General features: G+C 33.0%; 1 non-coding gene across 1 annotated transcript; it reads left to right on the forward strand.

The window, feature by feature from the left end:
- The first annotated feature begins 31,494 nt into the window (after positions 1-31,494).
- On the forward strand, positions 31,495-31,567 carry Trnaa-agc (transfer RNA alanine (anticodon AGC)). Its single transcript has one exon. It is a non-coding gene; the product is annotated as a tRNA-Ala (tRNA).
- The last annotated feature ends 40,522 nt before the right edge of the window (positions 31,568-72,089 follow it).

Raw genomic sequence — 72,089 nt, forward strand, 5'->3', positions numbered from 1 at the left:
ACAGATCAAAAATATTTTAAAAATTTCATCCGTACTGAATATATACAGACATTTTGTCATGTCATCATTCACTAAACTATACAGTACAACAATTTACATAGTATTTGCATTGTATTAAGTATTATAATTAATCTGGGGTGATTTAATAAAAACAGTATATGCAGGAGGTTAGATGCAAATATTATTACATTTATTTTTATAACAGACTTCAGCATCCACAGATTTTATTTATTTATTTATTTATTTTAAGAGACGGGGGGGGGGAGAGAGAGAGAGAATTTTAATATTTATTTTTTAGTATTTGGTGGACATAACATCTTTGTTTGTATGTGGTGCTGAGGATTGAACCCTGGCTGCACGCATGCCAGGTGAGTGCGCTACCGCTTGAGCCACATCCCCAGCCTCCACAGATTTTAGTATGCATAGGGAGGCCAAAAACCAATTCCCTATAGATATTGAGAGATTAATGTGCATGTGTGTGTTTGTATACAATGCTGTTTCTTACTTTTCTGTATAAGCACTAGCTTAAAAGATCATCATGGTGTTATGTGTTATCTTGTGTATATATGTATATAATTTTTGCTTCTGCATTATATTTCAGTATATATATGCAATGAATTTTGTTTACCTTTCCTTCTAGTGATGGACATTCAATTTACCTATAATTTTCTGTCTCTATAAATACCACAGTAAGGAACATCTTCACATATGTCATATCTTCACATATGAAACTTCTGTGATAATTTCTTTGGGCTATGTACACCTTGGAGCAGAATTTATGGTACAAAAACACACATATAATGAATTTGTATGTAAGACTTAGCCAGTACACACTTCCAACACAATGAAGTTGGTTCCTATATACAGTAACATCTGGAATTATATACTTTTCTTTTTTTTCCTGGACAAATGGGAACAAATTAGTAACTTAATTTTCAGTTTGAACATTTACTAATAACATTTTGAAAATAACTTTATGTGATCTTCAGTTTTTAGAGTTTCCTGTTTTGGAAATGAATTGTTCCAAAAGTTGAAAATGTACTTTCTTATTCAGACATATATCTTTCTTTATTTATTTTTTATTCTAATTTGTTATATGACATCAGAATGCATTACAATTCATATTACACATATAGAGCACAAATTTTCATATCTCTGGTTGTATACAAATATATTCACACCATTTGTATCTTGATATATATACTTAGTATACTGACATCCATCTCATTCCACCATCTTTACTTCCCCCATGCCTTTTCCTTCCCCTCTCACCCCTTTGCCCTATCTAGAATTCATCTAATCCTCCCATGATCCCCCTCACAACCCCACTGTGAATCAGACTTCTTACATCAGAGAAAACATTCATCATTTGGTTTTTTAGGATTGGCTAACTTCACTTAGTATTATCTTCTCCAATGTCATCCATTTACCTGAAAATGCCATGATTTTATTCTCTTTTATTGCTGAGTAGTATTTCATTGTGTATATATGACTCATTTTTTAATCCATTCATCTACTGAAGGGCATCTAGGTTGCTTCTACAGTTTAGCTATTGTGAATTGTACTGCTATCAACATTGATGTGGCTGTGTCCCTGTAGTATACTGTTTTTAAGTACTTTGTGTATAGACCAAGGAGAGGAATAGCTGGGTAAAATGATGATTCCATTCCCAGTTTTCCAAGAAATCTCCATACTGCTTTCCATATTGGCTGCACCCAATTTGCAGTCCCACCAACTTTGTGTGAATGTGCCTTTTCCCCCACATCCTTGCCAACATTTATTGTTGTTTGTATGCATAATAGCTGCCCTTCTGACTGCAGTGGGATGAAATCTTAGAGTGGTTTTGATTTGCATTTATACAATTGCCAGTGATGATGAACATTTTTTCATATATTTATTGATTGATTGTACATCATCTTTTGAGAAGTGTCTCTTCAGGTCCTTGGCCCATTTATTGATTGGTTTATTGGTTTTTTTTGTATGTTTAGCTTCTTTAGTTCTTTATATACCCTAGAGATTAGTGCTCTATCTGATGTGTGTGTGGTAAAAATTTGCTCCCAAGATGTAGCCTCTCTATTCACCTCATAGATTTTTTTTTCTGAGAAGAAACTTTTTAGTTTGATTCCATTCCATTTGTTGATTCTTGATTTTAATTCTTGTGCTACAGGAGTCTTATTAAGGAAGTTGTGATCTAATCTCACATGATGGAGATTAGGGTCTACTTTTTCTTCTATTAGATGCAGGGTCTCTGGTTATATTCCTAAGTCCTTGATCCATTTTGAGTTGAGTTTTGTGCACGGTGAGAAGTAGGGGTTTAATTTCCTTTTGTTCCATACGGATTTTCAGTTTTCCCAGCATCATTTGTTGAAGAGGCTATCTTTTCTTCAATGCATGTTTTTGGTGCCTTTGTCTAATATGAGATAATTGTAATTTTGTGTGCTAGTTTCTGTGTCCTTTATTCTATACCATTGGTCTACCAGTTTGTTGCCAATACCATGCTGGTTTTGTTACTATTGCTCTGCAGTGTAGTTTAAAGTCTGGTATAGTGATGCTACCTGCTTCACTCTTTCTGCTAGGGATTGCTTTAACTATTCTGGGTGTCTTATTTTTCCAGATGAATTTCATGACTGATTTTTATAATTCTATGAGGAATGCTATTGGGATTTTGATTGGAATTGCATTAAATCTGTATAGTGCTTTTGTTAGTATGGTCATTTTGATAATATTAATTCTGGCTATCCAAGAGCAAGATAGATCTTTCCATCTTCTAAGGTCTTCTTTGATTTCTTTCTTTAGGGTTCTGTAGTTTTCATTGTAAAGCTCCTTTACCTCTTTTATTATGTGGAATCCCAAATATTTTATTTTATTTTTTTTTTTTGAGGCTGTTATAAATGGAGAGTTTTTCTCATTTCCCTTTCAAAGGACATGTCACTCAAATCCTCTGTGGTTGATTTTATATTCTGCTACTTTGCTGAATACATTTACTATTTCTAGAAGTTTTCTGGTGGAGCTTTTGGGGTCTTTTAGGTATAGAATCATATCATCAATAATAGTGCCAATTTAAGTTCTTCTTTTCTTATCTGTATCCCTTTTATTTCTTTCATCTGTCTAATTGCTCTGGCCAGTGTTTCAAGAACTATATGGAATAAAAGTGAGAGAGGACATTCCTGTCTTGTTCCAGCTTTTAGAGGGAATGCCTTCAATTTTTCTCCATTTAGAATGATGTTTGCCTGAGGCTTAATATAGATAACTTTTATGATGTTGAGATAGGTTCTTGTTATCCCTAGTTTTTCTATTGTTTTGAATATGTAGGGGTGCTGTATTTTGTCAAATGCTTTTTTCTGCATCTATTGAGGTGACCATATAATTCTTATCTTTGAGTCTATTGATGTGATGAATTCCATTTATTGATTTTCATATGTTGAACCATACTTGCATCCTAGCATGAATTCCACTTGATCATGGTGCATGATCTTTTTGATATGTTTTTGTATTCAATTTGCCAGAATTATATTGAGAATTTTTGCATCTATGTTCATTAGACATATTGGTCTGAAGTTTTCTTTCTTTGATGTGTCTTTGCCTTGTTTTGGAATCAGGGTGATATTGGCCTCATAGAATGAGTTTGAAAGTGCTCCCTCTGTTTCTATTTCCTGAAATAAATCAAAGAGTATTGGTATTATCTCTTCTTTAAAGGTCTTGTAGAACTCAGCTGTGTATCCATCTGGTCCTGGGATTTTCTTGGTTGGTAGATTTCTGATAGTGTCTTCTATTTCATCACTTGATATTGGTCTGTTTAAATTGTGTATATCCTCCTGATTCAATCTGGGCAAATCATATGACTTAAGAAATTTGTCGATGCCTTCAATATCTTCTATTTTATTGGAATATAAGCTTTCAAAATAATTTCTAACTATCCTATGCATTTCTGTAGTGTTTGTTGTGATATTACCTTTTTCATTACATATACTGGTAATTTGAGTTTTCTTTCTCCTCTTTGTTAGTGTAGCTAAGGTTCTGTCTTTTATTTATTTTCTCAAAGAACCAACTTTCTGTTTTGTCAATTTTTTCAATTGTTTCTTTTGTTTTTATTTCATTGATTTTGGCTCTAATTTTAATTATTTCCTGCCTTCTACTGCTTTTGGTGTTGATTTGTTCTTCTTTCTCTGGAGCTTTGAGATATAATATTAGGTCATTTATTTGTTGGCTCTTTCTTCTTTTAAGGAATGAACTCCATGCAATGAACTTTCCTCTTAGTACTGCCTTCGTAGTGTCCCAGAGATTTTCTATATGTTACTGAGCTATATCCTTAGCCCATCGCTAGTAGGCTTCTGATGGCATCTTCTATGTCATTGCTTGAAATTGATCTGTTTAAGTTGTGTATATTCATCCTGATTCAATTTGAGCAAATCATATGACTCAAGAAATTTGTTGAGGCCTTTTCTATTTTCTATTTTATTGGAGTGCAAGTTTTCAAAATAATTTTGATTATCTTCTGTATTTCTGTTATGTTTCTTGTGATATTTCCTTTTTCATTATGGACATTTTTCTAGGAATTTGTGATGTAATGTTAAGTCATTTATTTGTTAACTTTTTCTTCTTTTAAGGAATGAACTCCATGCAATGAACTTTCCTCTTAATACTGCCTTAATAATGTCCCTGAGGTTTTTCTATGTTGTATCAGTGTTCTCATTTACCTCTAAGAAGTTTTAATTTTCTCCTTGATGTCTTTTCCAAACTGTTGTTCATTCAGTAACATATTATTTAGTGTCCAGTTGTTGGATAGTTTTTATTTTTTATTGATTTCTAATTTATTTCCATTTTGGTCTGATAGAAGTCAGGGTGGTATGTCTATTTTTTTGAATTTGTTCAGAATTGCTTTGTGGTATAATATATGGTCTGTTTTAGAGAAGGACCCAATTGCTGCTGCGAAGAAAGTGAATTTGCTCATTGAAGCATAAGATATTATATATATATATATATATATATATATATATATATATATATGTCATTTAAGTATAAGTTATTGATTATATTATTGAGTTCTATAGTATCTTTGTTCAGCTTTTGTTTGGAAGACTTATTCAGTGGTGAAAGAAGTTTGTTAAATTCACCCAAAATTATTGTGTTGTGGTCAATTTCACTCTTGAACTTGAGAAGAATTTGTTTGATGAACATAGATGCTCCATTGTTTGGGGATTATATATTTATAATTGTTATGTCTCCTTAGCATATGGTTCCTTTGAGCAGTATGAAATGTCCTTTTTTATCCCTTTTGATTAACTTTAGGTTGAAGTCTACTTTATCTGATATGAGGATGGAAAACCCTGGTTGCTTCTGCAGTCCATGTTAGTGGTATGATTTTTCCCAACATTTCACCTTTAGTCTGTGTATGTCTTTTCCTAGAATGAGTCTTCTGGAGGCAGCATATTGTTGGGTCTTTTTTTTTTTTTTGGATCCAATCTGCTCACATATGTGTTTTGATTGGTGAGATTAGGCCATTAACATTCAGGGTTATTATTGAGACATTATTTGTATTTCTAGCCATTTTTGTTAATTGTTTTTATTTAGGTTGACTTGGTTTTTTTCTTTGATTAGTTTTTCCTTTAGTATAATACCCACCTTTGCTGATTTGCATTGCTGTTTTTCATTTCCTCTTCATAGAATATTTTTCCAAAGATGTTCTGTAGTACAGGTTTTCTAGCTGTAGTTTTTAAAGTTTTGTTTATCATGGAATGTTTTTATTTCATCATTAATTCTAAATCTCAATTTTGCTGGATACAAGATTCTTGGTTGGCATCCATTTTCTTTTAGAGTTTGATATGTATTGTTCCAGGATCTTCTAGCTTTCATGTCTGGTTTGAAAAATGTGCATATAACCTAATTGGTTTCCCCCTATATAATCTGATTCTTTTCTCTTGTGGTTTTTCATATTCTCTGCTTATTCTGAATGTTAGGCATTTTCATTATAATGTGCCTTGGTATGGATTTGTTGTGATTTTATACATTTGGGGTCCTGCAATACTCTTGAATTTGTTTTTCCAATTCATTCTTCATATTTGGAAAATTTTCTGCTATTATTTTATTGAACATATTGTTTATTCCTTTGTTTTGGCACTCTATGACTTCCTTTATCCCAATTAGTGTCAAATTTTGTCTTTTTAAGCTATCCTATATTTCTTGAATGTTCTGCTCATGGTTTCTTACCATCTTCACCATGTGGTCTACATTCTTTTCAAGATTATATATTTTGTCTTCATTGTCTGAGGTCCTGTCTTCCAAGTGGTCTAACCTGTTGGTAATGCTTTCAATTGAACTTTCAATTTGGTTTATTATTTCTTTTATTTTAATGATTTCTTTTTTTTTTCAGAACCTCTATCTCCCTATTGAAGTAATCCTTTGCTTCCTATATTTGTTTATGGAGCTCTTTGCAAATTGATCTTTTGCTGCCTGAATTTGCTCTCTTATATCATTCTTTAATTCACAGAAGATTTTAATTATGTACATCCTGAATTATTTTTGTGTCATTTCTTCTGCTGTGCTGGCCATAGGTTCTAATAATGTTGTATCTTGATTGTGCCCTTTCCTCCCTTGTCTTTTTCTGTTGCTCCTGGTTCTTCCCTTCTATCACTGTGGATCCAGGGCATTATTATTTTGAACTTATAGCTTACAGTGTCCCTGTAGGTTCCACTACTTCTCCTTTGAGGAGAAGGACAATGTTAACAGATCACAATATAAACAATATACAGCCTTAAAACAAATAGTTGCTATTAAGACATTTACAGTTTGGTCACAATGTACAGAAATGATTAATTTAATTTCTATCTACAATGTAATCAGTAGGTTTTTAAAAGGCATTACAGTTTCTGATGGTTGACAACAAATCAGGGGTTAGGGGTAGGATGATATGCTGGGGAGGTAGGAGGTAAGGATATAGAATTATTATAGCTTAGGAATTGTGAAAGAAAAATCTAAAGTAGAAGGCTAGTAACATGAGAATAGAGAGGAGGTAATTTTGAGTAGACAAGTAAGTGGGAACACAGTAGAGTACATAAAACAAGCACACATATGTATTAATAAAAGTAAAAAATGTTAAAATAGTAAAAATTGGGGGAAAAAGAATGTACAACATGACTTTAATATACTATTACTCAAAATCCTAATTCACACAAAATAGTTGGTTTTACATATGTTGGGGATGTGAGGGCAGGAGAATAGGGAAGGAGAAGAAAGTAAAAAAAAAATTTCAAAGGAAGAAACAAGGATTGTTTTGGTTGGAGATCAGTATCTTTCCTGCTTTTTGTTAAACTGGTATCTCTGCTCTCAGGATGGCAAAGGTAACAAGGGTGTCACTATGCTAGGTTAGCGGCTACTGGGGTGAGGGGGGAGTTAGAAACTGGGTACCTGGATAGCTGGAGTTTCAAACTAGGAGTTCTCTCAGTGATAAAGGTGACCCAAGATGGAAGCAAGTACTTTCAGAGATAGAGTGTCAGGACAGGTGAGGGGAGCTGGGTGATGACATTGGATGTGGACATTGTGTTCATAAGCAGCTCTGTGGCATGTAGTGTGTGGTTTTGGCTGTCTTCAGAACCTGTGTGAAGTTCCCAGGCGCAGGCAGGCTACTGCTTATAGGGGATTATCTCTGCTGCTGCAGAGTTCCAAGATGGAGGCAAAGGAGGAGCCCCACTTTGGTAGATGGGGGTGCAAACGGCAGTGGCGGCCAGAGTTTCTGTGTGTGGTAGCTGCCAGGTGTCCTGCGTAGGAGCAGAGTCCAGGATTTCTGCTCTTGTGGGTGGCCGAAAGTTCTGAGTGGGTGTTGATGCCGATGGTCGCACTCAGGTACCCAGTAGTCCTGCATGGGTGAATAGTTGGGAGACCTACTGTGATGCTGAGGCCTGGAGCCTACATTGGCACAGTGGCTGTGATTCCTGCATGGAAGCAGGAATATAGCTTGCAGAGAAGCAGTATTCTCACTACTGAGTCCCAGGTCTCAGAGTGACACAGAATGCATTCTCCCTCTGACCCACCATCTTGGATCCCCTCAGACATTTATCTTTAACTTTGTGAAGAGTGCCTTTCATTGAACATAAAATGTTATTTTATGTCATCAAGTTACATATTTATAATGTTACAGTACGCATATTTTTTTTACCTTGCATTATCATTTAATATTTATTCATAAGAAATAGCCATGTTTCTTTTAAAAAGTCATAATTGAAAATATCTTATACCATTTTATATTAATATAATAGATTTATAATTTCAAATTTTCTTTTATAAATATATAATTATCTGAATGAAGAACAGTTTCATGGACATTTACATAGATACATTTTTTTCTCTACAATATATTGCTAGAAATTGAATTACTTTAAGCATTTTTGAAAGGTCTAATATTTTGACTTTCCTGTATTAGTGCAAGTACAGTATATTTTCAGCATTAAATTGTAACAAAATACTTTCTTAATTTGATTATCATAACAGCTAAATATTTTATTTGAATTTTAATATTCACATTTTTGTATTTCTCTTTGTGATTTCTTCATTCATATATTCTATATTCTAGCAGATTTTAATTTTCTAATTACAGATCTAAGTATAAGGGACTTTATAAGACTGATCTTTAAAAATTTTAGATTTACTAAAAAAAGCACTAGAATATGGTCTTCTTCATGTCTTTTTTTTCACAAACTATTTTTTAATTGAAGTATTCACAGGCAGAAAAATCTGCATGTGCAGATGATCATAAAATATATATTCAAGGGTAATATTTATCCCATCATTTGTGTTATCTCGATTTATTTCTTACTCATCTCTTGTTTTCACTTTCACTTCGTGTTGTATAATTGATATAAATTTTTCAGTCATAAATCAAGTAACACAAATGATGTGGTAAATATTACCCTTGAATATATATTTCATGATCATTTTCAATAGAGGAATGGATAAAAAATGTGGCATATGTAAACAATGGAATATTATTCAGCAATAAAAGAGAATAAAATCATGGCATTTGCAGGTAAATGGATGGAGTTAGAAAAGATAAGCTAAGTGAAGTTATCCAATCCCAAAAAACAAATGCCAAATGTTTTCTTTGATATAAGGAGGCTGATTCATAGTGGGATAGGAAGAGGAGCATGGGAGGAATAGACGAACTCTAGATAGGGCAGAGAGTTTGGAGGGGAAGGGAGGGGGCATGGGAGTTATTAATGATGGTGGAATGTGTTGATCATTATTATCCAAAGTACAGGTATGAAGACCCAAATTGGTGTGAATATACTGTGTATAAAACCAGAGATATAAAAAAGTGTGTTCTATATGTGTAATAAGAATTGTACTGCATTCTGCTTTCATATATAATTAAAAGAAAAAGAAAATAATAAATTTTAAAAAATGATGGCTGTCACTTAATATGTCCATCCAGATGCTAAGCAAGGAAATCATACCATAGTCATCCAAAAGTCTTAAAACACTTTAATCAACCCTAATGTTATCTCCTTACATTTACTGTACAAATCAGGTTTTATTATTGCTCATTCTTTTTTTTAATATTTATTTATTTTTTTTAGTTTTCGGCAGACACAACATCTTTGTTTGTATGTGGTGCTGAGGATCGAACCTGGGCCGCACGCATGCCAGGCAAGCATGCTACCGCATGAGCCACATCCCCAGCCCATATTGCTCATTCTTAAGGTAATTTGCTGATGGAATCTGTAAGGTTGATACTATACACTGCCTGAACACAGGAATTTTATCATAGTTTTAATAAGTTTCCAAGTGTTTATGAAGCATTAAAAAACTAGTTGGCATTGTTAGAAGTTCAAATATTCATAAAAATCAGAAAAATTAGGCAATTTAAATATCATTAGTTTTCAGTCAGCTTTTGATTGGAGGTTTTGGTGCGGTAGCAAAATTCAATCTCATTGAAATAACTAAATAATCTCTGTTCTATGCCTCAAATTTATTCAAGGTTCATATACACAGATATGAGTGAACATTCTATATCTTGTAGTTCTAAAGACTAATGTTTAGATCCTACATCAGTGCTTGTTGTTTATCTCTTTACATTTACATTCTGCAAGCCAATGATTAATTGGAAGATTTTAGCAAGCTGAGCTTAATTTGAAGAATAGTCTTAAATATTATCTCTTAAGTACATCCAGTCTCAAGCTATTTAAATCTGAGTAAGTACTTACTTGATTATTCTTCTGTTCTTTGGGGTATATGTTCACATATTTCATTACTCCCTAGCTTTTCACCCTTCTGAGGCTTCATAGGTAGACAGAATAATAATTTGTGATTTGAAATAAACTATAGCATTCATATCATTAATATCTTTAGCTTTTAAAATATTAATGATAATTCTGAAATAATGAATGGAATTTTAAATTATAGTTTTAAAACATTGTTACACATCTCAATAAATTCTTTCATCATCAATACATATTAAAATGTGAAATAGAATTATTTCAAGTGCAAGTACAAAAGTAAAAGAAGCCCAACTCATATAAGAATAAAGGAGAGGGAGAATTATTAGAATGCTGAATGACTAGCTATTGGAGTGAAGTAAAAGTTTTAGAAATTATAATATTTCTGGGGATCACAAGAGGTAGTTATTTAATCACTGTAAGATTTGTCTATGAACAGCCCAGTCTGCAGTTAATTTACATGTTCCTATGGTTAATATTGCTTAGGTTATGTTATTTTCTACATCCTCCCACTCTTCCCATTGGTTCAAAGAGTCTTGCTGGTCATAGATGGAAAATCCAAAGATTAAAAATCAAGCAGCTATTTTGATGCTTCTTGCTTCACTCTTCTTGCTAAAGATTGCTTTGGCTATTCTGGGCCTCTTATTTTTCCAAATGAGTCCCATGATTGCTTTTTCTATTTCTACAAGGAATGCCATTGTGATTTTAATTGGAATCACTTTGAATTTGTATAGTGCTTTGGGAAGTATGGCCATTTTGACAATATTAATTTTGCCTATCCAAGATCATGGGAGATTTTTCCATCTTCTAAAGTCTTTTCAATTTCTTTCTTTAGTGTTCTGTAGTTTTCATTGTAGAGGTCTTTCACCTATTTTGTTATATTGATTCCCAAGTATTTTTTTTTTTGAGACTATTGTGAATGAGGTAGTTTTCCTAATTTCTCTTTCAGAGGATTCATCACTGATTTATAAAAATGCATTTGATTTATGGGTATTGATTTTATATCTTGTTACTTTGCTGAATTCATTAATTAATTCTAGAAGTTTTCTGATAGAGTGGGAAGTGAACATGGGAGTAGGAAAGATGGTGGAATGAGATGGACATCATTACCCTAGGTACACGTATGACTGCTACATATGGTGCGATGGTATATTGTGTATAACCATAGAAAAGTAAAGTTGTGCTACAATTGTACAATGAATCAAAATGCATTCTGTTGTTATATATACCTAATTAAAATAAATTAATTAATAAAAAACAGTCAAGCTGCAACTGGTGGAAGGTCTTCTACATTACCATTTGTGAAAGCAGGCTGAACAAGGTTGTAAGTCTAAGCATATCTTTCCCTGAATCATCATACCACCCTTTGTACAATCAAAGTATAAAATCTTTCTTTGTTGTCCCGTTATTTCCAAGGAAGGAAATGTCTAATTGAAACTCTGGTTCATAAGGATATTCATTCAGTTCTACTGAATATTGCATCTGCCAAATCAGAATATCTTTTATTTACTTTCAATTTATTATACTTTAATACTGATGAATGAATACTCACCTTATTATATGGTACATATATATGTTGGTGATACAAGGGGGGATGTGTTGGTTTTTATTCAGAACAAATTTCCAGAAAGTAGGTAGATATCATTAGCTCATTTAATATAAATTGGAGAACATACGCATTTTGGGTTTTCATCCCTTTTAGTCTTCCTTTATTTGTGGCAAAATTATGAAATACTGTATCATTATACTAAATGGATAAGAATGAAATAAATTAAGAAATCATCCATAGACTCAAAGGAAAAAAAAAGGAAGGGTAAAGTTTGAGAAGAGTATGTAGAATGTGGTAGTGCCCATGGAGTAACTATGTGAGGAATACAAGTAGAAGGGAGAAACTTCAGGGATTGTAAACTGTGTGTAATATGTAGAGCTGTTTCCTTCTCACCACTCTCTGATCAAAGCATTTGTCTGATTTTGGGTTTTTCATTATTATTTTTTCCTTAGATGATTCGCGTGTGTACATAGGTATATATTAGTGTTCTTATAATACTTAGCCTACTTACAATACTACTACAATATTCAAGTATAATCATTTGCTGTCTTTGATGTATTCACCACTGGTTAGTCATGGGTCCTTCAGATCTCACACGAAGAAGTCCATCCTTTGACTTTTGAAGGCTTCTTCTATTATTTCTTGGGTTATGACGACATTCACCTAGTTGTAGAGTGAGCATTATATTACAGTGCAAGTGGGAGGAGGCTTACAATTTCAAGCACATTGCTATGTATTGGTGCAGTCAACTTCATTATTTATTACTAAATATTCTTTGATTTATTGCATTCTGTTGTTATATATACCTAATTAAAATAAATAAATTAATAAAATTTTATTTTTATGGCATTTGGTCAGACTTTTTTGCCCTAGTTTAAGTTAAGATATAATATGATGCTGATACTCAATAACTTTATACACACACACACACACACACACACACACACACATATATATATATATAATTGGTGTGTGATGAGAGACTGGGCTTCAAATACAAAATATAATACTTGAGGGGAAGTTTAGCAGTATCTAAAGACCAAATTAAAAATGAAGAGTTTGAGGCTTGGTCAGTGTTTTCAATAAAGTAAAAAGGAAGTCAGAATTATCCAAAGATTAGATCAGTAACATTCAGGACTCTTTTCAGAACTCTTTCTCACTTTTATTGGTACAAATAAATTCAGATTTAGGAAGAAGGAATTTTGTTACCAGAGTAGAAGAATCTTGACCAGAGGTCTATAGGAGAGGATCAGAATTCCACAGATTTTCTGGCTGAAGTTACCGGTAACTTATAGGAAATGGATTACTAGAAAGAGTCTTCCTGTAATACATTATTTTTTTTTAAAAAAAGGAGTAGAGCTATTAAAATAACCTCTGTGCATTTAATGATGAAGCAGCCACTTACCCCAAATTTAATCTTGTTTGTCATTGTCAGGTATTTAGAAGTGAGAGAAAAGTATTTGAAGAGCACAGCAATGAAATAAATTGTGTTCATTTTATTATTTTTTTCTGATAATCATCAAATACAGTCCAACCTTGCCAATCCTAGGAGCCTTATTCTGAGGATAGTCCATAACATTTTGTTTGTTCAGGGGGAAAAAACACAAGCAAAAGATGATGCAAAAATCAATGATTCTTTTTCTGTGTCATCTTATTTATGAGTAATTCACACATGAGAGGTCACCAAAACAGAGGTAAAATCAATAGGTTTGCAAATTTTAATTGGGTCTTCTTTGGCTACTGCTGAACAATCCTTTGTATCTAGACCTTTTGAAGTTAAATGAATAAACTGCACAGTTTTAGGAGGTTAGGAACTTGTCCTTCTTTAGACTCGCTTCTACAAGCTTTTTTTTTTCCTCTACTGAGTTGAATAAAGCAACAAGGTAGCTATATTTCTACATAGACCAATGTTTTATGTTTTAATTCTCATTTCTTTTTAGAAAGCAAGGAAGTGAACAAATTCTGTGATTTAAGATGGCTAACAGTAATATTTTGGTGTGTTTTTTTCCTGTATTTTGTGCTATTCTATAAGAATACTACTTTGTGCCTATAAATACTTTTTATTTCATTTCCTAAGACCCAGCCCCTTTGATTGTGAACTAAGCCCAAAGTACCGATTTTGGAAGTGTTTGGAGATGTGTATGTGTATGTGTGTGTGTCTGTGTGTGTATGTGTGTGTGTGTGTGTGTTTGTGCATGTATGTGCACATATATATGTATGTTATTCAGGTGATAAATCAAACACGCCAATTATATAATTTATATATATGTAAGTTATTGAGTATCAGCATCATATTATATCTTAACTTAAACTAGGGCAATAAAGTCTGACCAAATGCCATACACACACACACATACACAAGCGCATGCGCGCGATGTTTGGAAAAATGTGAAGTCAAGTAAGGAACATTTTTAAAGCATTTTCTTCACAAGGATTACCTATATTCTCTCTCTGTAATATCTGAACACATTATAAAGAACTCACTGGGAAGTGCCTATCTTTATTTGTAGAGATTTGACAAATGACAGAACATTGCTAGTAAATGATTATGTTGACCTTTGAATGTACATGTGTGTATGATAACAGCTCTAATTTTTCCATTTTAGAAGAATCATGTATAGTGAGTTATCAAGTTACTAAGTTGATAATTAAAGTTTGTTTCTGTATTCTAATAAGATTGGATTATGATTACCACGGTTATATTATTTTATTTACTATAGGCCTTCTCAGACCATTTACTATATTTATGGTGAAAGCAAATGTATTTTCTAGGTCTAGGTGTGCACTGTTTTCTATATTTGTTTGATTTCCAGAAACCAAGTGGGAAAATTTTTACCAATTGTGTCTCCTAATATCCTTGGGGTAATACACTTGGGAAACCATACCAGGGACTCTGTTGCCTGTATGATAATAGATGATGAAGCAATGAAAGGTTTATGAATGCGGTTTAACATCCCTTGCAAATCTCATGCATTATGCATCTTTGTATGAAATCTTGTCTCATGGAACCCTCCTACTAAGAACTTTCCTAACAAGATATGAGCGAAAGTTGTTCCAAAACTATTTGTTTTCTTTCTAGTTATTTTGGAGCTGTATTTGATGGAATGGGCCAAAGAAGGAAGAAATTATTCCAAATTATTGAGCATAAGCATTGTATTATATTTTAACTTAAACTAGGGCAAGAGAGTCTGAGCAAATGACAGAGAGATTATTAAAAATATGGTCAAAAATTTAAAAACAAATTATAAAGGTGGTGACCCCAGCAAGGGATCAACAAATCTCTATATGCAGTGTTTTCCATGATGTTGTCAGAAATGTGTCTCAAATTTTTCCACTGAAACTGTTTTATGCTGCAGCCACACTAATGCCTCTGTTACTTCCATATACACTAATCTTCACAAGGATGATGCCTTTGAGGAAAGAAGTCCTCTTCTGCTTCATACCTCCTCTGAGATTCTTATCCACCACCTATCTAGATAGCTCCCAGAACTAACTCTGTAGTACAAGACAGCAGAACTCTAAACAACAGGTTGCTAGAATTGTTTCCATATTTAAAACTCAGTACCAATCAATCCTCGGAGAAATGTATGCCCTTTTTTCTGGATTAATATTATACTAATATTTTCATTTTCTGCTGCAGATAGTCTTCTTGCCAGGATGCCAACAGCTCTTCATTTGAGGTATGGGGTGTGGTCAAGGCAATCTAAGTAGATTAGTTTCAAAGTTCTCCAACATGAAGCTCAGTTAGTCTTATATAACATCAGGCATAGGATGTTAAATATGTGATTCAGGTGATAAGTCACGCACAACAAGACAAGTTTATTTTAATGTTTTCTCTTTTGTTATAACCAGAAGTTATCAGGTATACATTTTTTCCCTGAAGTTTTAAGGACATCTGTTTTTAATTTCCTGTGTGCTAATGCTTAAATAAACTGCTTAAAGCATAGCACATGCATGTGTAGCACACCTATAATTCCTCAAGGAGGGCCCATAATATAAAGCATTGGAATGTCTTAAACTATCCATAGAGGAAAGAGAAGAAAAAAATGCTTGGTCAAAACTGTTTCATAACACTATCCTGTGATCAAGAGATGCTTATCTTTTTAACTAAAAACCAAATAAAAAGACAAAAAAGCATGTATTCCTGTGCTGCACTTTCAGGAATTCTGGTTTAATGAGCATGAAGTCAGGTCAAGGAATCATCAGCAGTGATCATCAAGTTTTAGAAAATATAGTCTTAAAAATAAAGTCAATTTCTGGAATGCTGAAATACATACTCAAGTAGCATTAATAAGGAGATTATATAATTTTTGACCTGTAATATCTCCATTCAGATTACTTCCTTTAGATATTTTCCACAAAGAAATGGATTGGCACTTTTTTTTACATTGGCATAAGCTGAAGTACCTCTTCTATTGTTTCTATAGTTCTTTCCATTTTCAAAATTAATTAACTATTATAAAATGCTATTCTCTCAAACAAATAAAAAGAGAGCATCCTTAGAAAAACTAATATGGTATTGTAGTTATATCACTCCAGTAGTGTCTTAGTTGCTATGCCAACCTCTCTTCTCTTTCATACCCCAAAATTGGTGTCATTGGCCCACTTCAGTCTCTTTGTTGACATCTTCTGTCTCAAAAATTCTTCATGAAAGTGTTTCAACATTACAAACTCTCTTCCATGTGGTGTTGAATGATACATGTAGCCTTAGTTCTGAGGCTTCTCATATGAACAATTCAAGCTTAGCCAAACTGTTCTTCTAAACTTTCCTTTAATATATCCTGGATAATTCCTAGGTCCTTGGAATTAAACCAGAGACTCTGTATCTAATAGAAGAAAAAGTAGGCCCTAATCTTCTCAGCAAAAGAAACAATCTGTGAGCCTACATCCTGGGAGCAAATTTTTACCTCTCACACATCAGATAGAGCACTAATCTCTATGATATATAAAGAACTAAAAAAGTTAAGCACCAAAAAAAAAATAACCCAATCAACAATTTGGCCAAGGATCTGAACAGACACTTCTCAGAAGATGATATATAATCAATCAACAAATATATGAAAAAATGTCCATCATCTCTAGCAATTAGAGAAATGCAAATCAAAACTACTCTAAGATATCATCTCACTCCAGTCAGAATGGCAGGTATTATGAAGACAAAAACCAAAAAGCATTGGCAAGGATGTGGGGAAAAAGGCACACTCATACATTGCTGGTGGGACTGCAAATTGGTGCAGCCAATATGGAAAGCAGTATGGAGATTCCTTGGAAAACTGGGAATGGAACCACCATTTGACACAGCTATCTCTCTCCTTGGTCTATACCCAAAAGACTTAAAAACAGCATTCTACAGGGACACAGCCACATCAATGTTTATAGCAGCACAATTTATAATAGCTAAACTGTGGAACCAACCTAGATGCCCTTCAGTGGATGAATGGATAAAAAAAATGTGGCATATATACACAATGGAATTTTACTCAGCAGTAAAATAGAATAAAATCATGGCATTTGCAGGTAAATGGATGGCATTGGAGAAGATAATGCTAAGTGAAGTTAGCCAATCTCCCCCCCAAAAAAATCAAATGCCAAATGTTTTCTCTGATATAAGCAGGCTGACTCATAGTGGGGTAGGGAGGGGGAACATGGGAGGAATAGACGAATTCTAGATAGAGAAGAGGGGTGGGAGAGAAAAGGAGGGCCTAGAGGATTAGCAAGATGGTGGAATATGATAGACATCATTATCCAAAGTACATGTATGAAGACACCAATTGGTGTCAACATAACTTTATATACAACCAAAGATATGAAAATTTGTGCTGTATATGTGTAATAAAAGTTATAATGCATTTCACTGTCATTTATTTTTAAATAAATAAATAAATATGTCTATGTCTATATCTATATCTATATCTATCCTGTGTAGTCTGTGTATTTTCTCTTACAATTCTCTGCCTGGAAGGTAGTTCCTCTTTTTATCTAAATCCAACTATTTTCTTTGAAAGCCAAAGCCTCTAATATTTTTTTTTTCTTCTCCTTTTTTTTTTTTTTAACTTGCAGTGTTAGGGATTGAACTCCAGGCCTTGAGCATAGTAGGCAGTGCTCAACCAATGAGCAACATCCCAGCTACTCTGTACTTCTGTCTAAATATTACTTTTTTGATTGTCAAATCTCTTCCGAATTCTATAGAATTGTTTGTATCAGCCATTTACCATGTAGTTAATGTAAGTTAATGTCAGCATTTTCATACATAAATATAAAAATATATTATATATGCTAAGTGTATATATGTTCGAATTATTTCTATTCAGACTCTTGATTTGAGGTTCATGTGAACTTTTTACCTTCCTTTCTTACTCATTTTCAATCCCTAGTACTTTGTGCAAAGTATACAAAAACTAAGTGTCTAATGAAAAAACAAATGATTTAATAGATGAATAAAATAGTTATATAATGTGATATGCTGTCTCTTAAATTTGATATTTAGATAACATAACTCTGTATGGAAAAATAACATATTTCTACTTGGATGAGACATGAGTGATGATAGTTTCTAAAATGAACAGAATTGTCAGTGTCTTCACAGCCCAGTTGGGGAATTATAAAGGAACTATTTGTTTCAACAGCAAATGTTTTCCACTTGAGAAATGCTAGCAGATCCTGAGGCATAAACATACACATTGGAGCATGAAAGAAGTTTTGTCTGCAGTTTGTGTGTTACAGTTGTGGGAGTTGTTTTGGCAGATGACACTTTTGCTTAACAAAAGCTGTTAAATTTGCTTGGAATCACTGCAAAATTTGTATATATATGCAATTCCCTTTTATTCTTTTCTGTCTGTTAAATGCAGTTGAAGAACGGACTTTGTCTGTGTGAACCACTTTAATCCACATCCAATCATATCCAAGAACTTTGATATCTTTTTCAAAACATGAGACTAAGAAATAAAAATATTGTGTTTGACTGAGACAAAATAATTTGTAATATCAAGAATTAAATAAAGGCAAGTGGTAAGTATATACATATTTGCCTTTGTTATATATAAATTTATTCATGTCCCTAAGTCATTAATATCTTGATATTTAAATTGAAATATAATATAGTATCTTTTTAATAAACTAGGCAAAAAGATCATAAATCTGATTTTTTCCTTTAAAAAGGAGTTACATTAAAGGAACATTGCAAAGAAAGTCACTTGGACCTAAAAGTATATTAGGATTCATTTTACTATGACATTTTGAAACATTTCTTTTTACTACTAAGAAATATCAGAGTATACAGAGCCTAGACATCAAACAAAAATCTTTTGTGTATTTTAACTGATGTAGCTTAAAAAAAGCTCTTAAGTAATATATAACAAATTAGAATAAAAACTTTTTAAAAAGCTCTTAAGTAAAATCAGGCCTACGTATTTTAATATGGTGGTTCATAGCTTGTAAATAAAATTAACACATAAAAATATATATAAATAAGGTGTGTTTGCATTAAAAAGAAACTATAATTCTTAGACCAAACAGAAACTTATTATTTGCTCCAACATGAACTCTAATTTCTCTGTAATATTTTCCATATTTGCTGTAAAACTATATGATTATCATGATAATCATGTTTTCAAATTTTACAACTAAAAATGTAAATGGGTATTTTCTTTCAAATTCATGGAATATGTTTATTCATGTGATGCCATAAATCTCAGATAGTATAAGAGTTCATGTTATAAAAATCTGTTTTTTTTTAAATTTAGTGCTTTGTCTTACCTCAAATGTAAAACTCAAAGCATAATTTTAAACATTTTAAATAATAGGTTTGTCTGTGGTTTAATTTGTATAGAAATTTTAAAATAACCATATATTCCTGACAGTTTCTAAATTGCAGTGTTACTTGGATTTTCATTTGCACATTAACCTGAACAAAGGATACTGTCCTGTCTTAGTTCCTTTGTACTGCAATCACAGAATATCCAAGACTGGATAATTTATGAAGAACAGGAATCTATTACCCATAGGGTTGGGGGCTAGACATAAACAAATAAAGGTACTTCATTTGATGTCCACTAAAGGCTGCATCCCCCAGGAAGAAGGAATGCTGTGCCCTCATATGGCAGAAGGTAGAAAGGCAAAATGAGATGAACTCAGTCCTTCAGGCCCTTTTATCAGGGCACCTAATCCCATTCATGCACACTCCTCACCTCAGATAGACTCCACCTCAACGTGACCATATTGGCAGTACCTGAGTTTTTGAGGGGAACATATTCAAACCATAGTAGATATATACCCAGAATTAATTCATGAAGAATTACACCTACTATCAACATGAGAAAAATGTTGAACTCTGTGGGTCACTAGAAAATCCAAAGAGCTGCCAAAGAGCTATCTAAATTAATTATAGAGGTAGGCCTCTGTGGAATAAGTAGAAGGTATGGTGTGTAATTGGAGTCCCAAATGGGTAGGACATAATTGGTAACCAAAACAAATCTAAAGATTCAAAAATCCCAGTGAACCCCAAGTAGAACAAACTCGAAGAAAACCATACCTATAACATCTTCAGGTATTTTGTTATAAATGGATCAGCTATATGTGTATTATTTGAGCTATTTTTTTCCCATTTTCTTCCCAGTAAACAAAAGGATCAAAGGGAATACCCAAGTGAGCTGTGACAAATTTAGTCTCTTTTCCAGGAATTCAAAATTAGTGCTTAACAAGAAAACTTTGGAACTAGTGGGGAAGAGGGGTCTTTTCAATTGAATTCATCAGAAAGCAAATAAAATGGGCTTGTAATAAAAATGATAAGGCAGATGTGAAAGTGGAATAGAGACTAGGACACTGATAATCAAGGGAGAACAGTGGACTCAACTTGCTTGTAGTCTGTATAGCTATGAAAAGTTCAAGTTAGATCAAGGTAAGTGTGTCCTAGCCAACAATATGGCTAAGAGAGCTTAGGAATAGCCTGAGGCTTAGTGAAGATCCCTGTATACCATGCAGCATTTCCACAGTCTAACAATTCACCTGTACATAGTAATTGGTTCTATAATGAGTCTCACAAAGTCTCCCTAAAGGGGATTTGTTCTAGTATTATATCTATCTCAAATTATCTAGCTCCACTGAATTTGCCATCAGCATTAAAGGAGCCTTTTTATTAAAGGAAGAAATTTGATGGACAGTTTTTGTATTCAAACACTTTTAAAAATATAGACTATAAAACAAGTGCTTTTGTTTAAGCATAATTAGAAAAATAATTAAAGGTATAGTATTTGAGTCATGGTGTCTACAAAGCAAATGATAGGATTTTGGTTAGGAATTATTGGAGACATTTATTTACATCAGGTTTTACTTGAATTATTTGTAATAACCTATAGTGTACATATAAAAGATGGGTTCTTTTACATCACAAAATGATACATGGAACCAAATATACCATTTACATCAAGTTGTGTTTTACCAAAAGTTAATGTTTCTGTAAGTAATATTAAGTACAACTATGTTAATGATAAATGTTAGTAGAATTATGTATAATATGTCAAAATACATTCTACTGTTATGTATTGCTAAAAAGAACCAATTAAAAATGTCTATTAAAAATAACTATTTTTTCCAAGTTTTTTGCCAAAGTACTTTCATTCGAGGAATTTAGAATGGAAATGTATCCTTCTACACTCACATGATATTTTATTTTTCTACATTGGTGTTTAAAAAGAAGATATCAGATATGAAAGTAATGTGAAAGAATACAACAGACAATAGTATGGCAGTATGTAAAAATGTCAAGAGCTATCTAATTTTTTGAACAACTAATAAAAAAAGATCAAAACATTAGTCTTTTCAATTAAAAAGTATGACTTGGATTTGTAGGAAGTAACCATCTTTCTGTACAGTCATATTTGCTAACTTAAGCTTGAGGCTTGGGGCCTGCATGAGCAGGTGTTTACAAAGGTAACAGTTTTTGTAAATTTTCATCTTAGCCAATGGGACATACTGCCTCTCTAACATTGGGGTACATGTAAGGAGACAGAAACAGATGAGCCTATAGATGCAATTCCAAAAGGCAGGTGTTATGGTTTAGACATGAGTTGTCCCCAAAAAAGCCCATGTGTGAGCCAGTACAAGAACATTCAGAGGTAAAATGATCAGATTAAAGTTGTTGTAACTACATGGGTGGACTAATCCACTGTGTGGATTCACTGGGTAATGATTGTAGGCAGGTAGGTTGTGGCTGGAGGAGGTGGGTCACTGGTGGTGTGCCTTTTCTCCCTGGTGAGATCTCTCTGTAGTTTCATGTCATCATATCCAGAACTGCTTCCCTCCTCCGCACCTTCCCATATCATGCTCTTTCTCACCTTAGATCCAGAGTAGTGGAGCTGGCCATCTATGCATTGAGACCTCTGAACCTATGAGCCCCAAATAAACCTCCTCTTTTCTCCTCCAATTGATCTTATCAGATCTTCTGGTGACAGTGATGAAAAAAACTGTCTAAAACAATTGGTCTTTGCTCTGACCTAGAGATTTTTTTTCCTTGAACTTGGGCTTGATCAGTTCAGTTTTCAACTATCCTGAGGGGGGAAAAAGGGGGAGGAAAGAAGGAAAAGTAGTCTAGAGGACAGGACACCTGAGAATAGCAATACTGTAACACCTTAACTGTGTTCTGCAGAGAAGAGTGAATCCATGGATGTAAGATCATTACCACTCCATCGAGGAAGTAATTATCCACAAGGAGAATGTGTAAGACATGAAAAAGATGAGAGATTTTTCTCAGGAAAGAAATGCCATGAAAAAAAGGCAGAGAGTTAAAAGAGGGGATCTTTAAAAAATTTAACTGAGTTATCAAAATTATTTCTTTTTCTTTAATAATAGCTTATTTAAATCAAAGGAAAAAGAATGCCAAACCTTAACTCTCTAGATGGAGCTGTTAAATGAAGTCAAAGCTTAACTATGGTTTTCATAATGGGATTATTATTATCCACAATTGATCTAAGTACTTTTATTATGAGTACCTCTAATATAATGTTACCTTTTAAACAACATGTCTTATTAGATGAGACTAATTACTGGGAAAGAGGTTTTAAAAACAACTGAATCTAAGGCATGAACAAAAGCAAATTATTTTAGCATTTATCTGATTCAAATGTGTGTCTGTGTGTATACTGAGACTCAGAAACTGTATTAGTAAATTAATTCGAGAACCAGACTGGAACCCAGTCCAGGTCTCTGCATTTTATCACCTTCTATTCCCAAGTCAAATGATTGCTTCTTCCGTGTATTCACAGCTTGAATAGTCTGAAAGAATTAATCCCTCCTCTAAACTTGCCTCTTTAAATTGCCTAGAGACTATAAGAAACTAGATCCTCATAAATAAAATATTTTACTTACTTTGGTAGTTTTATAGGGAATTTATTCCTTGTTAGGTATGTGCGGAAATCTTGGGCCTTTTACTCACCAATTGATTTTAAGAAAACATGAGTATTTTTGGAGAAGCCTGAATTAATTAGAAGTTCGATGAAGGTTGACTTGAGTTTGAAATTCTCAGATATTGAAATATGTATTTTTATTCCATGTGCAGAGCTTTGTCACAACATACCACCTCCAAATAACAGAATATGAATGTAGAGTCTGGGTAACAATGTTATAATTTAGAATTATTTCTTTTGCTTTAGCTATACATTAAGGGAAAAGAATAATCTATAATTGCACTAGAGGAAAAAATGAAAATGAATGACATATGTTGTATATCTCATAATGAATATGGGGTGACATCTTCCTTCTGTATTTCCATTTAGATTTGGATTAGGTTCTTGTTTTTGAATTAAAATTTCATTTTAAGGTTTATCATTAAGCTCATACAGAGAATGCTACTAAATGATAAGGGTCCATGTCAATCAAAAATTGCTATTCTCTATGTCACTCATTTAGTTCCCATAATGACTTTCATAAAGTCACTGTTGGTGTGAAAGATGTTACCTTGGGAACCACAATCTCCGGGGAGTTGTTTTAGCCTATAGCAAGAATTGTGAGTGTTTAAAATTATTATATTCCTTGCTTTCTATCATGAAGAACCTAAATATAAAGCTTAAGTTATGACATGGCATTTATTTATCTGATAAATTCCTTCTTCATATTTTATACATTTATTTTTTATTGATCAATTCATTTTATTAATCATTAATCCAGTTAAAAATATTTTAATCTTTTATTATAAACAAACAAAAGAAGAACTGTAATCATAATAAAGACAAAAATAAATTATAAGACATAGAAATAATTTATTGATATTCCTTGAGAAAGTACCCATTATGTTAAACACAATTAAAAGATATAATAATGAAAAATTCAATTCCTCAGTGCCCCCGGAGTAGGGTGAGAGGGAAAATGTAAAAAGTTTACATTTATTATTTACTGAGAAATAAATAGGAAAACAATTTCCAGTTTCAGCTCTAACATGGCAGTAATTTAGAGGTGGCCATGCCTGTCTTGACAGTGTGAAAAATCTAAGGAGACTAACATCAAGGAGTCTTCTTGTACTCTATGGAAAACTGATTTGTAGGTTGGATGCCACTCTTAAATCTGGAACTGAAGCACTGGGGCTGTCAGCTGGTTGAAATAGCTAAAGGGTCATCTTGATAAATTCATAGACTGAATATTCACCTGGCATGAGAGTAAGAAACTGATGTGCCACAGTCTTAGCTGGCAAGACCTCCTGGTGGCCCTGAGGAGGGGACGGGAAAAATCATCATTATGAAGTATGCCCACAGTGTTTTCCACAGAACGTCTTGTCCTCCCAATTTGTTCATTTTTCACCCAAGTTATTTGAGTTTTGATCTTATAGAAGCAGCCTTTAATGTCTGTAGTACTTTGGCAATGTGAATTTACTCTCATGATACTCTCATCTTCTCACAAAGCATTAACTGGCTTTTCAGTGGGTTAATTTGTTATTTTAAATATTACCAGTACTACTAAAGGAAATGATGCATGTTTTTCAAGGAAAAACAAAACTCCATGCAGGATCTAATTTCTGTCTATTTTTTTTTAACTAATACTCTTTCCATTTTCACCACATTCTAGTAGTGTAAAAATCCTTACCTGAAACACTCCAAGGTCATGGTCATTTTTACTTTGATTGTTTTCTTACAGTTTGCATGGCTGACACACTCTCATGAGCCAGCTCTCAGCAAAGGTGCCATATCTTCTGAAAGCCTTTTATTTGACCAACTACTCAAAATAGCAACTTCCATCTAGTTAGTTGATTAATTCTACCACCCTGTTTAAGTTTTTGCTTCTGTTACAATCTGCAATTATTTTATTTGCTCATTGTATAATATTCTGTCTACCACTGAAATTAAAACTCTCCCAATGAAGAGATCATGAGCCAATTTGCTAGTTAAACAATGTGCTCAGTAAATATTTTTCAAATGTATGAAGTAATGTCATTGTCCTATGGGATAAGGACATACCAATAAACTTGAATCCTATCACCTGAGAGCATCACAGTTAAAATATATATGCATATATATGTGTATATATATATATATATATATATATATATATGCACATAGTACACGATAATTGGTTTGCTTCCATTTAGTAATTTTCTAGTCTTCAAAATGACTTTGTGAGATGCTTGATACCTGATATTATCATCATTTGAATAGTTCACATATTTCCATATCAGGATGACATACGACAAATGGAAAGATTATTTTCCTGAGAACAAACAGCAGTGAGTGAAGGAAATAAATGAACAACTTCAAGCCAAATATTTGAATTGTCTCCTCAAGAAAAATAACAAACTCTTGTGAAGGCGATTCCAATGGTTTTGGCGAAAGCTCCTCACATTCCTCAAGCCCAAACTGTCTCAGCATTCTGAAGATTCTGCAGCCCTCTGATACTCTCCTGAAATCCATTCACACACTTTGCCCCTATACACTGTCTAAGAGTGGGATATTTGGAGAGAAGGTCTCCATGCAATCAAGGGGGCAAAGCAGAGGCTAGATTGCAGAAAGAGTTTTGTTGTTGTTGTTGTTTGCTGTTACTCTTTTTGTGTGTAGTACACAGGAAACAGGATTTCTTAGCACTTCTGAGAATCAACATCTGAAATTTCCTCATAAATTGCTGGTCTGCTCAAGAAAAGGTAAACACTGCCATTTTTGTATGCCTTAGCAAATGGGTTTTAAAAAGCAAGATTACCCAAGATTTCTGAGCTTATATTCTGTGCATGCATTTCATACTCGATATATATGTGAAATATAATTTTCTGTTAATTAAGCTTCTTAGTATACTTTGGAGGCAAGAATACTTGATCTAAATTTAAGATATTCCCAGGAGTGATATAAAGAGGGGATTTGCAATAATTTTTTCTTCCCTAGTGGCATTACATTTAACTAAGTGGAAGAAATCAGAAAAGATTACATAGATTATCATGCCACTGGTACAATGCAGTTCTAAGTCTTAGAGATTTTTCCCATTTTCAAGACTCAATTTTAGCTGTTGTAGATCAAAACAATAAGACACTTTTATTTTTCTTGTACCACCTACAGACATATATTTGCTGGATAACCAAAAATACTGTTTAAAGCTAAATTGTGAAATATAGCCCATGATTATGCATTTTTGGAACAGGAAAGAAATCCCATTCATATCATTTGTATACATTCTCTATCCATTTCCCTTCCATTTTATTTTCTTTACTCTAACCAGGGTTTGTTCCAGACACTCCTCTGAGACATCATTGGCAAAAAAAATAAGACTTTAAACTTCCAAATACAATATTGAATTATCCAAATTAATGTGGTATAACAAACAACATCAGAATTTCACTGGGTTTACAAAATAACATTTATTTCCATGTTTTTGTGATGTATGTTGACTACAGTTGGATTAATCTGGGGTGGGTATCGATGAGAGGTTCTGTTGTAGGTTATTTGCCTATTTGTATTGGGCTCAATTGTCCCATTATATTTCTCTCTTGCTACTGACCAGCTGCTAACTATAGCATATTTTTTTCTCATAACAAATGGTAGAATACTTTTGTCAGGATAAGTGGCAGGGGTGAGAGAGATTAAACCAAAATGTGCAAGTCTTTATGATACATTTTATATTGTATTTGCTAATATCCCATTGACTGAAACAAAGAACATCATCAAGCCCAACATTCACGGTAGTAAAAAATAAAATTCACCCACTGAGAGATCATGTTTACATCCCATGTGAGTGGTGGAAATGGGGTTCCCCTTGGTGGAATGGGCTGGCTGAGAAATAAAAGCTAAGAAAATAAAATGGCAAAAAAAAAAAATAACCCAGAGAATGCTGAAAGTAATTTCCAAAGCCTGGGCAGGACGGGAAAGCTGATCAGAGGGTTGAAGCTTCTGGACAAAATGGAGCCCAGACCTGCTTTCTGTATGTTGGGAAACATCAAAGAGATTCTATAGAATGTTTTTCTCACCCCAAAATGGTTAAAGGTGGGCTGTTCAGTTCCTAACAGGTTATGCCTATCTCTGGACCTACTATGAGAAACCTTCCTAGAAGGGTGGAGAGAAAGGTCACATGCACTGGGCAATCTATTGCCATGGGAAAGCCATGGATAGTTGGCAGTGCCAAGCCTAATTCTCCCTGGCTTCATGCCAAGAGAAGATCCTCATGTATTTCACGGATGGCTTCCCGCAGAGAGATAGTACTGTAAAGTTGTTTTTTTTTTTTTTTTTTTTTTTTGTACAAGACATAGGAAGTATAATTCCAATTCAGAGAGAGAGTGAAAAGTTATGTCTGTCACAAATGGTAAAATCTCAGTCCTCATCTTACTGTTCTTCATTTCTATGCTGGGCTTCTGAGATTTTACTCTCTTAATGTTTTCTTTTTAACTCGGTGACTGATTCTTTACAGTCTCCTTAGATGGTTTCTTCATATCTACCTTTCTTCTAAACCCTGGATGACCTTTGTGCTATTTTTAGAACTCTTTTCTAAATCACCTCAATCTTATGTTTCTAAACATGTTAAAACCTTTCCAAATGACATGTGTAACTAACCCTCTTAAACTCTGAACTTGAAGAGACAATTGAAAAATCCATATTTTTCATTATAAACTCTGGAGAGAATCTCAACTTTAGTATGTCTGTCTTAATCCAGTGTTCTATAACAAAACACTATAGACTGGGTGACTTATAAATGAAAATCTTTTTTTCTTTTTTTCCCTCACAGTACTGGAGGATGGGAAGTCCAAGACCAAGGTCCCAGCACATTTGAATTCTTGTGAGGGTCTGCTTCCTGGTACATAGACAGCCTTCTTCTCAAATCACCCATTTGGGGGTGATTTTCCTGGCTTCTGAACCTCCTGGGGAAAATTAGCCCTTATTCTGCCTTTTTGTTCTATTTAGACCCTCAACAGATTGGATGATGCATGCCTGCATTGATGAGAGTGAATCTTCTTTATTCAGTTGAAAGAATCCAATGCAAATATTTTGCAGACATATCCTCCCAGATACATCCAAAAATAAGGCTTTAATGACTGTCTAGGTATCATTTAGTCCAGCCAAGGTGACATAAAATTACCCATCACACTGATCAAATGTTGAACTTGTAGTTTCTGATTACCTACTAATTTTCATCACCTGCACATTTCCCCTCTATGGTGAGTCGAGGAGGATATCAGCTCTCTTCTGATATCCTCTTCTCTTCTCAATAAATATCATTGTTTCTGCCCTTACCAACAGCATTATTACTAATAGCTCAATAATGACTTGTATCTTCTTATCTCCTCATCTGAATGCTCTGTTAGCTTCCCATCTCACTCAATTTGAGTAAAAGCCAAAGCACTGGGAAAATACTAAAAAGTTATTCATGTCCTGCAACTCTCCACCTCACTCTGCTGAAAATCCTTTTCGCTTTCACTACAAAATCTCAGACATGATCCTACCTTAGGACTCTTGTACTTGCTAATCCATTTGGTTTGAGTATTTTTTACCAGATAACTAACTATATAATTTATTCTAATACTCCTTTTAAGTGTCAAATTACCAGTGACACCTTCCCTAATCACCTAAATAAAAAGACTTATATCTGACATTCCCTAATTATTCAAGCTAACTGCTTATTTGAAAAAGAAAAGGAGTATATTTAGAAGTTGTGATAGTTCTCAAATAATTTTTTTGCTGTTAATGGAGAATAGATCAGAAACAGATTGGAAGATAATCGAGACAAAGTGATCAAAACTACAATCACCATCATGCTTTGCACCCATATAATAGATTTCCATACACAGTGACTTTCAGAATCAGAGCTTGTGGAAAAATGTGAAATTTTAACTCTTCAAATTGCTTTTCTTCTTCTTCTGTCTTCTTAATCAATTAGGTGTCCATATTATAAATGTAATTTTAGAGTCACTGTTTATATCAAGCAAGTTTGAATGAGTTGTTATTTAAAATTTCTGTGAATTTCCTCAAGAGTTAGTACAATATAGAAATCTTGATATATTAAAATTGTACAAGCAAATCTAATTTTTTGTGTGTTTGAAAGTATCCCATGGCATATATGAACGATAACAAATCTTCTGAAACTAAAATCATAATTTAGTAACTTTCCTATCCATTTAGCTCAGTTTCAATTTTACTTTTTTTAGAGGTATATATCATACTAAATAAAGATTTAAAGGTTTTAAAATCAAGTAGAAAATTAACATTATATTTTCCTAAATACTCCAGTGGTTTTGTTTTCATCATGGTATATATTGTTCAATACTTCCCTTTAAAAAAACAAAAACAAAAACAAAACACAGTACAAGTCTGATCTGATATATCTGTCTTAAAATTCATAAATGGAGCTGACATTTTGCAGTGAGAGAGAACAGCATTGCATTTCTGGGTCAAAGTTAAATACTACTAACATTTTCTTTATTTATGGCAGAAAGAGAAGACAGCATTGCCAAATGCTTTAATCATTTACGTGAGTTGCTTAACAAAAATTCAAAAGGCCTTCAGGCTCAAGCAGTGTTTGCTGCCGAGTGTTCAATTGCAATTGCATGCTTCCTAACTGTACTGAAAACAGCCTACATCTAAATTTCCATTTCAATTTCCTAAGCTTGATAACTTAGAGTTACATTTTGAATAATTCTATAGCAGAGCAAAGGAGATGGATATTCTAGAAATACTAATAATTTGGTGGGAAAGTCAAGTTAAAAGTTACTTAATGATATTTGAGAAATATATTCCATCTAGAAATAGATGAGACATAAATAGCATGGTGTATGATACAACCAGGTCATGGAGTGTGTTGTCCTCTTAGATATGCATACACAGAAAATTAATGTATTAAATCAATTATCTTGATATGCATGTAATTGAGCATTTCTATTTGATTTGGACTGGGATATTTTTAATTTTAGATATAAATGTAATTCCATCTGTTTCCTACTTTATACTTTTAATAACTTTATACCATGAGAACACATAGACCTTAATATATTAACTTATTCTGCTATGGAACCTACTGGCCAAAGCCAATAACTGAATTTTATATAATTTGCTTTTATTTTAGATTTTTCAAATGACTTCAGAATATCATTATTTCAAGGAGTGTTATTGCATATTAAATATAATATGTAGGTTAAAAGAGATATACTTTAAAATAATTATCTATTAAGTCAATCACTCTAACTCAAAATTTCCTTTACACACCACACCCATTGGTGCACATATAAAACTCATAAGGACAACAATATATACTAACATTTGTATTCTGTGCTATTATATGTTCAATATTTTTCATGTTTGAAAACATTCATAACTATATATTCAATGGCTACCTAATTGTTTTGATTTTAATTATAATTCAAACCATGCTTATAATTGTTTTTATAGCACATAATTTATGATATTTTCATAATTTCTTTGACCATGTGACTTGCATCAGAAGGTAAGTGAGACTAAGAGAGACTTGAAAAGTGCTTGTGTTTTGACAGTTGCCTTGCTTTGTTACTACTATGAAAATTGAGCACCACCAGGTGAATAAGCCCTGGCTGGCCTGCTGGTCATAACTAAGGGTGATAGTGAGTACCAGCTCTCAGCCCTGTGAATTAGTTCATTATAAACAAATCAGTTCCTGGATGACTGATGACGAATTGGAAAACCCAAGCAATATCAGTAGAAAACATTCACCTCTTTCAAACTCACGTAGACAACCCACAGATTATGAGCTATTCTTGTTTTCAGCCATTGATTTTTAGGGTGGTCTGTTACATAGCAAAATCATACAATAACGTACAATTGTAAATCAGTTACCTTGATACTACAGAGTCAGTAGACTGTTAGGATTGCCATTTTTGATACTATATCTCAGTATCCTTATTTTTTCTGTATAAAACTAATTTGAGGAAATCCTGGAAACATTCATAGAATCCTGCCAGCTTTTTTATATGAGAAATGTATTTGCTCTGGTCTCTTGAGTCTTTGTTTTTAGTGAACCAAAATGTTAGCTAAGAAAAAAGAATGAAAGAAGTAGTAAAACAAGTGAACACTGTAAACATTGCATAAAATACCAACAATATGTTATTCCATGCAAGTATTTCTATGATTGTGATGAATTTGGGAAACTTAAAATGTTTAATGAATCTTAAACTTGGATTGAATATTTATGATGATATAGATTGTATATCACAGAATGCAACAGCAACTATTATTTGACCCAAGGTATATCAAATTTGCTCCTATATTTTGCCATTTTATTTTCATTAGGTTAGTCAAAATGTTAGAGGCAGGGCTAGAGTTGTGGCTCAGTGGTAGAGTGCTTGCCTAGCATGCACGAGGCCCTGGGTTCAATCCCCAGCACCACATAAAAAAGAAGTAAAATAAAGGCATTGTATCCAACTACAACTAAAAAATAAATATTTAAAAAAATGTGAAAGGCAATCTTCAAAATTTCTTATGATTATCTTACTGACATTTATAGAAACATCTCACAATTTCTTGTGATTCACTTACTGTCATTTTTGGAAGCATCTTTTAAGCAATGACACAGGATGTAGTTGTCTACAGAACTCACAATCTGTATGTAACTTTCTAACAAAATAAATCAAAATGTCTAGATAACAACTCATTCCTGTGAAGAAGGAATTCCTTAAAGAAATGTTGTGCCTGATATTTCTGATTAGTTGAATAGCATAAAAACTAGAAACAAATGTAGTATTTAGAGACAAATTCTCAATTCAATGCACTAAATGAATTCCAAAGTTTTGAAGTTTGTTTCCAGCCTTTCAACAACCTTTATCAAGTGCTGCTCTACAAGGAACACCACACAGAGCTTGGTCAACAAGAGCATCTGTCATACTATTTCATGGATCAAGGGCGTTAAAGCAACTCTAAATTTTTATGATGATTTTACATTTCTTTCTTTTTTCGTAATCTCTCCATGTACTTCACATTTCATCTTATTCTCCCAGAAATTTATCTTCTGTTTCTCAATACAATAAAGCAAGACTTAACATTTCTTCTTCACGTGAAGGGAAGCTCATTTATAGATATATTCCCGGCCCATTCTTCTGAGACCTCTTTTAGCAACTTGTCAAATAAAATAAAAGGGATAAGATGGATTGGGCTTATCAAGATAAAAGTAATACAGAAGATTCTCACTAGGATGGTTGAAATCTTAAAAAAATCTATTCCATGGATGTAAAATGACACTGATTAGAAAAGCAGCCATGAAAATAATTTCCCCTTCATTCTATGGAAATCATCCATTTATTTTGTGGGCATTTAGCAATTTATTAATTAAAAATTAGAGATGACAAGAAGACTCTTTTCTATCATGTCTTCTACATGCTGGTCCCACCTCTATCACAGAGAACCTCTGAGAGGTTTAAATCTTGATCTAGGGTTTATAATACTACTACTTGTCAGGAGGCATTTCCATGGCATAGTTTAAGAGGAAATGCTTTGTCTTTCTAGAATCCTATTCAGACTTTTTCTTGTTTTGAGGAGGGGGGAAGTAAAAGTGATACTAGTTTAATGTTCCTTCCATAACAACTTGTATGATTTTATAACATGGATATTTATAATTTATAACAAACGATGATTTATTTCAATCTGTTTTGTTTGGTGTAACATAACTTTACTCCTGTTTTGAAATGTTTGTACATCTGGATATTGGAATCTACTTTGAAAAATAAATTTACTCATTCATTCAACAAATATTTGTTTAACATGTACTACAAACTAAATAATATGCTATTTCGTGTGATAAAATGTTCTTGTTTTCTCTTTATCAGTAAAATATATTACTAACTGATAATGAAAGTCACATGAACTGCATTTGTCCGAGTGAATTATTATTATTATTATTATTATTATTATTATTACTCAGTACTCTAGATTTAACCCAGGGCCTTGCACATGCTAGGCAAGAGCTATATCATTGTGCCATCCCTGTACCCAAGTGAAATTATTTGTAGCACAAAAAATCCCAAGAAATTTTTGTTGAAATGAATTATCTTAAACTGCTATAAAAGGGTACTGGCAAGATATACGCATTTTTAAAAGCAGAAATAATTACTTTCATCTTTCTTCAGCTAAATGCATTGAAGTGAGGGCAAACAGATGTGGTCTTGAGTTGTATTTGGCTTGTCTGTGGATACTATTTATGTTGCCATAGAAGTGTAAATGTTGCTATTGGGTTTCAACTTTAGAACCTATTGAAAAATCAATATTTGATTCACTTGGTTATGTTTTCAGGAAAGATAGTAAATGTGAACTACCTTAGCAGTTTACAATGCAGATAATAGAAATTAAAGTGGAAGGAAGGTATGGAGAACAGAAAGAATTAGTAAAAGTACTAAAAACACTTATTGCTAGTGTGAAGATAGAGTGAGTTGAAAGATAGTGTTGTTAAGGAGAAAAAAATGGTGGATGAGAGGAACCCATCTTATTTTAGCTGCTCCCCAAGATTGAATTAAAACAATAGTTCTATAGCAGTATATTGAAGTTGGAAAATTGTGGGAAAACACTGGCAAGCCACTCAGAGAGCTAGCAACCAGGTTCAAATCAGAAATCCTGGGTTCTGAATAGAAAGAGAATTAATAAAAAGAACTGATGGCAGCAGTGCTGGGTGTGTGGTCATATAGTGGGGGAGGGAGGGCTCACGTTCCAATGAGCCCCAAAGGAATTTCCCCACCAACTTTATAAAAAACAGCTGCCACTGTCCTGTGATTTTGCAATCTGAGCAGAAAATAAGCTTTGGTATGGTGAGGCGAACCTGCATAGGAAGAGGTCAGGCAGAGTTAATGAAAGTGGGGAAATCATGACAGTTTATAAGTTTATAAAGACTCTTGGTTTGAACTTCCTGAGCAGATTAAAAGCCTCTGTAGTTTACCTTTGTTTTTAATTTTTCACTCTATTTATTTTCATTTTATTAACTAAATAGTTAACTAATTTTGCCCTGCTCTTGGTATGCCTGCTTTTTTAGTACCAAAGGCTAAACCATCAGTTAGGCTTTATTTTTCACTGGATTGGTGTGTGCTCGAGATGTGAGCCAGTCTGGGCACTGAAGTGAAACTGTAACATGGACTTGGGTGAAGTTTTGGCAAGTAACATTTGAAATTGGTGGTCTGAAGCTGTGTTAAGTACTATGGCTGAAGGGATAGAAATGAGATGGTCAGTGTTGGATGGAAAGCAGTTGCTCCCACAGCATCCTCCTGTGGACCCAACTCTCCTACACACAGAAGGGTCTTGAAGGGAGACTGGTGCATGCCCTCCCCCATCCCCAGTATACAAACTGAGACTTTTCAAGCAAGTGTGTAGTGCCATACAGATCAGCCCATAGGTTCCATGGGTGAAAGGCTAACTAGCAGCCCCAAAATTTACACTCCTACCACCATTCAAATTATGTTGAGGGTGAAGTTTGCTTTGAAATGGACAAAGTTTCTCTTGAAAGATACTGCCAGTCAAGAGAGGGCTGAGCTTAGCATACAGACTCCCCTAACAAGTTTAGCTGGCTTAGGGCAAAGTTGGGAACAAATAAGCACAATGATATTTGTGTCCCATAAACTTCCTCACAACTGGGAGATTCTAAAATTGAATTTTGGGAAGAAGGGGGGGAACTCACCAAGAAATACAATATTTTATTACTGTTATTGCAGTAATTCAATAAATGAATTTCTAGTATCTTCTCACATTTTGTACCTTTCAGAGTTCTAATTTTCACATATTTTGTTAATTAATTGGATTTTCTCTCAATATGCTTTCTTCTCCATTCCTTTCCCCTCTCCTTCATTCTCTTTTCTCTTTGTCTCCCTTCTAGCTGCCACATTTTCTTTTTCCTTTTCTCTTCTTTCTAGTTTATTTAGTTTTCATCCCTTCTAATTAAATTTAGTATACTATTACTAATCCATAATATTTTCAGCTCATTCTAAATTATTTCCCATCCACTTTTTTCATTGGTTAGTACAGTTATAGACATCATTAAAAATAACTTTTTAAGGGACTGGGGCTATAACTCGGCGGCAGAGCATTTGCCTCACATGTCTGAGTCACTGGGTTTGATCTTTAGCACCACATACAAAGAAACAAATAAAGGCATTCTCTCCATCTATAATTACAAAAAAAAAACATTAAAAAAATAACTTTCTAAGTAAGTGCTGACATGTGGTTTGCTCTTAGCACTGTTACTGGTGTTCTCTCTCCAGTGGTTCAGGTGGTTGTGCTTAGTACTTTAATTTTACTGATTGCATGTGTTGAAGGTAAGTTATACCCCAGCCTAAAGATTATTCTGAAGATTTAATTATTTGCCAGGTGAGGTGGCACATGCCTCTAATCCCAGTGGCTGGGAGGCTGAGGCAGGAGGATCACAAGTTCAAAGCCAGCCTCACAAAAGTGAGGCACTAAGCAACTCAGTGAGATCCTATCTCTAAATGAAATACAAAATAGGGCTGAGTATGTGCTTAGTGGTCACGTGCCCCTGAATTTAATCTCTAATACAGAAAAAAAGGATTAATTACTAACTAAAAGGGCTTTGCATAAACCATTAGATGTACAAATAAATGATCTCAGAAAACAAGAGACAATGTCCAGAAAGATACCTTCAATAGTATATTAATGACCAATAATTGAATCCACAGATAATAAAATGAATAAAATCCTGGATAAAGAATTCAAAAATGTGGATTTTTAAAATGTTTCTAAAAATTAAAATGCTTTTGATAAATTAAAAGAAGATATCAGGTATGAACTAAGGGAGAAATGTAGGATGTTAAAAAGTATGTCAATAAAGAGAAAAAGAACTAAACAGATGTCTCAGAAATAAATAAATAAATAAATAAAAGTAAAAATTGTGGGGGGCCAACCTTACAGGTGACTGAGTTACACTCCCCAGCTGGGTGCTGAGGCGCTCAGTCACAGAAATGGGTGTGTCTTGCTACAGCCCCATGGGTGAAGCTATGCTCACCTGTTCCTTTGTAATATAACCCCTTGCCCTGTTTAGGATAGAATCTTCCATGGAAGTGCCTTGTGTGTGTCCCCTTCTCTTACTGTGCCCTTGGGTGTGGCCTACCCAGGTGTCAGTCAACCTGCTGACAGTGGACATCATGAAGATAGACTCAGCCCCCTGAAACCTGACCCCTTGCCTCATTTGAATAGCTTCTCCTCAATAAAAGGGGTCAGCACGTGCTCAATCTCTCTCTCTTTCTGCAGACCCTTAAGGTCAGAGGAGCCGTCACAGCAACCCCAAAGAAAAAGGTATTTGTGTCTCTTGTGTGGTTATTTCCTGCAGCCCAGTTAGCCCAGTTTAACTAGAGTGACCCCTGAGCCTTTTAGTAGAGAGAACAGAAACCCGGCAAAAAATTCAATTGAAAGTCTTACCAGTAGATGAAATCAAGCAGAAAACCGAAACTTAGAGCTTGAAGACAAGATAGCCAGTTTTGAATGTGCAGTTATTATTAAAGAAAATAAATAACCAATGATTTGAATATAAAAGAACTCTGGAATAGCATTTAGAGATGTAACACTGACACGAAGAGAAGAACAGAGATACAGGCCAATGATATTGATAAACTTTTCATTGAAATAATGACAGAAATATTTCCAAACCTTGGAAGTGAGATGGTTACCAAGATACAGGCACATTTAAATCATAAATAGACAAAATCAAAAAAGAACTTCTCCATGATATATTACAATGAAAATGCTAAATATACATAATAAAAATTTTAAAAGTCTCATGAAAATGACATCAGGTCAAATTTAGGTCATTTCAGGCATACAAGGATAGTTCAGTATATGCAAATTAATAAACATAATCCACTACATAAATATAATTATGGACAAATATCACATAATCATCTTAATAGATGCAGAAAAAACTTCAACAAATGCAGCACCCATCCATAATAACATTGAAGAACTAGGGATAGAAGGAATTTGCCTCAACATCATAAGGTGTATATATGATAATCCCAGTGCTGATATCATGCTAAATAGAGGGGAGAAAAAACCTGAAAGCATTTTCTCTACAATCAGGAACAAGGAATGGATGTCTACTCTTACCATTCCTATTTGATAGGTCACTTGAAATTTTAGCCACAGCAATTGATACAGAGATGGAAGTGAATGTGATACAAATAGCAAAGGGAGGTGTCAAATTATGCTTTTTAATTTTTAAGTTATTATTGTTTACAGATTATCTGAACCTATACTTAGAAGATCCAATAAAACTACTCCAGAAAACTTTTGGAGCTAATGAACAAATTCAGTACAGTAGCAGGAAACAAAATCAACATATAAACCTTAATATATTTCTATACACCAATAATGAATTTTATGAAAAAGAAATTAGGAAAACAATTCAATTCATGGTAGCCTTTAAGTCAATGCATCCATACACACATGCATTTATTCATACATACCTAGGAATACATCTAATCAATGAGATGAAATATCTCTAGTGAAAATTATGGGACAGTGAAGAAATAAAGAAGATATCAGAACACAGAAAGATCCTCCCACATGTCTATGGATAGGCAAAATTAATATGGTTAAAATGGACATCAAAAGTAATCTACAGATTCATTGAAATCTCATTCAAAATACTAATAACATTCTTCACCAAACTAGAAAAAACGGTTATATATTTCATATGGAGAAACAAAAGACTCAGAGTATTCAAAACAATTTTGAGCAAAAAGAGCAATGCTTGGGGGAATCCCAGTATTTAGTTTTAAATTATATTTCACAGCTCTAGTAACAGAACATTATGGTAATGGCATAAAAACAGATACACCGACCAATAGAATAGAATTTTAGAAGATAAGGAGAAAAAAAAACACATAGATAAAGTCATCTGATATGTGAGGAAGGTATCAAAAACATAACTTGGGGAAAGCAGCCTTTTAGCAAAAATATCTGTGAAAAGTAAATATTTATAAGAGAAAGAATGAAACTAGACAACTGTCTCGCAACTTGCACAAAAGTCAACTCAAAATTGATGAATGTCATTGATTTTAGACCAGAAAACTTGAAATGAATGGAATAAAATAGGGTGAATGCTCCAAAATATAGGCTCTCTGTGTAACTTTCTCAGACTTCCAAAGATCTTAGAATAATATGAAGATTTAATAAGTGGGATAGTATTAAATTTTAAAAAGCTTATGTATAGAAAAGAGATGAATATTTACAGAAAGCCTACAGAATGGGAGAAGATCTTTCCCAGGTTCTCTTCAAACAGAAGATTAATATCCAGAATATCTAAAGAACTCAAAAAGCTTAACACCAAAAACAACCAAATAACCCATAGATAAACAGGCAAATAATCTAACCAGACACTGGACATTTCTCAAAAAAGAAAAAACAAAGAAGTACAAATGGTCAATAACTATGTAAAAACTGTTAAAATCTAGAGCCATTAGAAAAATGCAAATCAAAATTAAACTGATATTCCATTTCACTCCAGTTAGAATGGAAACAGTTAAGAATACAGATAATAAATGATGAAAAGAATGCAGGGGAAAAGGTATAGATATATTATTTGATGGAATTTTAAATTAATGTGACCACTATGGAAATCAGTATGAAGATTTCCAAGAAATGTAGAAATAGAACCATCATATGACCCAGTTGTAGCACTAGGTATTTTTCCAAAAGGATTAAAGTAAACATGCTCTAATGATATATGCATACTAATGTATAAAGTGGCTCACTTCACAGTAGTCAAATTATGCAAACATCTTAGATGTCCATCAATAGGTAAATTGATAAAATTGCAGTATATGTATATAATGGAGTTTTCCTCAGCCACAAAGAACAAAATTATGTCATTTGCATAAAAATTATAGATTTTTGGAATATCATGTTAAGTGAATAAAACCAGACTCGGAAAGTCAAGTGTTAAGTGTTTTCTCTCATATGTGGGAACTAGGGGGAGCAAAAGAAGCTTAAAAAAGTGGGATCTCATGAAAATAGAAGAAACCAATAGAGAAAGGAGATCTAGTAGAAGGAAGAAGGAAAAGAAACTAAGCATATTGGTGAATGCAATTTGCCAATTTATGTTGTGTGCATGTGTGAATATATTATAATGAATTTCACTATTCTATGTAATTATGAATCACCAGTTAAAAAAAGTTACTGTCTTAGTTAATGGGACAATTAATACAATATATTAATATGTAGTAGAATAATATAAAATATTGTGTATATTATATATAATAGCATATATGCTTTTAAAAAATCAAGATACAAATGTAATCTTCATAAAACAAATAGTATAACCATTAAGTTTATGAGTATGTCAGGAATGTAATTATCAATATGATTTAGGTTTTTCTGTATTTTGGGAACCAATTTTTGGAACCAACAGATCATTGCCAATTTGAGAAATTAAAAAATATTTATGCTAAAATTATGTAGAATTATGTGGGAAATACTATGAATATTAAAGTGATAGAGATTAAAGGAGTTGCCGTTGAGGAGTGATTGTGAAATTGCTATAAGATGGGCTATAATATTACTTTCTGTTTCAGATCTTGTTTTATAATAAAACCAAAATGTAAACCAACAAATACTAGCAGTGAAGTGCACTTGCATAATTTTGTTCAACTTAGCTTCTTTCTTTTCTCAAAATTTTCCAACTTAAGTAAAAGGAACAATATTTGTTGAATCAAATGGGAATAGAGACACACATGGCAGAACTTATGGAATATAACCAAAGCAATAGTAAAAGGGAAGATTGTAGAAATAATTGTCTACATTTTAAAAAGTAGATAGATCTCAAACAACATTTCACTGAATCTCAAGGAGCTAGAAAAAGAAGGACAAATCAAATTTAAAATTAATAGAAAGAATAAAAATCAGAGCAGAAATAAATACATTAGAAACTGAAATAATAATTTAATTTATAACAAATGAGGAAATGATTCTTTGACAAGATAAACAAACAAAATTGACAAACCAGCTAAACTAAGAGAGGGAAGACTCAAATAAAATCACACATGAAAAGCGAAACATTACAACCAAATGTTAAATTTTTTTTTTTCCTTAAGTTACTTAAAAACAAGAGAAGGAGAAGGGGTGGGAGCAGAAAAAGAAAGAGAAGTAATGGTCTTGATGAACTTATATACAAAATTACTCAGCTAAATACTAACATACTGAATCCAGCAGCACATTAAAAATGTTGTTCACTATAATCAGGGATTCCTCTAAGGAATGCAAGGATGGTTCAATATGTGCAAATTAATAATTGTAACGCATTATATCAACAGAATAAAGGACAAAAATATGATCATCTCAATAGGTTGAAAATGTATTTGATAAAATCATAAATTACTTAATGATAAAAATGCTGAATAAATTAAGTATAGCAAGAACATACCACAACATAATAATAACCATATATAATTTATTTTTTGAAAGACATTTTAATGGAATGCTGCCTATTAGTAATATAATATGCCATGAATTCTAACCACATATTCAATTCTTTTTTTAGTAGTTAGTAGTTACAACATAGTTTAGAATGTAATGAATGATGCCATCAATTTCCCTGCAAATACCAGGATCTTATTCTTTTTTAGTGCTCAGTAATATTGCGTTGTATATAAATGCCACATATGTATATAAGCCAATAGCTAACAATATACTGAATGGAGAAAAGCTAAAAGGTTTCTTCAAAACATGGATGCCTGGTTTCACTCAATATCATGCTGTGTCTTGTCCAGAGCAATCAGGCAAGAGAAAGGAATGAATTGTATTCACATTTGAAAAGAAGTGTAATTGTTACTGTAGATGATAAGACAATTCTAATGAATTCCCTGAAAAAAATCTATTAGATTAATAGATTCATAAAAACTTCAGGATACAATATTAGCATACAAAATCAATAGCACAGAGAAAGGGATATTGGTGAGAATTACTGGAACCATTATGGAGAACAGCAAGGATGTGTCTCAAAAAATGAAAAATAAAACTCCCCTATGATTCAGCAATCCTATTACTGGTTATATATCCAAAGGAAATGAAATCAGTATGTTGAAGAGACACCTATACTCTCACATTTGTTGCAGCACTATTCATTATAGACACTAGGTATCCATCCAATAGTGAGTAGATAAAGTGTTTTTATCCATACATACCATGGAATACTCTATGTGCATAAAATGTTTAAAATATTTTTATTTGTGAAAACATAGATTAAACTGGAGATAATTATGTTAAGTGAAATAAACCAGGCACAGTGAAACAAGTACCATGTGATCTTCTCATATGAGGAAGCTTTAACAGTTAAGATCATGGATATTGAGAATATAATGGTGGTTACCAGAGGATGGGGACAATAGGAGGAGAGGGAGATGGGGAAAAAGGTTCATCAGTGGGTTCTAACTTAAGAATTGGAGGTCAGCAGAGATTTCTGTTGTGCTATTGTACAATGGGGTGATTCTAGATATCAGTGATTTACTGTACATTTCAAAAAGATAGAAGGCAGGATTTTGAAAGTTTTCACAATCAAGAAATGATGCATGTTTGAGGAGATAAAAGTTTAAATTCATTTGAACATCACACAATGTATGCATGTACTGAAGCATCAACATTTACCTCGTTGATATATACAGATACATTCATAATTTCTAGTTTTATCTGTTTAAAAATACATTTGACTTAAAAGTTTTCATGATCCTTTTTTCACATCAACATAAATATGCAATATGAAACTGTTACCAGATCACATCAACAAACTTTAGAGCACCCTTGAAATTCTTTGATGCTGACTAAAGTAAATATTACTGATTTAATAAAAGTGGTTTTAATAAGATTTCTGGGGAAGGAGAAATTTATATACCTCAAATAAATCTGTAGAAAGTTGCATTTTATTTAAGTACTTGCTGAAACTCTCTTCTGAATAATTATCCCTTTGGCAACCACAATCTTACTCAAGCAGTTTCAAAATAAGATGTTACTTTACAGGGATACAAGGAGATACTTCCAAAGAACTAGTATAGTAGTCAATGGATTTGCACTGTATTCCTTTGTGCCAAACTATCTATAAATGATTGTTTATTAGTACTAAATTATAATCAATTATAAAGGGAAATAAGAAAGAAAAAAGACCACCAATAAATTATGGCATGATAGTAATTATGAAACACACAATATTTAATATAGTATAAAAGTTGAAAATGTGATTCTTGAACTATAGTATCACAAAGTATAATATGTAGGAATTTATTTTTTGAAAGACATTTTAATGGGATGCTGCCTATTAGTAATATAATATTCCATAAATTCTAGCCACATATTTAATTCTTTTTTTAGTAGTTAATAGTTACAACATAGTTTAGAATGTAATGAATGAAATTAATTTTAATAATATCTTTCATGTTACCCATCAGATCCCAAATATTGTCATTTCAACATGCATTCAATATAATAAAACACAGTAATGATATATTTTACTTTCTATATTTTACACTAAGGTGTTGAAATATGATGCAGAGTTTACATTCATTACATTCCAGTTGGGACTAGCTATATGTGAGGTGCTGCAGTCCACCTGTGGCTGGCCAGTTGCTAAACCGCTGGACAGTGCAGAGAGAGTCAGGTGCATCATTACAGAATGTTGTATTAAACAGAGATTGTCTGGGATGACAGTGGAAATAAAATAAACCTTAATGGCAGTATAAAATAAATGGTGCACAAAGTAGAGTCAAATAACCTAACCATGGATTTTTAGGGAGTATTCTTAGAATGACATTCTCCTTCTGTGTGTGTGTGTGTGTGTGTGTGTGTGTGTGTGTGTGTAGGTATCTTTTCATTGATTTGGGGATTTCAATATTTATATTCACTTGGGTAAAAATTTGCATTACAAGTATTATTAAAGATAATTTATACATATAAAATATAATTAATTTTCTAATACAAATTAGTTTTTCCAAATCAAACATGCAGACACTAGAAAAGCAGGTAATATGGGAGCAAAAACTGTCAAATATTTTTAAATGATTTCATTCCAAGTTACAGAAGAAGTCAGCTCTAGTAAGATAAAGTTTGGTACACCCTTAGTACCAGTCTGAAATATTGTGACCAAATTAATATAATATTTGTGATGTTTTTAGTAAGAGGGTTTTATAGTATTTGTGTGTGTGTGTGTGTGTGTGTGTGTGTTTAAGCTATAAAAATAATTTCAAAAATCAGTCTTGAAAGCAAAAATAAAATGAGGGCTTGGTAGTGATATTTTAAAGGTGATTATTATAGTATGCATAATAAATAATGCTATAGTATGAATAACTGAATAATGGTAGAAAAATAAGTTTCTAAGGTATCTGCTAAAAGCGTGCTTTTCTTGGTGACTTAGATAATTGCCAGAGCTCATGTTGTTTTCCTGTTCTCTTTTAAAGCAAAGAGCTTAAGTAGGTGTCATATCTCCATGATTCCAGTTCTCTAAGAAAATGACCCTTTAGCGTGTGACAATGAATAAAATTTTATTGTATTCTTTTTATGTTCTCACTCAATTATGGTCTAGTTTCTAAATTTCAGAAACAGGATACATGATTTTACTCTGAGTTTTTTCCCCCCCACAATATATTCAGATTTGAGGAGTGGGCTTGCCAAAACCTATCAGTTAATACTTCTCTCTGGTTAGAAAACTCCTCTTTTCTGTCCCTAATGGGAAGATGAAGAACAAAGAAAAGGGAATGAATAAAGAGGATTAGGAAAAGAGAAAAGAAGAGACGGAGAGAAAGAAGAAAGAGGATCAAAACAAGTTTTGAATGGTGTGGCCCTGCAGGTAGAGAGTTAAATGAATCTTGGCTTCCTTGACTCCTGCAACCATCAAAGTCTCAGCAGTTCTGACAGGATGGCTGACCTCATATAATTAGGATATTCCAGAAACAGACACTAAAGGAAGCGTTTTATGACTTTAGACTGTGAATGAAAGAAATGCTACTGTCAGTTTTCTATCCAGCACTATTTCTACCTCTTGTTCAATAGCTTGTTACCTTAGTCATTAATCTCTCATGTGTAACACAGCTATTTGCCTGGAGAAAAATACAAGGCTACAGTACATCATTGAATTTCTATCATCTAATACGTATATAATATTTTCAAATAATTTCAGAAGCCTAGTTAAATATGACCTCCCTTTAGTGAGCCAGCAGTGACTACTCATCATGAAATTTCCTTTATTTTTTTCTTTCATAGCATCCATTCTTTTTCCTACTCTAATTAACCTATATTTTTCAATAAAATTATAGATGGCAGAAGCTGATGAAGGAAAAGATGCAAAATATAAAGGAAGTGAGACATTGTTAGTATTTTGAAACCTTTGCTATATTGAGCTAAAAACACAGAAAAAACGTGCATAATCTAAATCTTTAAAAATATATATTATGAAGTGAATGATGCAGTTTTGATATGAGATCTCCTCCAAAAGCTCATGTGTAAGACAATGCAAAAGAATGTTCAGAGGTGAAATGATTAGATAATGGAAGTTTTTAACCTAATCAGTGATTAATCCACTGATGTGGATGAATCAGGTAGTGACTAGACAGAGTGTGGTGGAAGGAAGTAGATAACTGGGGATATGTATTTGGGGGTTTATATCTTGTCCCTGGAGACGAGAGATCTCTCTGTTTTTGTCATGTCTTAAGTGACTTTCCTCTGCCATACCCTTCTGCCATCATATGTATGCCTCACCTCCAGCCCAGCGCTATGGAGTTGGGTGATCATGGACTGAACCTATGAAACCTTGAGTCAAACATAAACATTTCCTTTTAAGTCTTGTCAGTCTTTTGGTCACAGCTACAGAAAACTGACTAAAAGACTGAACATCCCTATAACCACTTTCAAGGTTATTATGTAAAATAGCATAAGCACCTGAAAATTCCTTCCAATCCCAAATTGATCCTTTCCTTCTAAAGACAATCACTACCCTCAATTTAAAGATAATCACTTCATCATTTTCTTTGTAAATTGCTTCTTAATATGTATCTAAATGGAATTGCTAAGTTTTTTTCTGTTTCTGAACATTATTTGAATGGAATAACACATTATATATCATTTAGGGTCTGAAATATCTTGTTTAATATACTTGTGACATTAACTCAAATTACTGTGTGAAGCTATAGTTCCGTTTTCTTAAAATTATTGTACAGTATTTCAGAATATGAATACACCACAATTTATATAACCATTTTCATTTTGATGGGCATTTGGTTAGTTTCCAGTTTACAGCTTTTATTATAAAAGCTGCAAATATCCATGTCTATGAGTTCACATATTCCTCTTGTACATATATTTAGGAGAAAAATTGTTGGGGTTTTAATATTATCTAATTACTAGATTCAAACTGCTTTCCAAAATCAACTGCATGGATTTAGATTCCCTCAAAGCAATAGTATGAGTTTCTCCACATTCACAGGAAGACCTGAATTTAATTTTATTCTTTCTTTTGAGTAAAACTTATGGGAACTTTAATCTGCCTCTCCTTAATGACAAATGACATTGTACTATTTTCCTATAATTTATAAAACATTTAAATTTCTTTTTTATCCTAGTTTTTTATCTGCTTTAAAAAATATTTTATTGATTTGTAATTCTTCAGATTTTCTGGATATGTGCGTGTAGTAAGATATTTAAATATTGCTTCAGATTTTAACTTTTTTTAAACCAAATTTGTATACCAAAACTTAATTTCAATATATTTTATGTTAAGTGCTTTTTGTGGTCTGTTTAAAATGTTCCCTGAAGTCATAAATACTTTATTATCTACATTAATGTCTAGAACTTTTAGGATTTGCTTTTTGTATTTTATTCTACATCTATATAACTGATATTTGACTCATGTGAACTGGGCTTTCATTTTTTTCTCTCTCTTTTTTAAAGGTAGAGATACTTAACTGCCTCAGTATCATTTACAAAAAGATCTTACTACCCCACTTCCCTATGGTTTTCACATTGTCTTAAATCAGATGTTCACATATGTATGATTCATTTGGGGATATATGAATTCAATTCCACTGGCCAACTTCTCTGCCTGTAAACATTAATATACTATCCTACTTAATGTAGCTTTACATTAAGAGAATGAATCAGTAGAACAAGTCTTGCCACACTGATTTACTGCATGGAATCTTGGCTAATTCTGATCCTTCAATTTTCATAAATAAATTAAATAACCTTAACAAGGGTTAACATTTTTATTATAATTTGGAACTGTATATCTGGTTGGGTGAAACTGACAGCTTAAAAATGAATCTTATTATTTGGAACACACACAACTTTTCCTGAATTAAGATTTTTTTTTTTATATTTCTCTAAGTACTATTTTATGGTTTGTCCAAGTAGGTGGCTTTTTACATGCATTTATTTCTAGTAATTTATATTTTGCTAATATTTTACAGGTGTTTGCTATGGTTTAGGTATCAGGTGTCCCCCCAAACTCCTATGATTATTCAGGAATATTCAGGGTGAATGACACATTATGAGAGTTGTAACCTAATCAGTTCATCCTGGTTGAATGGACTAATTCGGTGATAACTGTAGGCAGCTGGGACATGGCTGGAGGAGGTGGGCCATTCCCAGAGAATGTTCCTTTATTTGGCCCTTTCCCTGTCTCTTTCTGTGCTTCTTGGCTTCTTTGCATAGAGCATCATTCCTTCACCATGCCTTTCTTCCATGATGTTCTACCTCACCATGCACTCCAAGCAATGGACTTGGCCAATCATGGGCCAAACCCCTGTAATCGTTAGCTAAAATCAACCTTCCATCCTATAAGTTGTTTTTTTCAGGTGTTCTGGTCACAGTGACACAAAGCGCACTAATATAGTAACTGGTACAAGAGTGGGGTCCTTGCTGTGACTAACCTGAGGATTTGATTTATAATTATTTGGAACTGGTTTGTGGAAATAATTTGGAAAAAAAAATTGGAGATACAAGATGCAGAAGCCTTAAAATTTTGTAAGCAAAGCTTAATGGGTGATTCTGGTGTGAACTCAGAAGACCAGAGTGATGATAAGAGTGTTGATTGTGCTCAACAGGTTTCAGAGGGAAATGAGGGCACTGTTGGGAATTGGATTAGAAACCATTCATGTTCTATTCTGGCAAAGAACCTAGCTATATTTTGCCCATGTCTTGAGGCTTTGTGTGAGGCTTAAGTTAAAGGTAATAAAGCAATTAATGTGGCAGAGCAAATTTCAATGGAACACAGGATTCTAAGGTGGCATGGATCTTGCTATCAGCTTTTAGCCAGGTGTACTGTGAGAAATTGGAGCGGAAAGCAGAACTAAAGAATTTCTAAAAAGTTTCAGTTTGGTCCAAAAAGTACATGTAAAATTGGGACCAAGGAAGATGTGGTTCTTAAAGAGATTATAACCTCTAAAGAGATGCTAAGAACTTTTCACACAGGCAATGCCAAAGATAGCTTGAAGGCATTTCAGGAGATTTCAAGACACCAATTGTAGGCTCAAAAACATAGAAAGAAAAAGAATATTGACCAAGGTGGCCTAAGAATTTGTTTCACTATGCTCAGCCACACAGACATTCAGAAGCTGCTGCAGTCCTAATTTCGGGGGTCCAGGTAGGCAACAAGATGGTATAGGATGGTATAAGATCATAACATCATCCACATGATTCTGGTTCTGTAGGAATGCAGAATGATAAAATTAAGGGATCATGGAGGTTTCCATTGAGATTTCAAAGAAAGGCCTATGAAACCAGGTAAAGTGTAGCATATTCAGAATTTTTGTGAATTACCTGAAAGAGTGAGGCATGAATTCATAAAGATGAAGTTTAAGGTAGAATGGAGACCTCCAGAATTAAGTGATGTCAGTAATGCAGAGAAAAGCTGCTGAGAAAAGCTGCTGACTGCAGAGAGAGACAGTCTAAAAGAGCTGTCTTATACACTGCAACCAGCAAGACTAAAGTGGTAGAGCTTCCAAAGCCATTGGGAAATCACATCGTACAACCATGTGCCCCAGATGCTGGAGATGGAGCTACAAAAAATGTTTGCCTGGCTGAGTTTAGTCTTAATTTGGACCCATACCTTCTTTCTATGCTCCTATTTTTCCCTTTTACTTTGTGCTATTGTATATTGAATATATGTAACTTGCTTTTGATTTTTACAGGGACTCACAGCCAAGAGTTTGCCTTGAGTTTGGACTTGGATGCTTGGACAATGGCAAAACTGTTAAGATTATGAGACATTTGAGTATGAACCAATGAATTTTTCATTGTATGGAGAACATGAGCTTCTGGGGACCAGGGCAGAATGTTATGGTTTGGATATGAGGTATCCTCCAAAAGCTCCTAGGTTCAGACAGGAATATGCAGAGTGAAATGATTGAATTATGAGAGCTGTAACTTAATCAGTCCATCCTAGTTGACCAGGCTAACTGGGTGATAACGGTAGGCAGCTGAAGCATGGCTAGAAAAGGTGAGTCACAGAGGGCATGCTCTGAAAGGGTTGTTCCTCCATATGCCCACTTGGCATGGCTGCTGTGAAAGGAGCAGTGCTTCTCTACCACCCCCTTTTACCATAATGTTCTGCCTCAGTTTGGGCCCATAGCAATGAACCTGACTGTCCACCAACTAAACTTCTGGAAACATGATTCAAAATAAAATTTTCCTTCTTTATGTTCCTGTCATGTGGTTTGGTCATACCAATGCAAAACCGAATGAAATAATATTTTAACATTTAATTTTCAACTGATATTGCAGTATATTAATGGAACTTATGTCTGCTTACTCTTATCCACTACCTTGTAGAAGTACTATCAATTTGAAAAATATTAGGAATTTTTTTATTTTGTACAAATATTTCTATCTTTATTTCTTTGAGTTACCTCACTATTAGACTCCCGGTATTATGTAAAATAAATAAAAATTTAAAAAATTATATCAGTATACTGAAATTCCTGCTCTGTAAATACAGGCTAAGAACCATAAATTTGCATTAGCACCAGTTCACATGTTGTTACACCTCTCTAATTCACTTAAAAATTCAAGTGAAAAAGGAAATATGTATCTGATCCCAGGTTGAGATTTTGCAGAAAATGCTGATGAATGAAGGATTCTGGCAAACGTGTACTTTAGGTGAACACCATTAAATGCTGGCATTTATCAAATAAATAAATAAAAGTATTCTAACTCTGCAGAACATCAGCTGATCCCAAGACAGGAAAGATGCAGAGGAGGGCTTAATAGTGATAAACAGCATGATATTGGTTGTAAAATGAGAAATTTTGAAGAAGATGGGTTGTGATCAGAAAGAATGTCATTGAAGTTACTATTGAAGAAGTAGAATGCTTCTGAGTAGTTTATGGTTGCTATAAAACCTTTTGAGTTCAAATAGGAGTTGAATTCTACTTTCTTATATATGATTAATGAATTGAATCAATAAAGATTTTAGAATTGAAACCCTATTAGTGAAAGTAAAGAATAATTTTGCTTCTGGCTGAGAAAGAGTAGCTTGCTGTATTTCAGTATTTCCAGTAAGAATAACTAGAAAAGCCATAACACATTTAAAACAAAAGAGACCAAAAATTTATTTGAAGTCAAGAAAGAAATAATATGGAAATAGTATGAGACACCATCATTTCAAAATAGTTTATCCTGGAAAGATGAACCAATGGCTGGCTACATTTTTTTTTCAGAGAATTTATAAATTATGCTTACCAAGCTAATGGACACAGATTTCCAGGCAAATAGCTTGGCCACAGATGCAGGTAAGAGACAGGAAAACTGAAGGACTCAAAAGACAAAATGAAGTTGGGTTCTTGAAAAGAAGGTAGGAATAGAGAACAGAACTGATGCTATCCTGGTTGTTATTTCTGTATTTAAAAAAACCCTCAAAGTTTAATATCATCAAACAGTAAACCATTTTATTTTGCTTGTCATGTTACATGACTGGGGTCCAAGAAAGCTTTAGCTGGGAAGCTCCTTCCTGACTCCCATTAGATGCCAGTAAGGCTACAGTCATATGCCATTTCAATTAGACTGGGCATCTAATATGCCTAATACTCATGATGCTTAATGCTGACTATTGTCTTGGTGACAAAAAATTCTATACAAGTCCTCTCCAGCATAGAAGTTTTAGCATAGTCAGGTTTTTTATATACATTATACCTCCTTCCCAGGCGAAACAAACAGACATTTTCTCCAATACATCATTAATGTCAGCAAGTGACTGGAAGGTCTATAGAATATAACATGTTTCTCCTGGAAAAAAAATTTCCATAAGACTTATAAGCTTCTAATGCCTTCTCCCAAATCCTGTTTTCAAACTGTCTTTGCTAGTTTTATACACACAGCAATATTAATGATAGAAGTAATAGAAGAAATAATAATAACTAAAACAGATAGGACATAGTGATCTGTGTGCAGTTATCAGTATTGCTCTATTAATGCCTAAAATCCTCACCAAAATGTTATTAGGTTGTTATGATTGTTATCAGTTACAATGATAACATTATTATCTGAGTCAGTGAGAGAGTGATTAACTTTCCTGGAATTATACAGTTAGCAAGTTGCAAAGTCTGGTTCTAGACTCCATGCTTCTTAACATTATGTTCTACTGATACACATATTAATATGGGTTGAAATCCAACTGCTTAAAGGCATAAATGTGTAGACGGACTGGATATTATTTTTCCAGATTTTCAAAAGCCTGAAAACAACTAGTTTGATGATTTTTATGTATCACACAGCAACTAAAGAATGGAGTTAAAACTGGAATCCAGGTTTGCAGACAAGCTTTAGAACCCTTTCAAAGAACCATATTACAAGTCTAGAAAATTATTTCAAATTACTACAAAACATTAGGGAAATTTTGAAACTCTCTTACAAGATCTATTCTTGGGAGTATAGTCATATCCTGTTCTGACTTAGCTCCCAGGTACACCTCTCCCCACAAAGCTATTTGGATCACAAAAACAAGCAAGCTATCTATCTGCTTGTTTATCTCCCTATCTCCATCTCAAATTGACTTTCCCTTCTTGCTGTGAGAGAATAATAAAATGACTTCTCTTGCTGAGAAATAATAAAGTAATATCTGATCGTTTTGAGACAGGTTGACTGATTTTGTAGGAAGGCAGTGGAAGCTGCGGCACTGCTCCTTTGGCCTTGTTCATGCAGTTACAAAAATGTTCAGCTGGAGACCTGGTGCATCTTGGCTGCTCTCCTTTTGGGATCTCCCAGATAGCAGTGGTAGGCTTGAGCTACCTTTTCCATGCTGAGGTAAATATTATCTTTTCATAACAGCAGTGAGAGGAGTCCTGTGAGTACAGTGAATGCCTTCATACATTTTCCCTGGGTATGGAAGAACACTGTTCAGAATGATATTCTTGGTGCATGAAGCATGACTGATAGTTTTATGCTCAGATCTTTATGGGTCTTCAAAGTCATATAAATAAATAATCTATTATCTGTCAACACTCCCTTGGTAATCATTAGGTGTGGCCCTGTGAGACTTTGCAAATGCCCCAACAATAATTAAAAAAGCTATTTATTTAGGAATAATTCAGGCAAAAAGAAAAGTAAGCCTAATTTACTTTTTTTTCCCTTCATTTTCCTCTCTCCCCCTCCCTTTCTTATTTTCTACAATTTGGTACTACTGAAAAATGAAGCATGAAAATTTATCTTTCGAGCATGAAACTAAGAAGTAAAGATAAATTTTGTAGCCAAAAATAATTATAATAAATAAGAAATATGACTAAAGAAAAAAATTAACTATTGAAAGTCTTAAATTAAAATAGAAACAATAGAGCTCAGTTTGAAGACTTAATTTTGTGGGGATTTTTTACACAACATATAGGTTAAATTAATTTTCTGGAGTGTGGCTCATTAACATTTTTAGTATTTGTCATATTTTAAAATAATATTGTTATGTACCATTAGATAAAATTAATAGTGCATTAAAATGGTCTCACCTTAAATCAGGGATAGTTTGTTGTAACTAGAATTTTCAATTCTCTAATGACTTTTTTTCTGCTATGAAAAGAAAAAAGCTTCTATATTAAGATGATGTACGAGGGCAAAAGGAAATTTATGATCTCAACTTGCTGCAAATCATTTGTATTGATCTGTTTTGTTTCCATTCTACTGAAGCTAATGGAAATCATTTGTCACCTGACTTGTCCCAGCTGATTTGGAAAAAAATACTGGACCATTTATCAGACTAGCTGAAGGTCTGGTACAAGTGTGCTTATGTCTGCAATCCCCAAGATACATTCAATTTCTAGGGAAGTAGTGAGTATTAGGCTATATTGCTCATAGCATTAAACAAATAATGAAATATTGATGTGAATGTATTACATGGTGATAAAGCAGTATGTAGGATACTTATAGTGGCCAGTGAAACATTCTATTTACAAGTAATATTTTTTGTCTTAAAAGCTGACATTAAAATATACTGATGTGATATCACCCATGGTAATATTACATACTGGAAATAAAAGTTAGAGCATCATTACAAGGCATTAAAGTAAATAAGCTTATTTTCTGACATATGTTCTTTCGAGTTTGACTTTTTCCTTTGAAGAATATTTTCAGAGACTCAAACCTTTAATTCTTTAAATCTTGTAAATAATAATTTGTCTTAAACATACTTACGTAGTAAGGGAACTTAAGAAGAAAGGGAAGAAAGGAGAGAAAGTTCATCAAAATAGTCGAAAGATCAATGGAATAGAGGAAGGGGATTGAAGATGGGAAAACAGTGGAATTAATTTGATCCAATTTTCTATGTGCATACATGGACAAAGCAAGGGGTTGAGTTCTGACATGGGTGTATCCACAGGACACTAATTTTTAAAAATGTAAATGGATTGAAGAGAGATCAAAGGAGTGAGGGGAGGTGAATGGGGGCACCGGCAGGGGGAGTGCTGGGACTGAACTGGAGCAGGTTCTGCTCCATGGTTTTGTAATTATGTCACTTGTATCCTGGTATTGTATATAAATAAAAAGATTTTTAAAAGACATATTTCTACTTATTTTTACATGAGATAGAACAATAGAACAAAATCAGTCTTGAGAAGCCAAGTCAATTATCACTGTATAATTTTCAAATTCTCATAAGTTTTTCCCCTTATATATATAATATAAAAACCTACATACACATGTTCTCATGTGTGAATTCTTGAAAAAGAACTCTGTACTCTAAAATTACAAAGAACTAAAGAATATCAGTGATATATTACAAATTTTATTTTCCAATTATGCCAAATAAAATATAAAAGTTGACCATTACAGTTTGATGTCATTTTGGGTACTAGAATCCTATTCCTCACCACTGTAGTCCGGTTTGTAGACTGCAGATTGAAATTACAATTGTTTCATTCATTCATTCACTCATTCATTCAAACTGACTCAACCCTTTGCTAGCAGGTGAGTGTACTAATGAGGATGCAAGGAAGAACCTGACCTGGGAAATCAGCCTGCTGCAAGAGAGTCCCATATAGGAAAACAGCATAAGAGAATATGTAATCTAATACATTTACAAAGTTCTTTGAATACAGAGGAGAGGGAGCAAATAACTGTCTATAAAATTCTGTAAAATCTTTACAGATTAGAAAAAGGAGAAACTGAAGCAAGGAATTGAAGTTTAACAGAGACATACAATGTCAAGAAGTATTCATATCAACATGAAAAATTCAATGTGAGTAAAGAGGTCTTCTATGGTGAGTTGGTAGAGGACATTATTTAACAACCACACTAAAAAAATCTGATGTTTTTGATTATTGGAAATGGAGTCAGTGTGGGTGGAAGATAAAAATTACCTTAAAAATAGATCATCAACTAATAATTATAAAATAGAGAAAAATAGAAAATGAAAATCAGTTCACTCTATTACCAATCTCTTGTAACCTAAAGATACTGTGTGCCAACATTTCATGCATATTGCAGAATGTGTTTCTCATATTCAATTATAACATATCACTCTTTGTTCTTGGAATATGGAGTCACAATATATCTGCTCTGTTCAATCTATGCCTATAATTGATGATGAAGTTTTATGTTTAGAGACAAGAAAAAATGTCCTTAATACTATTTAGTGTCAAATTTGAAAATTGGATTTCACATGGAAAAGGTGAGAGATTAAAGGCCATAATACCAAGGAAGATAATAAAACATAAAATTAAGTATTATCAAATACATTAGGGTAAGTATAGCATAGAGGTGGATCAATGATACAGAACAAAGAATCAACAAATGAATACAGATAAAAATATGTCATTAAGTGATGGGTAAGATTTTTAAAAAATATCATTAAGATGACGAAACAACAAGGGAAAAAGTGAAGTCTATATCACAGTTCTTACAAAAATAATCCTTATATGGATCAGAGATACAAATACAAAAATATAGAAAAAAAATCACTATGTGTTCTTAGAGTAACATATGGGAACTTTTCTATTTGGTATAATTATCTTCATAGAAATAGCTTCCAAGTATGTCATAAAAACTGAAAAACCAGAAAACAATAAATTAATTAGTTTACTTATATATTTAAAATATATATTTTTTCTGAGAATGCATTGCAGCGACACAAATAGAACAAAATTAAAAACCACAGTCTTGAAAGTTATTGTAACACAAACTATCTCTATATAATTAATTTTCTCAAAAAATACATTTGGTAATTTATAGATCTAAATTATATTTCTAGTAATTTATTTCATTTGAACACACTTCTAGCCACCAGAAAGTGAATATGTAAGGAGGTGACTGTGAAAATTATTTACTCAAACTGATCAATCTCACAGTTGTACTTTTGGGAAGAAAACAGATGATACAATGCCATGAAACACAGAAAGACCCAAAAAATCTTTTTCAAGAACTCACATATGAGAACGTGTGTATAGGTTTGCTGAAAATAGTGTCAGCTGTGTTATTTAGAGATATGAGTAGCTTAATAATTGCTGAAATTGCATTTTTTATTTAAAAAAATTAATTGATTTTTAAAAAATAAATGACAGCAGAATGCATTACAATTTTATTACACATATAGAGCACATTTTTTCATATTCTGATTTACCTTATAATTGCCCAAAACATCCAGACTCAGTATTTAATAGCACACTTAAAAATGCTCCAAAACTTTCTAAAATCCCAGAGGAAATTCAATGCTAATAGACGAAATTGGTGTCTGTAGGGCTTCTATGGAATAGCTTTGTCTTGTTAGCCTCTCCATTATGCTTTTGGTGTAAGTCCCTTATAATGTTTTAGTGCAGTCTTACTTGTACACCCCATACCCGAAATAAGACAATGGAACTATTTTAATTTGAGAAAAAATTTATGGTCTGATGGTCTCAGTGTGTTTTATTATTTAAAATATTTTTCATTTGCTTATTTTAAATGTAAAAGCAGGAAAAATATTTAAAAACCATTTGAAGAATTTAGATTTATTTTATGTTAACTATGTTGTCACTGTATAAAAATAATATTGGTAGCATTTTATTATTTAATATTTCCTGTTTTTAAAACCTATAATGGGGGCTGGGGTTGTGGCTCAGTGGTAGAGTGCTTGCCTAGCACATGTGAGGCCCTGGGTTCAATCCTCAGCACCACAAAAAAATAAATCAAATGTAGGTATTGTGTCCAACTACCAATAAAAAATAAATATTAAAAAACTATAATGTATATTTATTTACTGTATGCACTAAGGAAATGTCTTAGTATCTCCACAAGTGATCAAAACTACCATTTTTCCATTTTATATATTTACATAAAGAATTACAATAGTTTATATTTTATTTTTAAATAGAATATTTGCCATAACATTAGTCTGCATCAAGTGAAACATCCTATACCTCCTGAAAACATTATTTTTCTTTTAATGTTTTTTTACTAAGATGAGAACACTATAAAATGATGGCATTTTTACATTTTTCTAAATAGATTAATAACTGAGTTACCAGGCTGAGTGACTCAGTCAACATCAGCTGAGGGAAAAGTACATAAGAAAATTAGATGCAGGTTCCCTCCCTGCTATGTAATGGGTTCTTACCCTCTCCTCGGTGAGATTTTAACAGCCTTTTCTTACTGTTTCTCTTTATGGGAATCTAGGATTGTTTTCTTATATTTTCAAACTTATAAAAAGTTCTTAGTAAAGTCAAATATGCCTATTAAAACTGCACACATTATAAATACATAGTTCCATAAATTACAAATGTAACCCATGTTATAATCAACCCTCAGCTCAAGCAGTAGAATGCTGCCAGTATTCTTGAAGCTTCCCTCCTGCATCCTTCCTGAAAATTCACTCTCTCAAGAATATCTCCCATATTAATATGTTCAGCTTAAATTAGTTTGTCTGCTTTTGCTCTTTATATAAAAAGCATGATATATAAGATCATTTTTTGTCATGTGTGTGATATTCAACTATATGATGGTATATAGTTGTACATTGTTCCTTATCACTACTGAGTTAACATTCCATTATGAGACTGCCTTTCAGTGCACTCACTGTCTTATTTGTATTTTTTGCTCTACTTCTTCCACCTACTGATTTCATGCCATGTTTTTCTATCCCTCAAACTTTGCAGTTTAGAATTTCTTACCTTTTGCCTGAAGATCTGTCAATATTACACCCTTCTTCTGAAAAAAAAATGCACTTTCTTATTCTGGTGTTTGTTTTTCACCACTGGGTGGTAGAGTGCAATGGCGGAGGTTCTTAGAAATATCAGCTCATAAATACCAGACACATGGAGAAATTTGTTTCTTAGGAATTGTGCTCCTGGCGGGGGGTCTACTTTAAGAGGAAGCAGTCAAGGAGAAAGGCTTTGTCTCTGCAGCGTTCAAGAACCTAGTATAAGATGTAGTAGAATTTTGTGCTTCGGTAGACACAGGGACAAGTCTTGTTTCCAAAGGTGACCTAAAATTCTGAGGAACCCTCTCATATTTCTTTGTGTCTAAATGTAAGTATTCTAATTATACTTTTGGTTAAATAATAATATGTTATTATTTAAATAAAAATATACCACTTTTGAGTGGTAACACTTTCAATTTTGTTTCCTTTTTTAATTTGTTTAAATTAATTATATGTGACAGTACAACACACTATGAGTGTAACTTCTCATTTTTCTGGTTGTACGCGCTGTAGAATCCTACTACTGGTCATGTAGTCATCCATGTAACATAGGATAAAAACATCAAATTCATTCTACTATCCTTCCTACCCCCATACTTCTTCCTATCCTTCATTCCCCTCTACCTAGTCCAAAGTAACTCTATTCTTCCCTAACCTCTCCACCACTTATTGTGAATTAGCATACACATATCAGAAACAATATTCAGCCTTTGTTTTGTGAGGATTGGCTTATTTGGCTTAGTATGATATTCTCCAGCCCTATCCATTTGCCTGCAAATGCCCTAATTTCATTCTTATTCAGCTGAGTAATATTCCATTGTGTATATGTACCACATTTTCTTTATCCATTCATCTGTTGAATGGCACCTAGGTGGGTTTCATAGTTTAGCTATTATAAGTTGAACTGATATAAACATTGATATGGCAGCATCACTGTAGTATGCTAATTTTACCTTTGGGTATAAACAGAGGAATGGGATAGCCGGGTCAAATGATGGTTCCATTCCAAGTTTTTTGGGGAATTTCCATACCACTTTCCATAATGGTTGCACCAATTTGTAGTCCTACCAGCAATGTATGAGTGTACCTTTTTCTCCACATCTTTTCCAACATTTATTGTTGCTTATATTCTTGATAATTGCCACTCTGACAGGACTGAGATGAATTTTGTTTGGCATTTCTCTAGTTGCCAACTCTAGTTCTTGTTGAACATTTTTTCATATATTTGTTGATCGATAATATATTCTCTTCTGAGAAGTGTCTGTTCAGTTCCATAGCCCATTTATTTATTGGGTTATTTGTTTTGTTGGTGTTGAGTTTTTTGAGTTCTTTACATATATATTGGAGATTAATGCTCTGAGATGCATGAGGTTAAGATTTTCTCCCATTCTGTAGGCTCTCTCTTCACATTATTGATTGTTTTCCTTGCTGAGAAGCTTTATAATTTGAATCCATCCCATTTATTAATTCTTGATTTTACTTCTTCCACTTTAGGAATACAGATTCTCTAATGAGGATCATTATTTCATTTTGCAATACACCAATCTTTCTAATAATATTTCTGACTCTCAATAAATTACACACTTATGTTATAACATAATGTCAATGTGTCTCTTTAATTTTATCAATTGTATTGTTTAGGGTAAATTCAAATAAAAAAAGGAAACCAATATAGACTAATTATACAGAAGTGAACAAACCCTCATTAAGGGTTGTTCTTCATGAAAGATAACAGCAGTTAAAAATTAGAGTATTTGTGATATTCAATCTGTTTTTCCTAAAAAATACTTGAATTTTATTTTGAACCTACCAGTCATTTTATGTTAAAGTTGGCTTAAGAAATTTAAGAATTTTTATGAATATTCCTTGATCACTAAACCTTAAAAGAAATTCCAGCTGATGCAACTCTTTCACAGATGTTGTGAAAAGCATTGCTCTTTGTGTGGCTCATAATCAATTGTTTCACAACTTTTTGCTAAGAATAAGTTATAAGTTTAGATGAGTTACTATAAACACAGAGTCCTCATAAGCTATCAACTTTGAGAGTCATTGAAGAAAATATTAAATTCTGCTCATATCTTTTTATATGAGTGTGTTTTTCACCTAGAATCATGTGATTTTAATGTCTTCAGGACTAATTGGAAAACCATATTTAAGGAGTTGACTTTGGTGTTGTTAATGTCAATCGGCTGATAACTGTCCATGGATACTAATTATAGATACTTTTTTAAGTCCAACGACTTATAGTAGGATATCTGAAATCATTTCAGTAATTTATACCCTGAAAAAATGCCAGGTACATCACAGTGATAGTCCATCAATTCTTGGGTTCTAAGAGCAGTGCACAACATGTTGTGAATGTCTTTCATCTTGGTTTTAGCTTTTCCTTTTGATGCTCTTTGGGCATACTCTTTTAGTGATATCTGTTTCATCATATAAGATTACAAGGGCATTTTGGTAAGCCATTTTTCAAGTTTCAATTAAATAATTTAGTTAAATTGATTAAATTTTTAATTTTAATTTGTATACAAACCTAGTTTACTAATGGATTTCTAAATTTCTAATGTTAATGAAGATATTTTTCTGGATATATTGGTTACCTGTTTTAATTTCTAAGAAGTTGCCCTTTCTGCAACTCTGGGTGATACCATTTTTTGAAGGAAGAAAATGTAATATTAGAACATCAATCACAGATTTGTTAGGCTTTCTGTTGTAGAGTTGGACAAGAAGGTCAGAAAGAGTTCCTGGAGAATCGATTTTAATTAATTTGTATCAATTTGCTTTATCAATAGCCTTGATTTTGACATAATTCTTGGGGATTTTTTTCAACTATATATTAACTCAGTATTTGTGTGTTCAATATGAATGTTTATAAATATGAATACATTCTTTGACACAGTTTTGCTAAATTTATTTACTTACTCTTAGTGAAAGCTTGTGAAACGATTATGAACCACACAAAGAGCAATGCTTTTCACAACATCTGTGAAAGAGCTTCATCAGCAGAAATTTCTTGACTTTGGTTTAAGTTTTAGGGATGCCAAACTATCAAGGAATATTCATGAAAATTCATAAGCATAAATATTTTCCTTCCTTTCTGTTCATTGTTATTTCTGTAAAGACTCCATGACTCTTCATTTGAAGACACATTTGTATGTGGATGAATGACTTCAGCACCACTCTTCTAGTGGGATCCCTTACCTAAATTATGTCAAATCACTCCTGAGCTGTTAAACCATGTGCTTGGAGTAGACACTAGTGCAGAATTGCTACATATAGTTATAAAGGCTGTCAGCACACATTCAGGAAGAAAGTCGCATAGATTAAGAGGAAATTTGTTGTTGCTCTCCAAAAATCTCTTGGTTCTACTCAGAAAAGGTGTTTCACTGATTGATAGTTTTGTGAAATACTAATTGTCATACTACCTCTTAAGGGTTCACAAATCTTATTAGCAAATAATAAATTTTTAGAAAATTTATTTGCAATTGTAATTTTTAGCTCCTTTAGTTTTGCTAAATATATTTAACCTAAAAATTTACAAATATACATATTATTTTTGGACAACAGCTTTGAATATGTTATAGAAAATGCTTTGGAAAATACAAACTTCAGGTTGTAATGATGGAAATATCAGGAATTGCTAGGTAGAAATTAAATACTTCTTTAGAGGTTCATTATTATATTAAGTGCTTTATATGAATGATATACTTTCATTTTCTTAGAGACATACAATATTGGTTCCAATGTTATCCACATCTTAGAGATAGGGAGACTGACAATAAATAAATTGTTCATGTCACTCAGCTTGCCAATGGGCAAGCCCTCATATGAACCTTAAGAGATCTTCAATGATAGCATAATTTCTAGAAGTATCCAGCATGTCATCCATAACCTACATATGGAGGTTTAGTAGAAATGGACTAGGAGTGGTTAGTATGTGAGAGAAGATCCTGGATTTGGCATCATTTCCAGTACACTGAAAGGCTCCTCTAGAGAAAAGTTCTTTAAATTTCCCTCTTCTCCTTTGCTCTTTCTCTCTTGGTCCTATCTGGAATATGTATTTGAATTTTGATAGAATTGTAGCCATCTTGAAACCATAAGGCAATAATAATTGGGATAAAAACACCCAAGATGCTAAAGGTTGAAGTAAGACAAGATATAGGAAGCCTATATACTGATTGCATTAAGACAGTTTCTGCCCTGAGTTGTTGACCTATATAGCATTCTTATAAGAAAAAAAACATCCTCTATTTCATTGCTACCACCATCAAGTTTACATCACTTTTAGTCTAAATTTACTTCTCAGTCTTATGGAAAATGTGGGTTAAACCACGATCAAAAGGGTAGATATGTGGGAACAGTCTTATTCCTGTGCAGGTAAAGTTAACTGTAGTATTGAACAATAGAGGAATGTGAAACAAAGTTTGTAGGGGATGGATGATGAAGTGCAGCCAAATAATGGATAGCTTCAAGATACAGCCATAGGAATTTAATATCATAATCCTATTAGACATTTTAGTGCTACCATAAATGAAATGAAGTAATCTGCTATGATGTTGATTTAAATTTTTGTATTATAGCAATTTTCTACAATAAAATTTTATTGAGTGAAACTTTATGGCAAATAGTATAATAACCATTCTATTTGGATGCAGCATCATTATTGATTGAAGCTAACTTGACAGTTGTTTACAATGAAAGTGATTTTACCAAAAATACCATTGTTTTCATTTTTCCATTTAAATATCCACTCCATTCATTGCTTTTTCCTAGGAAGTTAAAAATAAGAAAACAAAAAGAAAAAATTGTTACTTATGATCTGAAACCCACACATAGAAGATAGAATTTTTAGTTCTGAATGTTTTTATATAATTATATGCTTTACATAGTTATATATAATATATATACCTGCTTTTACTCTCATATGAAATTTTTCTAATTTCAAGAAATAAATGAGAGGCCAGAAAAAAGTAATAAAAAATATCTGACTACAGGTCTTGGCACGTGTTTAAACAAACCGCAAGAGGTTATGCTGGCATAGCCGAAATGTAAAAATTGAACCAGCATTAATAAGTTCTATTAAAATATTTGTTTAACACACACAATGTCTCAGGTACTGTCTTCAGTGCTAGGAAATTAAAATTAAACAAAATGAAGACCTTGCTTGCAAAGAATGTACATTATATTGGAGTCAATCTAACCATAAACACATCCAGGGCTAATAATAATTAAAAGCAAAGTTGAATGGATAATGTGATATAGAGCAATGCTCTAGGTCAGTGCTGTATTTTTTTAAAATATATTTTTAGTTGTAAATTGACCCAGTACCTTTATTTTATTTATTTTTCTGTGGCACTTTGGTTAGAACCCAGTGCATCACATGTGCTAGGCGAGTGCTCTACCACTGAGCCACAAACTCAGCCCCAGTGGTATCTTTTTAAAGGTAATATTTGAGCAATTATCTAAAAGAAATAAGGGAGGAAGTCATTTGGACATTCTGAAAAACTATGAGTTAGGAACAGCAAAAAATCAAGAATGAGGAAACCAACATGAGTACCAAGAAATATAAGAGGTAAGGCCAAAGAGTTAGCCAAAAGTGGAATGTGGAAAGTTATTTAGACAATAATTAGGAATTAGGTGGATTAAGACACAGATAAATTGAATGGTTTTGAAAAATGGTAGTAATATGGTTGATTTGTGTTTAAGATGATCCTGGTGGCAAGTGTCTGCAAAAATAGTGTGTGTAGACTGTCAAGGAAAGGATTTGAAGACCAGTTGTTATGCTAGAGGAAAGATGAGCAATAATGATGGTCTGTACTGCATTGGTGAGGTAGTGAACAATAATGAAATTCTGAAAATATTTTCAAGGAAAAGATAGTAGAAATATTAATTTATTTTGTATAGATGGAGAAAAATGATATTAAAAATAGAGATTGCAATACCTATTATATAGCCATTGGAGATATTGCAGAGGCAATTTGGATATATCAGTCTGTAGTGTAAAGATGGAACAAGATTTGGAGAGATAAAATTAACTCTCTTCAGACTAGAACTGGCATTATAATCCATAACACTATATGAATTCATCTAGGAAGAAAATTATAATCAAAAGAACGGGGCCAGGGATTTATTCATAGGATTTTCTAATATTCCCAGGTTGGGAAATTTAGAGAAACCATAAAATATTCAGAAGATGTGTCTGTGAAATATGAGAACTAGACACCATGATATCCAATTACTCAGGTCTAAAGGACAAGTGATTATACCAAATAATGCTGCTAGTTCAAGTAAGATAAGACTGAGACTGAGTAGTGACAATTGCATGGTGATATGGAGATGATAATGACCTTGGTAAGGTGGACCCTCTGTTCAGATGCCAGTATAATTTTATCAGGGAATACTTCACTTTTCAGTTCTCCCTTTTTTATTTTTTATTTGAGAGGGGGGGGGGAGGGAGGGAGGAAGATTGAGATTGATTGATTTAGTTTTTGGTGGACACAACATCTTTATTTTATTTTTATGTGGTGCTGAGGATCGAACCCAGCGCCCCACGCATGCCAGGCCAGGGCGCCACCACTTGAGCCACATTCCCAGCCCCCTCAGTTCTCCCTTATACCAAAGCTCCACCAGAAAGAATTTCATCATGTGAAGTTACTGCATAGCAAGTATTATCACTGCTCAACTCGTCACTACTCATGCTGTGCACCTGTCCTGCGCTGCTAAGTGATTCACTTCCTGAATCTCATCAGAAAGCTGATGAGAGTTAACATTGGTATCAACTGTCTTAGCTGATATCTACCCCAAAACTCAGAGGCTGAAATAAAGGGTGTGTTATGAGAGAAGGATGCCTTGGAACAGGGGTGAGTAGTGAAGAAAGAAGAGAAAGCCATCCAAGTATTGTATATCTGTTATGCACTTTGTACATCTGTTCACTGCTTTGTAAAGAAGTCTTATTTTCTTCTCACTCCGAGTTGTGCTCTTTGGCCTCAGAATAATCTACTTTAAAACAATGGGAGGATCCTTGGTTGCTGTTTTCATGGGTGGTGTTAACTCCCCCACACTTTTAGTTTGTACTGTGAGAGCAGAAATGTTTCCAGCAGCATCCCTCCCACATTATATCATCAAGAAGGTGAACAATTAAGGGTAAAAGGGGTCCATATGGGGAAGGAAGTAATGCCAAGAGGGTGTGAGTGGGTGGTCAAGATATTTCTGTATCCTTTGTGAGAAACCAATGGTTTACATGAGATCTTAAATGCATCCAAGAATTTGCTTTCAAAAGTACTCTGGTAGGCAGAGGTGTGTGTGTACTTGCATTGTTTGTGTGTGTGTCTGTGTTCATGAGTAGGGAATTAGAATGTTTGGCAGATGGAAATGTATGAAGACCATGAAGAGGAAGAAAATATGTGTCATTTGAATATTTGAAGGGAAGCCAAATTGGTTAAAATACACAGAACTGGGGGAGTGGAGAGGCTAGAATTGTAGGCAGAAGACAAATCCCGCAAAAGTCTTCTAGAACATATTTAAGATAAAAACCCAATAGCAGTTTTTACAAAGGAAGGAAGGATACATATTTAGATTTATTTTTAAAATAGGAAATAGGATATTCAGCTGTGCTATAGGACATCAAGACCAAATGCAATTATAAAATATAAGGATTTTTTGTTTTGTTTCCCCAGAAATCTAAGCTAACACTGATGGAAGTATGAATTGACTATGAAAAAAATGAAGGAAAATAAATGGATTCAATTTATTTTTAATGTGTGTGTATGTGTACGAAAATATCATGCACTATAAACATATAACATTTTTATCAATTATACCTCAATAAGATTAGAAAAAAATTTTTAAAAGAAAGTAAATTGATTCAGGAAATATTTCAGAGTTATATCAAAGAGCTCAAACAGGCTATATATGAATAGTTTGAGAAAAGAAATAAGCATAACTCCTGAATTATAAGATTTGGATAATGGTTATGTGGTAGTAGCATTTGCTAAGATCCAAACACAGGAGGGGGACTCAATCTTGGTTGTGATATGTAATTCAATGGGTACATTTTCAACCTATTGACTTGTTGAACCTTGTGTCATTTGAGTAGAATTGTATAAACATATTTTATTCATGTACTTTGAGTAAATCTAGTTTTAGATGATCACTTCATTATAATTTTCCTAATTTTCTGTTGCTCTGAACTGCCAGTGGATAGTTTAACAGTTATAAAAAAAAGACTACTAAACTTTTACAATTTAATAGACTAAAGTACTATAGCAGATGCTGTTTGCTGCTGGCCCCTTTTATCCCCTACTAAGTAGTGAGCATTGACTGGCTCTCCCTGGTTTATAGCTCCACCTTTATCTAGATAACTGCCCAGGCTAAATTCCTGGAGATGCCTGAAAGGGCCATACTTCCTCATGTCAACCCTAAAACACATTACAGAGCTTCTGGCAGGATCAATTTGAGGCGAGACTTCTGGGTTTAGAGGAGATTATATATTATGTCTATATATATTTTTTTGCTCCCCCATGTCCTGTTTTTCTCACTTCTTTACATATAGCTCTTGGATACGAATCTTTTTATCAGGGTTTAGTTCTTGGTATGCAACTTAAGATACTTTTAAGCATGTTCCCCACCCCACCCCCCACCAAGGGATTTAAGCAAGTTTAAAGCCTTTTTTAATTAAAAAAAAAAAAAGTTTTCTTTGACACAATTCCAAGAAAAAAGCAAGTTGATCTTTCATTGCAGTTCCAATTCCACTTCCTATTTTCCCTAACAACTGTCCATGTTGTCACATATGTGACAAATAAAACTTAATTACTCTGAAAAACAACAAATATAATGCTGATTATTTTTTCAGTCACCCATTGGAATAACCAACCACACTGATAACCAGTTGTGATGGTCAACTGTTTTAGTTGATTTACTTCATTCAGGCACATATTATTTATTCATTCTGCCATATGACAAAATTTAAAAATCTGTTGTCTGAAATATTCTTTATTTTTTTTTTTTTTTTTTTTTTTTTTTGCTACTCAATTTCAACATTTATTTTACATTTACATCATCAAGGCAACATGGTATTGGTATAAAGATAGACAAATAGAAGAAAACGTAATCCCGAAACACATCCGTTCATGTATCCTCAACTATTTTCAACAAATATCAAAGGGAATTCAATATAAAATGAAAGTTTTTATAAATAATGCTTTTGTTTTAGTTTTATTGATTTTATTTTTTAAATACACGACAGCAGAATGCATTACAATTCTTATTACACTATATAGAGTACAATTTTTCATATCTTTGTGTATAGCGTATGTTCACGACAATTCATGCCTTTATATGTGTACTTTTTTTTGTTTTGCATTACAATTCTTATTACACATATATATCACAATTTTTCATATCTCTGTTTATATATAAAGAACGTTGACACCCAATTCGAGTCTTCATATTTTGTTTTTTTTTTTTTTTTTTTACAGTAGAAGGGGTAGAGAGAGAAAAGGGGAGGGGAGGGGAGGGGAGGGGAGGGGGGATAGTAGACAATAGGACAGACAGCAGAATACATCAGACACTAGAAAGGCAATATGTCAATCAATGGAAGGGTAACTGATGTGATACAGCAATTTGTATACGGGGTAAAAGCGGGAGTTCATAATCCACTTGAATCAAACCGTGTAATATGATGTATTAAGAACTATGTAATGTTATGAACGACCAATAAAAAAAAAAAAGACAGGATCAAATCCATCTGTTGATGTAAACAAGACAAAAAAAAAATGAAATATTCTTTAAAGAAGAAATCACTAGGTCAATACAATATTATGTGAAAAATAAGTTTTATGATTAAATTACTTTTAAAAGACAGTATTTACAAAACTAACCAGATTTGTTGGTGACAGAACTTAATAGTACTAATAAGAATTTTGAAAATTTAAAAGAACAGATACCATGTAGGAACTCCCCAAAATTATTTAAATGAAAGGCATCTTATTGATTTAGCATCCAAAGAAAAACTTAGGAAAGCCATTTTTGAACTCACAAATGAAGAGCTCACTAATGTTCTACTTACTAACATCATCAGAAATTTACACATCCGGTTTAACACCCACTCAGTTTCCAGTGCTTTTAGGGCTTATAATTAAATGTCATTTTCTAGTGTTTATCAGTGCTGATGTAAGTTATATCATTTGAAAAATGCTTTTATTTCTACTGCAAACTCAGTTGAAAATGTCATCTACCACATTACTCACATCTTATATTAAGACTCATGTAGTAATTACTTCTTAAATTGATATTAGAAAAATATTTATGTTTATAAGATGAGCTTCTGTTTGGCTTTGCTCTGAGTAAACCCAGTGCTAAGTGCAATGTCAAATTGAGTTGCAAGCTCATTTTCATTTTCTCCTAACATCAGAGTATTTAATGATTTTTTCCCTTTTTTTATGTTTACTTGTTCTGTTTCATACTGTACTTAAATAAGGTACTTTTCTATTTGACCCACAAAAAAGTGATTTTTATTAATTTGGAAGGGTATAGTAATAAAAGACTATAAACATTAAATAAAATATTTCATTAATATAAAAGTTGAGCAATAAATTGATGCAACACAGAGATACCCTGGTTATTATATTGGATTCCTCAGAACATTTTTATAAACAAAGCTATTTTCTATTTTTTAGTCTGGCTAATAGGAAGAACATTTTTATTGACACCCAACTGTTCTGCAACTTCCTTACCTTTGAGGGGAAACAAATCTGAGATGAATTTCTGTTAGACAAATGGTTATTGTGATGCAAAATATAGTTTGCTATGACTGCAGGGACATGATTCATTGTGTTTTCCTATTTTGAATTCACAGGGGAATGTTGAACATCTCCGAATATAAACATGGAAAACTTCCATAACATCTGCTGCTAATTTCTGCCAGCTGAAAAGTGATAATGATGATGAATATTTTTGTTGATGATGCGAATACATTGGTCTAACTAAATTAACTTGCAGACTATGGGTATCTAATTGAAAACACATGATTGGTAATATCACCTGGTTGGCTTAATGTTTAGTTACATCTCTAATTGTTCCAATATATTTAGTTTTGTGATTTGTACTTTTTAAAGTTAAAAAAAAATACTACAAATGGGAAATGTGGTAAAGTATGCCATGCTGGCAGTGACAATCATTTTTTTCAATCACCAACTCACAGTTGTAAAAGCAAAGTTTGAAAGTTGGACTTTCTGAGCACGAATCAGCAGTCACTGATAGGGGAAAATATGAAAATTCATTTAACTAACACACTTTTAAATACTGTTCTACAGTTCACTATTTCATTTGAACCAAATTAATGTCTTCAAGATATGCCTACATACGTCGGCATTCTAAAAGGGCTAATATTAAAAGCCTTTAATATACATTAAATATATATGCAAATATATATGCAAATCTTATTTATAAAAATCTGCCACACAATAAACTCATTGTAGCTTAGTGGGTCTAGATACATAATTAAAACTTTAATCTTTAGCGTTGACTATAATAATAACTATAACACTTTATATTCAAAGCCTGTAGAAAAAGTGGTCTACCATTTCATGTGCCTTCTTATTTAAGAAACATGGCAACAATTTTATGACTTTTTTAACTGGAATAATTTGGATGATAGTGTTTTTGCCTAATAGTTTTTTTTTAATTCTCTAGACCAGAATATTAATCCTTGTTAAGGGTTCATTATATACTTGCCTGGTGAAAGGCTTTGATTCAAAGTCCTTGTGATTTATTATTTAACCAAACATGCAATTCTTATTAAATATCAATTAACTGCATATTTGGTTTTATTTTATAGTTTGGCTAACAAATTAAGACAGGTGCTATTATCCATAACAAATGTTTTACATGTAATTTTGCAAAATTAATATAAATGAAAAGGTACTTATGGCAGAATAACAGATGGAAAATGGTAAACTTTGAAAGGTGAGGATTTTGCCTTTTAACAAACTTTTTTCAAAGCTCAATTAAAGTTCAGAATGAATTTCTTAAGTGGAAGCTGTTACCATTTTCCAGTCTCCTTGATTTATTTTGAACATGAAACCTGCAGAGTTCTTTTTACTATTCACCAAGAGAACATAAAGAGATATTAATATTATGTACATCTAGTGTTCAGCAATCCTTTAAAAAAAATTAATCTATGATTTGCTGGTGTGCAAGTCCCTAAATGATTGAGACCTACTTCTGAGTTATCCTACATTACTTCCCAGTGGGTAATCTTTGTATTGATTGAGGATCTTTTTTATACTTCCAAATACAAATTGCTGGATCATACCTTGATCACATTTTCCAGGTCTCAATTTACTTCTTCACTATTAATGTTCCTCAACATTTCATATTCAATAATTTCTTCCTGACATATTCTGGAATTCAGTAATTTTCTCTGGTGGATATATTTTGATAAGCTTCAGTATTTTCTTTTGATCACTGTTTCAGTCTGTCCAGTACTTACGTATTCAGTTTGCACTTCATTACTATATACACATTCATAGATTCAGTAGTTTGTCATCCCTAATCTTTACATGTTTCAGATATTCAATTAAGGCTTACTCAAAAGAGCATCCCTTATATTGCTTGGAGCATAGCTTGATTTGGCTTAAATATGAGATCAGGAATTTATTTGTTGGTATGACTAGTCTGACTTAATATTTTTGAGAATAAGAATTCTCATAAGTAACAGAAGTTCTTGTTATTATCTCCTGTTTGTTCCGTATTCTTTGGCCACATATTTACTTATGACCACTGCATTTAAATCCCCAAATTTGTGTATGCCATCTGTTTTCTACTGAGACCCTAATCTTGACTCTCTCCTAAGTAGTTTAGAGCACCAATACTCAATGTGTGGTCTATGAACCTGTGTCTTCAAACTATGTATGAATGTGTTTGAAAAAATAAGTATCAAAGGGGAGAAAGTAGAGTATCTAGAAACTTGAGAGAGTGTTTAGAAACTTGAAGCAATTGACATTGTCTTGACATTGAAATGTCATTATTATTTTGGTCATTTCTTTTTACTGTATCAATCTATAATAATTTTTTTAAAAATCAACTAAAATAAGTTCTTCTAAAGATAGTTTGGGAGGTATAGGCACACTGATTTCATCATTATTGAAATATCCTGTTGATTCTTTAACACCTTGGTGCTCTATGGGTTTGATCACCTCACTTGAGACAAGGTTGTCAAGAAAACCAGTGTAATGAATTCATCCTGGAAAATAAGGTGGTGTTACATTGTAAGAATGGGATGAGCAAATTTAATGTAATCAGGCTCCTAAGTATTATTGATGAACAACAGAAAGAAACATAAGTCAGGATCTGGTCATTTGAGCATCAATTTTGAAAAAATAAAGGAGACAAAACCCAGAAATATCTGAATAGAAATCCAAGCTGAATAGGGGAAGTATTCATTTTTAAAACTCTGCTTTTCAAATTTTTTACATGTATTCATAATCACTCATTTAAAATTGTTTTTTAAATACATATAACTATTAAATCATTGATATACAGGACTCTGTGCTAAAACAGAGAGAGTCATAAATAAGAAAGAAAAAAATCGTATAACTTGCTACTTTTTGATGGCTGAACAAAAGATGAACAATAAATAGTTTAATAAGTCATTATTTTAGACAGAGGGAATGAGAAACAAGTGTAAGGGTAGAGGGTGGAAGAGACAGTTTGTACTCTAGTAAACAGATCACAGAAGTAAAGACATTTATGTATGCCAACATTCTAGGTAATAGAATATTTCAAAATCTATAAAATATCAAACTGACATTTTTCTCTCTTACCAGGATTTTCTCCACTTAATATTAAGATGAAATAATTAATTATTACAAGCAGCACACCTGTGGATGCCTGTACATTTTTGTGACTTTCTGTGTGGTGTGGAACAAGAATGGAATTGTTGGGTCATAGCTTGTGTTTGACTTTGGTGTAAACCGCCAACAGAGTGTAACAGTTCTACTTGTTATAAATTCTTACTAAAACCTTGAATTTTTTTCTCTTAATTAATATGCTAAGAGTTGAGGATATAGATAATAGAGTTGCCATAGGAATACAATTGAAGCTTTAAATTTCCCCTACTGACTAATTATGGTGAATACCTCTTTATATCTTATTGGACATATGCATATCTTTTGTGATTAAATGCTCCATCAATATTTTTTTCCATTTTTACCATGTTACTTATTAATTACAAACATTTCTTGATATAGTCTGGATATATGTTTCTTGTTTAACATCAGAATTATGAATAATATCTGTCAGATTTTGGCTTGCTTTTTCACTATGCTCTTGACTTTTGATGAAAGGGTGTTTCATTTGAATTAAAAACCCTTTATCAGTTCATCCTTTCTAGTTGATATATTTGGTTATTTAAATAATAAGGGCCTGTGCTGTGTCCATGAACACATTTTCATATGAAAGCTTTATTGCTATATATTTCACATATTGTCCACAATCCTTCTTGCATTGGCTTTTGTTTAAAGTTTGAGGTAAGTAATTAACTTAATTTGAACAGTATTGATATTTATTTTATCCTTAATGTGTTTGCAGTACAAACTTTTATCTTTAAGTGTGATTCCACTTTTGTGGTTTGGTGCCTCTCTTTCAATGTTTTTAATCTATCACTTTGTAATTCTTGATTGTCGACACATTGTCTTAAATTGGTAATTATACATTGACCAGTCATTTCAGACTGCACTGGAGTGAAAGAAGCAATAAGGTGGTACATGATTTAGTCTCAGTTTCTTGGTGATTGTCTTCTCATGTTGGTTGTTACCTATTTAGCAGAGATTGGAGACACTATTCTGATTCTGCTGTACCAATTTCCACACTAATTGCTTAACCTCTGGGTTAATGACATTTTTACTTATTGCTTAGCACAAATCCAGGAGAGGTAGAGGTCAACCAGTTTGTTTTTCCAAATGGGCCCTCTGTCACATCTTGTATGATTTGGGATAGCTCCTAGCTTGCTCAAGTACTAAGGAGTCTCTGCTAACTGTATTTTATGCTTATTGCATTAGTGCCATCGTAGTTTTCACTTTCCCGATATCTGAATATCTGAAATTATTTTCTTTATATAGTTATGGAATTTTTAAGGACACTGTTCTGTTTCTCTGCACTACTTTAAATTTATTTGTACTTTTGACATTTATTCTGTCACTCATGGAATTTTATATGAAAGTAAATATGGAATAGTTGTTTGATCTCCTTTAACCCAATCTTTTGTGATAATTCATTCTGTCATATTTTGGCACTTGTTTGAACATATATAC

Source organism: Urocitellus parryii, chromosome 5, assembly GCF_045843805.1.
Source record: "Urocitellus parryii isolate mUroPar1 chromosome 5, mUroPar1.hap1, whole genome shotgun sequence".
Lineage (NCBI taxonomy): Eukaryota > Metazoa > Chordata > Mammalia > Rodentia > Sciuridae > Urocitellus > Urocitellus parryii.